This window comes from Chlorocebus sabaeus, chromosome 10 (genome assembly GCF_047675955.1).
Source record: "Chlorocebus sabaeus isolate Y175 chromosome 10, mChlSab1.0.hap1, whole genome shotgun sequence".
Taxonomy (NCBI): domain Eukaryota; kingdom Metazoa; phylum Chordata; class Mammalia; order Primates; family Cercopithecidae; genus Chlorocebus; species Chlorocebus sabaeus.
In genome coordinates, this window is record NC_132913.1 from 76,728,144 (window position 1) to 76,800,232 (window position 72,089).

Below are 72,089 nucleotides of genomic sequence, written 5' to 3' on the forward strand. Positions count from 1 at the left end.
CTTCAAACTTAGACCTAAGTTTGAAGCGGACAAAAAAAAAAAACAGGAGGGAAAGAAGCTGGTGGGGATAGATGATGGTTGGGAAAAAAGGTGGCAGAAGAACTTGAGAAGGCAGCATGAGGAGAGGGAGTTGGGGAAAGATAATGGGGAAAGAAGATGGTAGGGAGGAGAACTTGCAGTGAGGGAGTGGGGAAAGAAAAAGGTGGAGAGGAAGTAGGGAAAAAAGATGGCGGGAGAAAGAAGAGGGTGGGGAGAAAAGAGTGGGTGGGAGAAGACCTTGAGAGGAGGTGGGGAAAGAAGGAAGAAAGAGGAGAAGAACTTTGGAGAGTAAGTGGGGAAAGAAGATGGTGAGGAAAGAGGAAGGTGGGGAGAAGAGCTTGTGGGGAGAGGCTGGTGGGGAAGGAAGGAAGACTGGAATATTTTAATAAGTGACTTGAAGCTTTTTTTTTTTTAAATAATTCCAACATTTGGTTATCTTAGGGTTGTCATCTGTTGATTCCCTTTCTCTTGAGAGTTGTTGAAGTTTTTCTGGTTCTGTTTTTTTGTGTTGAGTAATTTAGGATTGTGTCCTGGGTATTAAGATATCCTGGGTCCTGTTAAAATCCCTAAAGCCTTGACTATGCTAATTGTATTGCGTTTCAAACATGAAAAGCTCAGAGGAAAGCCCAATATTTCATGATTTAAAGGATCCCTTTCTCCAGCTTCTTTCTCTTTGATATTCTACATTTTTCAGTTTCAGTGGTTCCCTTCTTGGGTCTCTTGTTAGAAAGCCTGAGCAACAGCGTAAGATCCTGTCTCAAAAAGAAAGAAAGAAAGAAAGAGAGAGAGAGAGAGAGAGAGAAAGAAAGAGTAAGGAAGTTAAGCTAGAGACTCTGGGTTTCTGTCAAAACAGAACCAGAACCCTCCACCTTTTCCTTTCCACTAATTATGGCTGAAAACCCTAAACAAAACATAAGAGAAACAGAAGTCTCTAAACAGTGGATACAGTGGGTGGACTGGGTAGGAAGATGAAGACTCCAAGAAAGACCTGGTAGCAAGTACCAAAAATGAAGCAGCTCTACCTCCACCTGGTGGTAGTGACCCTGTGAAATGAGCTCTTTGGAATCTCATGGTTCCACTCCAAGTGAGATCCAATAGTGAAGCTGTGCTCACTCAACAGCAAAAGCAATGTGGGGCAGGGAAAACAGTGGTGGCCACATATGTTCTCCGCCCATACTACTTTGCCTCAACTTAGGTTCAGCTATGGAAAAGTAGGTAACAATGTCAAGGAGAAAAAGCCCGGGCTTTCTAACAAGAGACCCAAGAAAGGAACCACTGAAACTGAAAAATGTAGAATATCAAAGAGAAAGAAGCTGGAGAAAGGGATCCTTTAAATCATGAAATATTGGGCTTTCCTCTGAGCTTTTCATGTTTGAAACGCAATACAATTAGCATAGTCAAGGCTTTAGGGATTTTAACAGGACCCAGGATATCTTAATACCCAGGACACAACCCTAAATTACTCAACACAAAAAAACAGAACCAGAAAAACTTCAACAACTCTCAAGAGAAAGGGAATCAACAGATGACAACCCTAAGATAACCAAATGTTGGAATTATTTAAAAAAAAAAAAGCTTCAAGTCACTTATTAAAATATTCCAGTCTTCCTTCCTTCCCCACCAGCCTCTCCCCACAAGCTCTTCTCCCCACCTTCCTCTTTCCTCACCATCTTCTTTCCCCACTTACTCTCCAAAGTTCTTCTCCTCTTTCTTCCTTCTTTCCCCACCTCCTCTCAAGGTCTTCTCCCACCCACTCTTTTCTCCCCACCCTCTTCTTTCTCCCGCCATCTTTTTTCCCTACTTCCTCTCCACCTTTTTCTTTCCCCACTCCCTCACTGCAAGTTCTCCTCCCTACCATCTTCTTTCCCCATTATCTTTCCCCAACTCCCTCTCCTCATGCTGCCTTCTCAAGTTCTTCTGCCACCTTTTTTCCCAACCATCATCTATCCCCACCAGCTTCTTTCCCTCCTGTTTTTTTTTTTTTTTGTCCGCTTCAAACTTAGGTCTAAGTTTGAAGTTTTTTTTTGTCCGCCATCTTTTTTTCCACCCCATTATCTTTTCTTTCCCCATTCCCTTGCCCCAAGTTCTTTTTCCCCACTCTTTCTTTCCAGTCTTCCTCCCTTCTCCACCGTCCTCTCCCCAAGCTTTTCTTCCCACCTTCCTTTTTCCCACCATCTTTCCCCACTCCCTCCCCACAAGTTCTTCTCCCCACTGTCTTCTTTCCCCATGATGGTCTTCTTTCCACATAGCAGTCTTCTTTCCCCACCTCCTCTCCTCAAGTTCTCAGCACTGTTTTTGCTCCCTACCCTCTTCTTCCTCTCTGCCGTCTTTTTTCCCCCAAGTCCTTCTCCCCACTGTCTTCTTTCTCCACTCCCTCTCTCTCCAAGTCCTTCTCCCCTTCTCTTCCCACATCCCGCTGTCTCCTCCCACAATCTGTCCTTCTCACCCCCAAGGTCTTCTTCCCGACTCCATCTCCTTAAGTTAGGTTCCCTACTATCTTTTTTTCTTCCACCATCTTCTTTCCCCAAGCTCTTCTCCCCAAGTTCTTCTTTCCCCAAGAAGGGGTGGAGGAGAGAGAATGAGAAGCCCATCGGAAGAAGAGACGGGAGCCAGGAGAGAAGTCCGTGGGAAGAAGAGAAGGGAGCAAGACGTGGGGAGCTGGGATGGGGGAGGGTGGAGACTGGAGCGAGGGCGGGAAGAAGATGGGGGTGGGGAGGAGACAAGGAAGCGCTAGCGGGAGTGAGGAAGAGTAGTAGAAGGCGGGAGCGGGGCAGGGAAGGGAGGTGCAGGGGAGAGCTGGATCAGGTGGGGCAGGTTGAGGGAAAGAAGAAAACAGTGGGGGTGGGGTGGGGGAAATGGTGGGGAGAGCAGGGTGATGAGATAACAGTGGCGAAAAGATGGTGGCAAGATGAATGGGAGTGGGAGGGGGACGGTGGGGAAAGAAAAAGGGAGGCAGGGAAAAGAAGGTAGAGAAAGTAGGAAAAACAGTTTGGCAGTTTCTTAAATAGTTAAACATATACTTATGATTTGACCCAGCAATCCCATTTGATGGTATTCATCACAGGGAAAGGGGACAAAAGAAAAGGAAGGGTGGGGAAAGGGGAAAGAAGAAGAGAGATTGTGGAAAAGAAGAAGAGGGATGGTGGGAAAGAAGAGGGAGGGTGGGAAAGAAGAAGAGAGATGTTGGGAAAGAAGAAGAGGGATGGTGGGAAAGAAGAAGGAGGGTGGGAAAGAAGAAGAGGGATGGTGGGGAAAGGAGAGGGATGGTGGGAAAGCAGAAGAGGGATGGTGGGGAAAGAAGGAGAGGGATAGTGGGAAAGAAGGAGAGGGATGGTGGGAAAGAAGAGGGAGGGTGGGAAAGAAGAAGAGGGAGGGTGGGAAAGAAGAGGGATGGTGGGAAAGAAGAGGGAGGGTAGGAAAGAAGAAGAGGGATGGTGGGGAAAGAAGTGGGATGGTGGGAAAGAAGAGGGAGGGTGGGAAAGAAGAAGAGGGATGGTAGGGAAAGAAGGAGAGGGATGGTGGGAAAGCAGAAGAGGGATGGTGGGGAAAGAAGGAGAGGGATAGTGGGAAAGAAGGAGAGGGATGGTGGGAAAGAAGAGGGAGGGTGGGAAAGAAGAAGAGGGAGGGTGGGAAAGAAGAGGGATGGTGGGAAAGAAGAGGGAGGGTAGGAAAGAAGAAGAGGGATGGTGGGGAAAGAAGTGGGATGGTGGGAAAGAAGAGGGAGGGTGGGAAAAAAGAAGAGGGATGGTAGGGAAAGAAGGAGAGGGATGGTGGGAAAAAAGAAGAGGGATGGTGGGAAAGAAGAGGGAGGGTGGGAAAGAACAAGAGGGATGGTGGGGAAAGAAGAAGAGGGATAGTAGGAAAGAAGAAGAGAGATGGTGGGAAAGAAGGGATGGTGGGAACGAAGAAGAGAGATGGTAAAGAAGAGGGATGGTGGGAAAGAAGAAGAGGGATGGTAGGGAAAGAAGAGGGATGGTAGGAAAGAAGAAGAGAGATGGTGGGAAAGAAGAGAGATGGTGGGAAAGAAGAGAGATGGTGGGAAAGAAGAGAGATGATAGGAAAGAAGAGGGATGGTGGGAAAGAAGAAGAGGGATGGTGGGGAAAGAAGAAGGATGGTGGGAAAGAAGAGGGTTGGCGGGGAAGAGGGATGGTGGGAAAGAAGAGGGATGGTAGGAAAGAAGAAGAGGGATGGTGGGGAAAGAAGAGGGATGGTAGGAAATAAGAAGAGAGATGGTGGGAAAGAAGAGGGATGGCGGGAAAGAAGAGGGATAGTGGGAAAGAAATGAGATGGCGGGAAAGAAGAGGGATGGTGGGAAAGAAGAAGAGGGATGGTGGGGAAATGTAGGAAATGGGGAAAGAAGAAGAGGAACAGTGGGGAAAACTGGTTGTAAAAATAATACTCCAAGCCAGGCGTGCCGCGGCCGTAATCCCAGCACTTTGGAAGGCTGAGGCAGGCAGATCATGACGTCAGGATATCGAGACCATCCTGGCTAACACCGTGAAACCCGGTCTCTACTAAAAATACAAAAAATTAGCCGGGCATGGTGACGGGCGCCTGTAGTCCCAGCTACTCGGCAGGCTGAGGCAGGAGAATGGCCTGAACCCAGGAGGCGGAGCTTGCAGTGAGCCTAGATTGCACCACTGCACTCCAGCCTGGGCGACAGAGTGAGACACTGTCTCAATAATAATAATAATAATACTCCAAAAAGAGTAAGTATTTTTAAAATGAATGGATCGTAGACCTAAATATTAATATGTAAAAAAATAATAATAATACTGTAAGACTCTTCAAATAAAACATAGGAGAAAATATTCAAAAACTTAAAATAGGTAGAGTTCTTAGATACAACAAAAGCACAATTCATAAGATTTAAAAACCTGATTAACCGTACTTAATGAAAATTTTAAATTTTGGTTTCATCAAAGACGCTACTAACAAAATGAAATGAAAAGTCAGTCTGGGAGAAAATATTTACAATTCACGTGTTCAACAAAGGAAGTGTATCCAAATATATAAAGAATTATTGGCTTTTCCCACGGATCTTTGCAACCCGTGGATCAGGAGACCCCCTCATGAGCTCACACCACCAACGCCTTGGGTCCAAAGTACACAGCTGAGCAGACTCTCTGTGGCCACTCAGGCTTGCACAGAGACACAGGTGATTTTTGTATACTGCTACCCCGGGAATTCCAGTGAGACAGGAGATCCTCCGTGTATTCCCCTAGGAAGGGGGCTGAATCCAGGGAGCCAAGTGGTGTCCTTCCTTGGACCCCACTCCCACGGCACCTCACAAGTTAAGAACCACTGGCTTGGAATTCCAGCCGGCCAGCAGCAGCAGGCTGGAGACTGCCTGAGACAACCGAGTTTGCGTGGGGATGGGTGGCTGCCATCTCTAGAGCTCAAGTTGGCTGTTTTTGCCTGCCATCGAGCCTGGGCAGCCAGACCAGGAGGAATATCCCATAGTGCAGCACAGCTGCTATGGCAGATCGTGGCCAGACTGCTTCTTTAAGTGGGACCCCCATCTATCCCTTCTCACTAGTTAGCACCTCCCTGCAGGAATTTCAGTAACTCCAGCATGGATTTTGTGGACAGAACTCTGATCTTTCCCAGGGATGAAGCCCCAGTGGGGGTTGGGGAGACCTTATCTGCAGACCTTCCTGAACAAGGAAGAAATTGAATCCCTGAATAGACCAATAACAGGTTCTGAAATTGAGGCATAATAAATAGCCTACCAACAACAACAACAACAAAAAGCCCAGGACCAGACAGATTTACAGCAGCTGAATTCTACTAGAGGTACAAAGAGGAGCTGGTACCATTTCTGCTGAAACTATTCCAAACAGTTGAAAAGGAGGGCTCCTCCCTAACTCATTTTATGAGGCCGGCACCAACCTGATACTAAAACAGGGCAGAGATACAACATTAAAAAGAAAACTTCAGGCCGGTATCCCTGATGAACATTGACGTAAAAATCTTCAATAAAATACTGGCAAACCAAATCCAGCAGCACATCAGAAAGCTTATCCACCACAATCAAGTTGGTTTCATCCCTGGGATGCAAGGTTGGTTCAACATATGCAAATCAATAAATATAGCCCATCACATAAACAACTAAAGACAAAAACTACATGATTATCTCAATAGAAACAAAGAAGGCCTTTGATATCCCTTCATGTTAAAAACATAAACTTTGTATTGAGGGAACATACATCAAAATAATAAGAGCCACATATAACAAACCCACAACCAATATATTGAATGGGCAAAAGCTGAAAGCATTCCCCTTGAAAACTGGCACAAGACAAGGATGCCCTCTCTCACCACTCCTATTCAACATAGCATTGGAAATTCTAGCCAGAGCAATTGAGCAAGAGAAAGAAATAAAGGGTATTCAAATAGGAAGAGAGGAAGTCAAACTATCTCTGTTTGCAGATGACATGATCCTATATTTAGAAAACCCCATGTCTCAGCCAAAATGTTGCTTAAGCTGTTAAGCAACTTCAGCAAAGTCTCAGGATACAAAATCAATGTGCAAAAATCACTAGCATTCCTACACACCAACAACAGACATGCAGAGAAGCAAATCATTAATAAACTCCCATTGACAATTGCTACAAATAAAATACCTAAGAATACAGTTAAGAAGGGAAGTGAAGGACCTCTTCAAAAAGAACTACAAATGACTGCTCAATAAAATAAGAGAGGACACAAATGGTAAAACATTCCCTGCCCATGGATAGGAAGAATCATTACCATGGAAATGGCCATAATGCCCAAAGTAATTTATAGATTCAATGTTAGTCTCATTAAACTTCCATTAACATTCTTCACAGAATCAGAAAAAAACATGTTAAAACTCATATGGCACCAAGAGAGAGCTGGTATAGCCAAGACGAATCTCAGCAAAAAGAACAAAGCTGGAGGCATCATGCTACCCGACTTCAAACTCTACTACAAGGCTACAGTAACCAAAACAGCACAGTCCTGGTACAAACAAAAACAGACATATAGACCAATGGACCAGAATAGAGACCTCAGAAATAAGACCACACACCTACAACCATCTGATCTTTGACAAACCTGACAAAATCAAGCAAAGAGGAAAGGATACCCTATTTAATAACTGGTGCTAGAAGAACTGACTAGCCATATGCAGAAAATTGAAACTGGACCCCTTCCTTATACCACATACAAAAATGAACTCAAGTTGGATTACATACTTAAATGTAAAACCCAAAACAATAAAAACCCTAGAAGAAAATCTAGGCAATACCATTCAGGACATAGGCATGGGCAAAAATTTTATGATGAAAACACCAAAAGCAACTGCAACAACAGTAGAAATTGACAAATGGGATATAATTAAACTAAAGAGCTTCTGCACAGCAAAAGAAACTATCAGAATGAACAGACAATCTATAGAATGGGAGAAATTTTTTGCCATCTAGTCATCTGCAAAGGTCTAATATCCAGAGTCTACAAGGAACTTAAACACATTTACAATTAAAAAAAAAAAAAAAAAAACCATTAAAAAGTGGGCAGAGGACATGAACAGACACTTCTCAAAAAAAGACATACATGCAACCAACAAACATATGAAGAAAAGCTCAACATCACTGATCATTAGAGAAACACAAACCAAAACGACAATGAGATACCATCTCACGCCAGTCAGAATGGTGATTATTAAAAAGTCAAGAAACAACAGATGCTGGTGGGGTTATAAGGAAAAAGAAACACTTTTACGCTATTGGTGGGAATGTGAATTTGCTCAATCGTTTTGCAAGATTGTGTGATAATTCCTCAAAGATCTGGAATATCATTTGACACAGCAATCCCATTTCTGGGTATATACCCAAAGGAAAATAAATCATTCTGTTATAAAGATACATGCATGTGTATGTTCACTGTAGCACTATTTACAATAATGAAGATGTGGAATCAACCTAAATGCCCATCAGTGATGGACTGGTTGAAGAAAATATGGTACATATACACTATGGAATACTATGCAGCCACGAAAAGGAACAAGATCATGTCCTTTGCAGGGACATGTATGGAGCTGGAAGCCGTTATCCTCAGCAAACTAACATGGAAACAAACAGACAAAACAAACAAACAAACAAAAACACCACATGTTCTCACCTATAAGTGGGAGCTGGTGATGAGAATACATGAACACATAGAGGGGAACAACACACACTGGGGCCTGTCGCAGGGGTGGCTAGGTGGAAGGAGAGCATCAGGAAGAATAGCTAATTTAATGCTGGGCTTAGTACCTAGGTCATAGGTTGATCTGTTCAGCAAATCACCATGGCACAGATTTACCTATGTAACAAACCTGCACATCCTGCACTGGTACCCTGTAACTTAAAATAAAAGTTGATTTAAAAAAAAAAAAAAAAGAAAGAAAGAAACTCTGAAAGAGGTAGTCTTTGAAGCAGACAGTGCTGTGTTCCAAGATCAGTGCTACTGATTATAAGTAGAATGATCCGGGGTAAGTTAGCATAGTATGTTTTTTTCCTGTAAAACAGAAATATCACCTCCAGGGCTCTTGAGATAATTAGAAATATATGAAGCATTCTCTACCGGCAGGATTTGATGGCGTGATGTCTCACAGAAAGTTCTCTGCTCCCAGACATGGGTCCCTCGGCTTCCTGCCTCGGAAGCGCAGCAGCAGGCATTGTGGGAAGGTTAAGAGCTTCCCTAAGGATGACCTGTCTAAGCCGGTCCACCTCACAGCCTTCCTGGGATACAAGGCTGGCATGACCCACATCGTGCGGGAAGTCGACAGGCCAGGATCTAAGGTGAACAAGAAGGAGGTGGTGGAGGCTGTAACCATTGTGGAGATGCCACCCATGGTGGTTGTGGGCATTGCAGGCTACGTGGAAACCCCTCGAGGCCTCCAAACCTTCAAGACTGTCCTCGCTGAGCACATCGGTGATGAATGCAAGAGGCGTTTCTATAAGAACTGGCATAAATCTAAGAAGAAGGCCTTTACCAAGTACTGCAAGAAATGGCAGGATGAGGATGGCAAGAAGCAGCTGGAGAAGGACTTCAGCAGCATGAAGAAGTACTGCCAAGTCATCTGTGTCATTGCCCACACCCAGATGCGCCTGCTTCCTCTGCGCCAGAAGAAGGCCTACCTGATGGAGATCCAGGTGAACGGAGGCACCGTGGCTGAGAAGCTGGACTGGGCCCGCGAGAGGCTCGAGCAGCAGGTACCTGTGAACCAAGTGTTTGGGCAAGATGAGATGATCGACGTCATCGGGGTGACCAAGGGCAAAGGCTACAAAGGGGTCACCAGTCGTTGGCACACCAAGAAGCTGCCCCGCAAAACCCACCGAGGCCTGCGCAAGGTGGCCTGTATTGGGGCATGGCATCCTGCTCGTGTGGCCTTCTCTGTGGCACGTGCTAGGCAGAAAGGCTACCATCACCTCACTGAGATCAACAAGAAGATCTATAAGATTGGCCAGGGCTGCCTTATCAAGGACGGCAAGCTGATCAAGAAAAATGCCTCCACTGACTATGACCTGTCTGACAAGAGCATCAACCCTCTGGGTGGTTTTGTCCACTATGGTGAAGTGACCAATGACTTTGTCATGCTGAAAGGCTGTGTGGTGGGAACCAAGAAGCGGGTGTTCACTCTCCGCAAGTCCTTGCTAGTGCAGACGAAGCGGAGGGCTCTGGAGAAGATTGACCTTAAGTTCATTGACACCACCTCCAAGTTTGGCCATGGCCGCTTCCAGACCATGGAAGAGAAGAAAGCATTCATGGGACCACTCAAGAAAGACCGAATTGTAAAGGAAGAAGGAGCTTAATGCCAGGAGCTGATTTTGCAGCTGGTGGGGTCTCAATAAAAGTTATTTTCCACTGGGGAAAAAAAAAAGAAATATATGAAGCATCAAGCATGTGGCTGGCCCATGGGAGGCACCAACTGAGAGCCATTTGTATATAGATCTGCCATTAGATTATGTTTTAAAGTAATACTTCTGAAATTTAAATATGCATAGGAATCACCTGCAGATCTTGTTAGAACGCAGATTCTGATCCCACATATCTGGGTAGGACATGAGTGTCTGCATTTCTAACAGGCTCCCAGGTGACACCGCTGTTGCTGGTCCATGGACCACATTTTGTACAACAATATATCAAAACATTCTAAAATTTCGTTTTAGCCACTGGGTACAAGAGATCATACAATATTTTCCCTGGAAAATACTAGGTTTAATCTATGAGTTTAAGCATAGCCCAAACAGAAAAGGTGTAATTATAACCATGAGAACTGTTAGCCTTAAATGGAACATAACCCACTTGTGTTAATCATCACTAATACACTTAACTGCCTGGGGGTCCCAGGGCACAGGTATACAAGAAAGAAAGTGCAGAATGAAAAATATATAGGACAGATAAAGATTTCAGCATCACAGAAAATCTAAGAAAAGATAAAAATTGCACCATTATTAGGGAATGAGGAAACAGCAGAGCCCAAGGGACTATCACTAAGTAATTCATGACATGAATACAAAATTAATGTAATCTGCTTGAAGATATCTCCTAAGTACATTATGCAGGGCAGCGGTGTGAAAGACTGTACATGATGTTTATTATCTGTTGAAGGGAACAGAAACATATATGAAGATACTAAGCAGTAAAAATGTGGCTAAATCCTTCTCACAAATGGGAAAGTTTTTTTTTAATTTTATTAAATAAAAAATAAATAAAAATAAAAAAAATTTTAAAAGAGAATGCTCAAAACTCAGCAAGAAGAAGATAACCAATAAAGCAATGGGTGAAGGACTTGATGACACTTCACCAAAGAGGATATAAAATGATGCTCAGCATTAGTCATTAGGGAAGTGAAAATTAAAACCACAATGAAATACCACTACAAACTTATTATGATGGCTAAAATAAAATTTACAAAACTTATTAATACCAAGCCCTGACAAGGGTGTAAAGTAACTACAACTTTCATACATTACTTATGGAAATGCAAAAATAGTACAGTAACTCTGGGGAAAAAAACAGTTTGGCAATTTCTTAAATACACATACACTTATGACTTGAGCAATCCCATTTGCTGGTATTTATCCTAGAGCAACAAAAGCTTATGTTCACACATAAACCTACATATGAATGTTTAGAGATGTATTATTCATAATTTCTAAAATCTGGGGGTAAAATACACACATTCAACAAATAAACTGTGAAATAGCCATACAATGGAATACCACTCAGCAATATAAAGCACTGATGCACATAACATAAATGCAATATGCTAAGTGAAAGAAGCTAGACTGAAAATGTTATATACTATATGACCCCATTTATATACGGCTTTCTGGAAAAGGCAAAAGTCGATGGATGGAGAACATATTAGTGGTTGCCAGGGGATAGGTATTGGGGAGCGAAGGAGAAGCACTAGGGAATCCTTTGGGTGTTGGAATTCTTCTGTATCCTATTTGTGATGGTGGATACAATAATCTGTGCATTATAGATATCAAACAAAGCAGATTTTATTGTATGTACATTTTTCAAATTAGTCTAATCATTTCACTTTTTAACACAAAGGCCACACTGTCTTCATAAAACCCAAAGCTGTTACAATGATCTAGGAGACCCTATGAACTGGCCTCTTATTACCTCTCTGACCCCATCTTTTACTATACCCCTTTGATGATTATCCTCCAGCCACACTGACCTCTTGACTTATCTCGAACATGGAAAGGAATACTCTTGCCTCTGCCTGACTCTTTCACCAAATAGCTCCAGGCTTATTCAAGCTCTCAACCTTTTCAGGTCATTTCAAATGCTATCTTCTCAGTAAGGCTTTCCCTGAAAACCCATTCTAAATGCAATCAAACCCTTATACTCACTTTCTCTTCTACTTTGAGTTTCCCCTTGGCACATAAAGACATCAAAAGTATAGTAAGTTTTTGTTTCTTCCCATGGTAAGGTAAGGTCCGGTAAGACACGGATTTTGTTTACTATTTTTCTCACTCCAGTATTCCCAGAGCCTGAAAGAATGTCTGGCATATCTAGGCACTTAGTAAATATTTCCTGGATGGAAGATGCAAAATAAATGTTTGTGGAAAATCCTTTTTCTTCTGTATATAGGCTATGCTCTTTCTTGCTATTCCCTTATTTCCTCTAACTGAAAGGAACATGAACTGTGAGCATAAGGACAAAACCAATATAGTTAAGGACAGTAAATGGAAAGAACAAAGTAGAGAAAGCATAGGTCCCTGGTGGCATGAATGAACCACTACAGTAGCCCTATTCTGCATACCTCAGCCTTCTTGTTATATGATAAAGACAAGGCACTATTAATTAAACGGCATTGGTTCCTTAAAAATTATGTAAAAAGAAATCAAAATACAAATGACTTATCTTTCTGGGCACTTGGGTAAATTAAAACCCTGTGTAAAATAATCCTCCTATAGGTTTATCAATCCAGCTAGTTTTTGTCCATATCAGGATTTCTGATTCTTTTCTGAAAAATCTAAAGTTACCATACAGTAACATACAACTAAAGTCACACTAATTTGAGTGAAAATATTTATTTTGTTTCTTGGCTCAGGCCCTAAGGAAAAGCCTGTATCAGGTTACAAAGTACCCAACAGAGTCTTTAAAAGATTTACTGTGCAGACATCAAGAGACTGAACAAAAAGAGATTAAGGCTGCAGAATCAAAAGTGATATTTTACGCTTCATCTACTGTGACAAAGGGTATCACAGTCATGAAAGAGAAAACTCGTTACAGCTTGAGATAAACCAAAATTATTAAATATCTCTCTTTCTAGTTCTGGCTCCCCAAATAATAAAGTTTTGAGCCCTTTAATAAGCTAGACTTCTCAGTTAAAAAGTAAATTTATCCCTGATTTTTACAGTGGTGCTGTCCCAGGATGTCTTGACCTTCGTGGACACTGTATTTCTCCACAATAAATAAACTTATGGGTATAATCATGTGTGGCTTAATGATGGGGATATGCTCTAAGAAATGCATGTTAGGTGATTTCATCATTGCGTGAATATCATAGAGTGTACCTACACAAACCTAGATGGTACAGCCTACTACACACCTAGGCTATACGTTATAGCTGATTGCTTCTAGGCTACAAATCTGAACAACATGTTACTGTACTCAATATTACAGGCAATTGTATTATTAACACAATTGTATTACTTAAATACACCAATACTTTTCTTTCTTTTTTTGAGACGGAGTCTCACTCTGTTGCCCAGGCTAGAGTGCAGTGGCATGATCTCTGCTCATTGCAAGCTCCGCCTCCCGGGTTAGCGCCATTCTCCTGCCTCAGCCTCCAGAGTAGTTGGGACTACAGGCGCCCGCCACTGCGCCCGGCCAATTTTTTGTATTTTTAGTAGAGACGGGGTTTCACTGTGGTCTCGATCTTCTGACCTCGTGATCCCCCTGTCTCGACCTCCCAAAGTGCTGGGATTACAGGCGTGAGCCACCACGCCCGGCCATAATACACCAATACTATTCTGTTAATAGTATTGATGTATTAAAACACATAAAAGGTACAGTAAAAACACAGTATTACAATCTTAAGGAATCACTATGTTATATGCACTGACTGAAAGATCCTTACGTGGCATGTGACTATACTTGTGACTTTGGTAATTTTGTGGTAAATCAACAAATCAAGAAGCGAAATCAAAATAGGCAACATGATATACAGGATCCAAGAACATGATACGTGTAACTTTACAAAGGAAAACTGGAGACAAACTGGCAAAAATAAACATCTTCGGATTTTAGGGGTTCCTAACCCACAGGCTCTATCCACTAATGGGAAAAGGTAAAACCCAGGAAACCAGAGAGCAGCGCCCTGAAACCTGGCGGGACTGGCCCAATGTCAGATTAGCCCGAGCAGCTACACTGAACGCTGGGGAAGATGCACCAGAATACCGCAGTAGGAGCCAGATTTCCAAAGGAAGAAAGCTAGGCCCTAGGACTGTGGAGATTCTGTAGGAACCTAAGCGATGCTCACAAGAACAGAAGAATGGTTAATGAGAGGAACAAAAAGCTGTACAAGGAGGAGAAAGCTACCTTTCCACCCAATAACGCAACGCTGCGACCAAGAAAACCAGGGACGCGAGAGTCTCGCGTCATCCTGCAGCGCTGAGATCACAGACACCAGAAAGTGACGCCTCCGATGAGACTGCTGGAGGTCACGTGGTACATTGTGCACCACCTTTCCCTTCTGGCAGAAAAAGCCATAGAGTCAGGTTGACAAGGCTTGAGAGAAATATGTCTGTATTAAATAATTGTGTATAGGTATATAATAAAAAACTGATTGTCTCTAAGTCTCTGTTTTGCTTTCATCTTTTCTTACAAGTGTCTTTGTTTGGCATTGCCCACACAAAAGATGGCTGCACGGAAGCCGAGTCCTACCACGGAGTCTCAGGCCTAGAAGGGCCCGTGGGTGGGTTCTGTGGGCTGGGAACAGCCGTGTTACCCGGCTCAATATAGGAAGTTCAGGGCGGGACCAGCGATTGGTCATTCTGCGACTGCGCAAAGATGGTGGAAGAGGAGAACATCCGCGTGGTTCGTTGTGGCGGCAGCGAGTTGAACTTTAGGAGAGCTGTGTTCTCTGCAGATTCTAAGTATGAGGGGCACCGCGCTTTGTCGGCTGAGGGGCGGGGCGTGAGTTTCTCGAGGGTCGGGGAGAAGGAACTGTCAGTCGGGTTCGGACTCGCCAGCCTGGCGGATATGGGCTTTGGGTAGAGCACGCGCGTGTGGGGGATCCCCAGGGTACCCGGGAGGTCCGGTTAGCACTGCAGGTTGGGGTGCGCCCCCCGATTCCTGGACAGTTTACCTGCAGGTAGATTGAAAGGCCCTGGAGCCGGTCTCCGTGTCGAGGATCTGGAAGGTGCTCGGGCGGCTGGAAAATGGTCCATGCGTGGATGTGTATGCCACTACTTTTGCAGTACCTACTCTTTCGTACAGAATCATGTTTTGGAGTGACTAAAACCTAAAAATGTTAGGCTTTTTTTATCCACTCCTCACCCCTGAAGCATAGAGCATAGTGCAGTCTTTTTGGAACTTTGCGTGAAAACAGATGTTAGATCTTTATGAGGTAAAAAAATACGCTAAGACTTGGTCTCTTTTCTCAGTGTAGCTGGAAACCAAACCATTCCCTGGCTTCAAAATCCACTTATTACATTATGAAATCTTTGTAAGTTGTTTAATCTTTGCCTCAGTTGCCATCGTCTGTAAAAGGGGGATAATATTTAGTTCATCTCACACGGTTATTGGGAGGATCAAATGCCTCAATATGTTAAAACTACAGACAACAATGCCCAGCATATATCGGCTCAATGTATGTAGCTGTAATCATTATTTGTATTGTCAGGTTTTCAGATAACTTTAGGTAGAGTGACACTTAATAAAATCAAAAAACCCTTTCTGTCTTAGAAGAGTAGAGAGAGTATTTTATGAAAGTTTGTAGCCTCCACAATATTCTTTTTTTTTTTTTTTTTTTTGGATAGAGTCTCACTCTGTCACCCAAGCTGGAGTGCAGTGGCTCAATCTAGGCTCATTACAACCTCCGTCTCCCTGGTTCAAGCAATTCTAGTGCCTCAGCCTCCCGAGTAGCAAGTATTATAAGCGCGGGCCACGACGCCTGCTAAGTTTTGTATTTTTAGTAGAGAGAGGGTTTCGCCATGTTGGCCAGGCTGCCCTGGAACTCCTGGCCTCAAGTGATCTGTCCACCTGAACCTCCCGAAGTGCGGCGATTACAGTGAGCAACCGTGCCTGGCCCACCCCCACAATATTCTGCATATGAGTGTATGACAGGTAGTTGTTGAAGGCAATGCATGCATGACTGAAAGAGCTTTCATAAATTGCCTTCGAAGCCAAAAAAAAAAAAAAATGAGTCCTTAGGCTTTGTTTACATTGATCTTATGAATCAAAGGAAGAAACAGACTTTTAGAGGCTCACACTCTGACACTTCAGACTCATATCCATGTAACCAGTTTCTTCAGTGTACTGTTTCTATACCTTATTCATTATAATGAGTTCCATTATGTGTTTCATTTGCTAAGCCCAACAATTCATTTTTTAAGTATTTGTCAACTATATATTATGTATAACATGCTGCAATGACAAAAACTAAGATAATTTTAATATTGATCCTGCCTTCGAGGAGTTTACAGTCTATTTGAGGAAAAGGAATACTCAGTAACAGATTTTTCTTACTTTGGTCCTGTAGGAAGGAGCTCATAAGAAGAGATTACTTCCCAAACTAAGAAGGATGGAGAAGGTTGCTGAGCAAGTGACATTTGTGCTAGGCCTAGATGATATTTTAAGTGGGGAATATGGACAGAAGACATTTCAGGTGGGGAGGACAGTGTAAGCAAGAAAGACAGAAATGATATCTGTTGAACAGGCTGGTATAGTTAGCTAGTGAGAATGATCTATAAGGGAGATAGTGGGAAATGAGGTTGGAAAGGACACGTGCAGCCAGTTGTTGGTTGTTGTTTGGACCAAAGAGAATGGTTTTTTAATTCTTTAAGGGGACAGCAGTAATCAGTTGTAATTTGATTGTGTTTCTTCAATAATGTTAACCTGAAAACTATAAAACTATGATACATGTTGGTGAGTGGAGAAATGAGAGCTGGGTAGGCTGGTGTACCCAAAGTACAGTGATGGCATAGAAGAGGGAGTTACATAGTCAGTTTTCCCTTCAGTAGTGGATCTTGCAGCAATGGCAAGAGTTTGCCTCGCCAGTGATACTGGGGGGTGGAATGCCAGGCAAACAAGCTTGAAATCTGGGGGCCTTGAAAACTGGAGGGATTGAGCCTTCTGTGTAAAGTCAGTGTAATTGCAGCATAGGGTATAAGAGATGGCAAGAACAGACTCTGAAAGAATAGAGACCAGGGGTTAGCCAGTGCTGGCATCCAAGCAAGAAATCACTCTTGCCCAAACTAAGGTAATATTGAACATGGAAAAAAGAGACAGAGTTTTAGAGTGATTTCACAGTCAGTGTTAATGGGAAGATAGAGTTCAGTTCAGGGTTATTAACTCTAAGGTACCTGTAAAACAACCGGATGGATATAGCTAGTAGTAGGTAGAAATTCAGGACTGAAGTTTGGGGAACTTGGTCAAGATTTAGAGGTTGTTTTTTTTTTCTTTTTTTTTCTTTTTTTTTGGTCATTTATATATAAGCTGATAATTAAAACCATTTCTCGAACAAATGAACAGGATTATAATGAACTCAGCAAAAATTTGAATATTATCTACAAGGTACCACAATGGGTTGACTGCCTTATACAAAGAGGAATAATTTTGCATTTTACCTCAAGGTGCTTATCAAGAAAGCCAAAATCATAAAACGAGAGACTTGTGGAATTTTGGCAGCTTTCTCTTGAAACTGAAACAAAAACTCTGTTCTGGGTACTTGAGTGGGTTGTTCTGAGGGGCATGTGGGTATACATGTAAGTTCCTGGTGTTCTGTATTAGATATTACTGACTCACAGTCCACTTCTGTTTGCATCCCATTCTACGGCATCCCCCAATTATATGGTGCTGTGAATTATTGCACTGGGGTTGTTAGGGTAGAGAAAACTGAAACAATGAGTCATCCTTGCCTTTCACTTTCCCAAACTACCCACAAGCTAATGTCCCAGACTCACTATTTTTCCCTTACAGATCATTCTGAGTATTGCTGCTGTAACAATTTTCCTAAGTTGTTACTGTTTATAACATTTTTACTCTAACTCTTATTCCTAGTCTTGCTCAGAACTTTGTAACAGTTTTTTGTTGCCTCCTTAACTATAGCTCCTCTATGTGGCTTTCATTCCCTTCTCTAATATAGCTCAACTCTTCTTACCCAACTGTTTCCTGATAGTACCCATTATAGACACTTTGCTTGTCAGATAAATACATTATCTGTGTCTTGTATATAATACTATTTCCTTGCTTTTGCTTATGTTGCTATTTTTTCTTCCCACCCCTTAAATCATACATTCTTCAGAGTCCAGTTTAAATCCTGGTTCTGACTTGAAATATCCCTAATTTCTTACTTCTTCACTTTCTCAACAAAATGAATCCTGTGTGACAGGTGTTGTGGTGGGTGCATTACACACCTTCCAGTCTACAAGGTTAAGGTATTATCCCTATTTAGTGAGTGCTTGCTGTGTATGCTAAGCTTGCATTTGCATGCATTGTTTCACTTAAACTCTATGAGAAAGTGTTATTTACATTTTACAGTGGATAACTGTAAGTGGAGATGTGAAGTTTAAAGAGGTTAAGTAAATTCTCCAACATCATTCAGCTAATACATAATAAAGCTGGCATTCGAATCCATTTGTGTTTGACTTATTATTGTTTCTAATAAGTGAAAACACAGTGTCTCACCTCAAAGAACTCACAGTCTGGTAGAGGAGAAATATAGTACACAGTCTTAATGCCTTGTGGTAAGTTCAGTCATGGAGCTAAGCCCAACGTTGTGTAGAAGCACATTAGGACTGGTGCTGATCTAGAATGGGAAGATGAGGAAGGGCTTCCAGGAGAAAATTCTGAGGTGAATCTTAAAGCAGTAGTCAAGAGTTCTGAGAAATGGGAAAGACTGAAAAACTGTCACTGATTGGAAGGTTCTGAGAAGATATGACAACTAATGTGGTATGCTGGATTGGATTCTAGGAACATAAAAAAGACATTAATGGAAAAAGTGAAGAACTCATAAATTATGTAGTTAATAGTCAGGTACCAATGTTAATATCTTAGTTTTGACTAATGTACTGTGCTTCTGTAAAGTGCTAACATTTGTGGAAGCTAGGTGAAGTGTATACAGGAACTCTGTAATTCTTCTGTAAATCTAAAATGATTTCAAAATTAAAAGTTGAAAACTAAAAAGCTTACTCTTAGGAAATAAAAAAAATAGTTAGAAAACGTGTTCTATATAGATATCAGAGAGTGCAAAATCATGGAGAGAAAGTTGACTTTGAAGGGTTGCACTTAAGTAATTGAAACCATTGTTCTTTGCTGAGAAACCAGAAGAGAAGACATTCCTTTTTTCTGAGGAAGCTTATCAGAAGCAATTAGGGAAAGTTTTCTTGGCCAGCAGTAGCCCCTACCCACCACTGTCTCAAGGAAGCCATATCTAAAGGACTTATTTCATATTGATAGGGTGTGTCTGGGGGATGGGGGAAATTGTTGGAGTTATGAACGATTTTAGTAGAGCACAGTGTTAAGTGAAAAAGTAGTTCAGGTTAGACTGGGATCAGACTACCAAAGCCTTAAGAAATTGGATCATTTCCTAAAGGCAGAGGGAAAACATTAAAGGATTTTAACTTTATCTGAGGAAGTGATATGGTCAAATTTGCAAAATTAGTCTGGTGTGACTGTCAAAGCTGCATTGAAGGACTGTACCTGGAGACTGTAGGAAGCCCTGAAGAGTGGTCCAGGCTGGAGATGTTAAGCCTCTGAACTGAAGTACTCATGGGAATGGAGAAGAGGCTGCAGCCAAAGGGGAGGTTATGTAAATGCTTTATTGCTCATACATTCTTGATCGTATACCATTTCATACAACCATGCCTCCTGGCTGACAGCACTTACAAGGTTCCGTTGATTATAAGATGTACCCTAATTTCCAAGAGATGAACATGTGAAAATCAAGTATCTTGAACTGATAAAATAGGATAGTAGTGGTCCCAGTTTGCAACAGATTTAGTGTGTTGTAATACAGTGGCCCTCCCTTGTCCACAGAGGATATGTTCCAGGACCCTTAGTGGATGCCTAGAACCACAGGTACTACCGAACGCTATATATACTATATGTTTTCCTATACATATATACTTATGGTAAATTTTAAGTTATAAATTAGGCACAGAGATTAACATCAATAACTAATAAAATAGAACAATTATAACAATATGTCAGCATCATTACTCTTACACTTTGGAGCCATTATTAAGTAAAATAAGGGTTACTTGAACATAAGTGCTACAGTACAGCAATAGTGGATAGGATAACCTAGACAGTTTCTACGTGACTAACGGGCAGGTGTGTCTACAGCAGAGAATACTAGAAAAAGGAATGATTCATATCTCAGGTGAGACAAGGGGAATTCACTGCTGAGAATGGCATAAAATTTTAAGCTTATGAATTGTTTCTGGAATTTTCTATTTAATATTTTCAGATTGATCTTGACTGTAGGTAATTAAAACCAGGGAAAGTGAAACCATAAATAAGAGTACTGCTATAGATATAATAGGCACGGAGCAAATATTTTTTACTTGGAAGATACAAGATTTATATTTCTGAGCCTTGTTCTGTGATGATATCATGAAAGTCAAATAGTGCCCCAACTTAACCACTTTTAGTAATTTAGTAGCTGCTACTACATGGAAGAAATCCACAAATCCAGAAAGACAAAGCAAAGCCAGCATTTCAGCAACAAGAAAAAAAAAATGGAATAAAGTCTTTGTATTTTTCTGTACAAAAGGCCCAGACTTCACCAACTGGAGCAGAACCTTTGACTTAGCATTTGTAAGCTGGTGTTGCCAGTGAACCATGGAGAGGTTGGGGACATGGAAAAACACTGCTGTTGGCAGTACTATTGAAGAGTAATAGTTGATAGTGACTAGCACACTGTCTGCATCCATTGAATGAGCAGGCAACTTGGTTAAGTTGGCTATTTTTGCAGGATAATTCCATTTATAGCCTCTGTCTACAAACAGGCAAGAGATATGACATTGGCGTCATTAATCTTTTCTGAGTTAATAATCTCTTCTGAGTTAATGAACTGATTGGTCATAGATGTCCCCACAGACAAAAGGCACACAAATTTGAGTACACAATTCTTTTTTTTTTTTTTTTTTTTTTAATTAAGACGGAGTCTCGCTCTGTCCCCACACTGGAGTGCAGTGGCCGGATCTCAGCTCACTGCAAGCTCCGCCTCCCGGGTTTACGCCATTCTCCTGCCTCAGCCTCCCGAGTAGCTGGGACTACAGGCGCCCGCCACCTCACCCGGCTAGTTTTTTGTATTTTTTAGTAGAGATGGGGTTTCACCGTATTAGCCAGGATGGTCTCGATCTCCTGACCTCGTGATCTGCCCATCTCGGCCTCCCAAAGTGCTGGGATTACAGGCTTGAGCCACCGCGCTCGGCCACATTTCTTAAACTATACCAAAAGAAACCTCTGTTGCATTTTCATCATGGACAGTAAAAAGATCCTACTACCTATCGAGTATGTGATATGGTTTGGCTGTGTCCCCACCCAAATCTCATTTTGAATTGTACCTCCCATAATCTCCACGTGTTGTGGGAGGGACCCAGTTGGAGATAACTGAATCATGGAGGCAGTTTACCCTATACTGTTCTTGTGGTAGTAAATCAGTCTCACGAGAGCTGATGGATTTATAAAGGGGAGCTCCCCTGCACAAGTTCTGTTTTTGCCTGCCACCGTGTAAGACATGCTTTTTGCTTCCACCATGATTGTGAAGCCTCTCCAGCCACGTGGAACTGCGAGTCCATTAAATCTCTTTCCTTTATAAATTTGAAGAGGGAGATGGTAAGGTTTTGAATGAAATATGAAAAGCACCAGGTACAATGGCTCCCACCTGTAATCTCAGCATTTTGGGAGGCCCAGGCAGGTGCATCACTTGAGGCTGGGAGTTCAAGACCACTGAAACAATGATGAAAAATGTGTTTTTCAGCAGTGTGAAAACAGACTAATACAGTATGTAAAACTTACTTTTCTTTCTTTTTTTTCCAGGTATATCTTCTGTGTCTCTGGAGACTTTGTTAAAGTTTACAGCACAGTTACAGAAGAGTGTGTACACATACTGCATGGACACAGAAATCTGGTGACTGGAATCCAACTTAACCCCAACAACCATCTGCAGGTGTCATACAGTTATAGCTGAATACTTTAAGATTGACTTTGTTCTTTACAGAAAAATTTGAGTCGAATTTGGCTGGGAAACTTTCCAGGTTATAAGCAAAATACTTATTTTCAGTTGTAGGGTATTTTTCACTTACTAAACTACATTACCTATAGTGTATTCTGTGAATCATTTGTTCCACAGAATGCTAATAGGTGTTACTTGAGAAGGATATTCTTGGCTGTATGAGTTTCTGAAATTAAGGGCTTGGCACAGGTAAATTTGTTGATTGTAGGTCTTCTTTGGTTCCCTTACATGCATTGCGAATATCCAAAAGGGGTATATAGTATTTGGTGTTTCTCAAACGTACTTGACTTGTGAACCGTTTGGTTTCTGGAACACATTTTGAAAAATGTTGGCCAGGAGGTATTGATTTGGTAGATCTGTTCCTGTAGAAGTGAGGCTCTGGCTTACTCTAGATATTGCCTAGTCTTAATACCGGTATCTAGATAAGAAAATTTGTTTGGTGAGTGGGTCAATTAGTTAGTTTCAAGACAAATTTGAGAATTTAATTTAGTGCAGATTTTCCCACTTCCCCCACAAAGCAGCCCTTCTTTCTCAGTATTTAAGAATAATGAAATGGTCATTTTAATTCTGTTCTTAAGTTTCAGCAAATCTACCAAAATTTTATCTCAACAATATTTTGTTCTTGTTCTCATTTTTAATCCAATTCCATTTTCCTGGATTAGTCACAGCCAACTTGGAAGTTATTGATCAAGGATGGATTTGCATTGCCATACACTCTTATTCCAAAGGAAATAAAGTAGCACCGATCTTTTCTTTCCAAAATTAAATGAGCTACTCCTAAAAATCAAAGTTAGGTAACTTTTCTGTGGGATCCAAGTACATATTTTATCCTTGCCATCCTCTGAGGGTTTGACAAAAGTTTATCGCTATGTGTGGTATTTGAATGTTTTCAATAGCAAAACTATTATTTTGTTAAAATTGAAATTTGTGAAGTCCATATACTAAGTTTTATAGCAAAAAAAAAATGTACACACATTGCATAAAATCTTTGTTTCAGGTGACTAAAAGTGAATAAAATTAGAGAAGGGCAGTTTTATCAGTAGATTTGGTTGAGGTGCAGGGGCACCAGTTCTGGACTTAGGAGTCAGAGTATTTATTTGTGTATTAACCATTGTTTTGACAGTAATTATATGTTTGACTTGTTACATTCTACTAGTCCATATTTATGATTCTCATATGCAATAATTGTGATATAAATTTCCTAGTTACTATAATTTTTTGACTTGGATAGATAACATAGTTTTACTCCAACATTTTTACATTTCTTTTCTCTGAATCCATGTCTCTATTTGCAGAAATCCTAAAATTGCCACTTTCTTTAAAAATATTAAAATTATTTGTCAACATTATAAGCAAAATATTTTCCTATAACAACAAAAACAAAAAAAATCTAGCAGAAACTTAGTATTATTAAAACTAAGTACACTAGGACAAAAATAAACCTATGTGTTAGTAAGGTCTTCCGGTACTACCAAAGTATGGTCCACAGACCAGTGTCCTAAACCATTAGTTACCATTCTGTATAAGAGTACAGAAAGTGAGTGTCACAAAACACTTTGACATTGCCATAGCATCCAAGTGTATTATAATTTCTATTGCATTTTATGAAAGTATTGGTCCTTGATGGATTGGAAGAAATTTATTTTAAGCAGAATATTCTTCAGTCACTTGAGAAGCACTCCCTTAATATTCATATAAGGTGAAAGGAGTTTGGCTGATAAAACTGAGTAAACTGAGTTCTGGCAGGAAGAGCAACAAGCTCTTGTGTTTGTGTGTTTTTGTTTTTGTTTTTTTTTTTTTTTGGAGAGTCTCAGTCTCCCAGGCTGGAGTACGGCAATGTGATCTCAGCTCACTGCAACCTCAGCCTCCCGAGTAACTAGGATTACAGGATGTGCCACCATGCCTGGCTAATTTTTGTATTTTCACTAGAGATGGGGTTTCACCATGTTAGCCAGGCTGATCTCGAACTCTTGGCCTCAAGTGATGCAACTACCTGAGCCTCCCAAAGTGCTGAGATTACAGATGGGAGCCACTGCACCTAGGTACTTTTCATATCTCATTCAAAACCTTACCATCTCCCTCTTCAAGTAGAAGGTCGACTTTTTTCCTCTCTCTTTTAGTTAAAACTTGAAAAGGATGGATCTGCTTCTTGCAGAAAGCTGTGAAAAGATTGTTTTGCAGAAACAATGTAAATAAATGACTCTACCTCTTTAAGATTAACCGTGAATTAATGAATAGAAAATGCCCCATCAGCGTTTAATTATTCATTTGATATCTTGATGAATTTCTTTTTTTCTTTTTTTTAATCAATTTTGTATTGTTTTACCCTTTTAGCTATATTCTTGTTCCCTTGATGGCACAATTAAACTGTGGGACTATATAGATGGCATCTTAATAAAGGTATGTGGGTTGATCTTTACTTTTCCTTATGTGAAAAAAAAAAAGGCAATGTAATTTAATGGTAGATGTACTGTTTCTTTCTATAAGGCCAAATATTTAAATAGACATCCTAAACAAGTTACAAAATAGCATCAAAAAAATTAATTTGACTATATAAAAATTTTCCACTTGTAAAAGACGAGTTAAAGCTGGGAGAAGATATTTACAAAAGATATTATTCCACATATACAAAAATATTCCCAAAAACCAATAAGGAAAAACTAAAAGCCTGGTAGAAGAAATTGGCATAAAGTAGGAATATGTAAATTCACAGAAAAGAAATACAATTAGCCAATAAATATGAAGAGCTGCTTAAACTCATTAATAAAGAAATCTAAGACAAATGACACAATATTTCCCCTCATAAATTTAGCCAAATTGTAGATTGAAAAAAATCTAGTGATAGGTAAAGTGTAGAGAAACAGGCACTTTTGTACACAATGAGAGTTAAAACTGAAAATCAATAAACACGTTTTGCTACAGCAGTCTCACTTCTAAGAATCTCTTGTTGAAATAATGGCCTGTACACAAAGGCCTTATAGCATTGTTTATGGTAGGAAAAAAGTTAAATATGACCTTGACATCAGTTGAAATTATGATACATTCAATACAATACCATAAAACCATTAAAAAGAATCAGATCTATATGTAGGAAACTTGAAAGGGTATTTAACAAATACGTATCAGTTGTCTTCTATAGGCCAGGTACTCTCCTTATGTTGGGAATACAGCAATGAGCAAAATAGGTAAAAATCCCTGCCTTAATGGATTTTATGTTCTACTGGAGGGAACAGACAGTAAACACTATGGTGCTCTTTATCTTTCAGACTTTCATAGTTGGATGTAAACTTCATGCCGTCTTTACTGTTGCCCAAGCTGAGGATTCTGTCTTTGCTATAGTAAATAAAGAAAAACCAGGTATGGTGTAATTAACTTACTATGTATGGCATTGAGTGGCTCTTTACATTTTACAGTTTCTCAAAATTTAACATTTTGGTTTTAATCTGAAGCTAACAGTTTTTAGAATGGGCATTTAAATTGCTTTTGTCATTATTGTGTTCATTTGGAGAGGCTTTGTATAAGTTCTGAAATATGCAGTGAGGGAAGGATTATTTTGTATGTAGTTGCAATAGCAGACTGCAGACCTCAAATTTTAAATCTGCTTTAAAAGATAGATAGAATTTGTCTTTCTACTGAACTTAAATCTGTTATTCTTAAGCATCACTATCATTTTATCCATCATTGAACACTTCTTACTCTTTTGAGTCAGGGTGGAAATGGCATAGAAAATTGGTTGATATTGGCCAGACAAGGTGGCTCACACCTGTAATCCCAGCAGTTTTGGGAGGCCGAGGTGGGCAGATCACAAGGTCAGGATATCTGGACCATCCTGGCTAACACGGTAAAACCCCATCTCTACTAAACAAAATACAAAAAATTAGCCGGGCATGGTGTTGGGCACCTGCAGTCCCAGCTATTCAGGAGGCTGAGGCAGGAGAATGGCGTGAACTCAGGAGGTGGATCTTGCAGTGAGTCGAGATAGTGCCACTGCACTCCAGCCTAGGTGATGGAGCGAGACTCTGTCTCAAAAAAAAAGAAAAAAATTGGTTGATATTAAGAACCAATAATGTGACTCAGTTATTATTAATTACATTTTCACTGTCTTTGGAACATTAGTCCATTGAAATTGGCATGCATCAGCATTTTAGGAATTCCTAGAATATTGTCAGTGATTACAAATAATTGTCCTTTATCATAGAATTCGATAAGACGAACACTGACATGAGGTCACATCTAAAGAAATTTTCTGATCCCCAGATTCAAGAATGCTACTGTATCCTGTGGTGTCCTCCATAAAATACAGTTGTGTTCAGAATGAAGAATACGAAGCAGCTTTAAGATGATAGTGGGGCTGGGCATGATGGCTGACAACTGTAATCCCAGCACTTTTTTGGGAGGCCAGGGCGGGAGGATTGCTTGAGGTCAGGAGTTTGAGACCAGCCCAGGCAACATGTACCATGACCCTGTCTCAAAAAAGAAAGAAAAGTAAGTTAGATATGGTGGCTATAGTCCTATCTACTCAGGAGGCTGAGGTGGGAGGATCACTAAACCACCTCCAAAGGACATTTTAAAAAATGTTCTGGAGATGGTAACGTTCTTAAAAATAATTCAGTCATCTTGCCAGATGACTACTTCAAACATAGCACTCTTTTTGATATTTAAGTTCGATTTTATATATTGAATACATGGATTCCTGATAACAGTTCACATGTTTACAAAAAATTCAGATTCCTAATCTTCCTGATGAGCAGTTGATCACTAGGTTTGGGATGTACTTCAGGAATCTGCATTCTTAATATCGTCCCAGGTGATTCTACTCATCACTCATATTTGGTAGCAACTTCCTATACTCACTCCATAATTTCTCAGTTGGAAAAGTAGTTGCCAATAGCTGTAGCAAAACTTTTTAACCATGATGCGAAACACTGACTGCACATAAGAATCACATGAAGAACTTAGTAAGTTTCTGTGTGCTGGGGCCTGGTTTACTGAAAAAGTTCTCAGTTGTGTCTAATATGCAAGACAGGGTGGAAAACTACTGATCTAAGGTAAAGATCCTGTGTTGTAATCTAAATTCTTCTCATAATGAGATCTATTATTAGTCTTCAGTACTTGGCATATAATGGGCAGCCAGCATATGAAAATCTGGATAGCTGCTACATAAAAATGTGAGTCAGTCTTCAGAAGATCCCCTGTGCTTATGGCTTACTTACTGTACTATGGGCCTCTCATACTCAAATACAAAAACATATACATATATGTGTTACCCTTTTTGTGTTATCTATGTTCCACAGCCCAAAAGCAGAGTCTCTGATAGAAAATTGAATAAATCATGTTACAGTTACTTATCTGGTTTAAAAACAAATTAGGCTCTTGTTTACATGTTATTTTTGATGGTATTATTTCTTGACTATGTGTCATATAGTCATTCACCACCTAATTGAGCACCCACCGTGTGCTGAATACTGTTATGGTTGCACAAAACAAAACACTTCTAAGTCCCAGTAGTAAACTGACTGTATCAGTTAATATGATACAGTAAGATGAAAGGTGGTCTAGAGAAAAATAAAGCAGGGGGCGGAAATGGGCAACATAGGAGGAATAAATATTAAATAAGAGAAAGAAGGGCTGTACAGCTATATTGGAGAAGGGAGGCAGGCGGGAGTGAGCCAGTGAAGAATAGATTATATTTAGCATCATAGGCTATTGGAAGGACTTTTGCTTTTACTGTGAGTAAAAAGAATACCCTTAAGGAGATACTTTTTAAAGGGATATAAAGAGAAGAATTTGTCGGTATTACAAGAAAGAAGATTTTACCCTGTGAATATTATGGCAGGCCCATGATAGCATTTCTGAAAACTCTCAGATGGTTTGTTGCATTTGGTTACTTAGTTCACCAACATTCATATTCTTTTTCCATTTTAACACTCAGCTTAATACTTTGGAATGTACAATGCACCAGTAAGACACAAGTTGATTTCTATTTCTATATATTTGGGGCATTTATGTACATGAGTTATGGAATTAGACTTCCATTTAAAACTTGTTCATTCAAACAAAGAGTGCAACTTTAAGGTATATTTTGTTCAAGATTAGCCTAGAATTATTATCTTGGCATCACATACATTCTAGAGTACTGATTAGCAGTTTCATAGGGCCAGGCACAATGGTTCACGCTTATAATCACAGCAATTTGGGAGGCAAGAGAGGTGGATCACTTAAGGTCAGGAGTTCGAGACCAGCCTGGCCAACGTGGTGAAACCCCATCTCTACTAAAAATACAAAAATTAGCCAGGCATGGTGGCGCAGGCCTGTAGTCCCAGCTACTCGGGAGACTGAGCCAAGAGAATTGCTTGAACCTGGGAGGCAGAGGTTGCAGTGAGCCAAGATCACGCCACTGCACTCCAGCCTGGGTGACAGAGCAAGACTTCATCTCAAAAAAAAAAAAAATCATATGAATAAATGCACATGTTTGCTCTCTCTAGAGAAGCTTTATATTAATATAGCTTCCTTTGGCTAGATATATTTCAGCTGGTTTCAGTGAAACTGCCAAAATCATCAAGCCAGGAAGTAGAAGCCAAGGAGCTGTCCTTTGTTTTGGATTACATAAACCAGTCACCCAAGTGCATTGCCTTTGGAAACGAGGTAAATTTTGTTTTGTTGGTTTTCTGTTCCGTACCTAAAATTTCTTTCCTGCAATCTCTCTTCTGAGCATTTTGTGTTACAGTGATTTTATATTCCCTTGAATTACTATATTTTTATTAGTCACTAAGAAGCCTCTTCATTGCTTTAGCATGTATTTATGGTATACATTTTTTTAGGACTATCCTTATTTTTGTGTATTCTGTCCTATTGCCTTTGTAAACTCTCTTAGACTATGTGTCTTTAGAAATTATGGCCTCCCTGTTCATAATTAATATGCCCATTATAGAAAATTTGGAAACTACAGAAAAATATAATGAGGAAATAAAACCTACAATCTCACCAGTGATCATTGAAGAATCTCTTTCTAGGCTTTTTTCTTAACATTCTTAAAATAACTTTTCCCAAAAAGAATTAAGATCAGAAGTCTTTTTATCTTTTTTTTCACTTAACTTTGCAGCATGTGTGTATACTAACATGTTTTTCATAAATAATAACTGATGTTTATACTGTGATTTCTTCAGCCATTCCCTGTTAACAGTTACTTTACTATTTTAAAATCAAATGCTATGAAAAGCCTCCGGACATCACTATAGGGGAATGTTTCTTTAGTCTTAAGTTTTGTAGCATTATTCTGGCATTATTCTGAAAAGAGTTAATTTCTCAGAGTAAACTTTTTTAACATCATTAATGTCAGCATTCTTCAGCATTGTTAGTCATCAAATAAATACAAATTAAAAACATAGCAACATACCACTTTAGGTCCACTAGAATAGCTAATATTGACAGGATATAGAGCAAAGTTAAATCCATTTACCTAGCGATTCCATTCCTACATAGAAAGAAATGAAAACACAACCACAAAATGATGTGTACAAGAGTGATTATTCATAGTAGCTCCAAAATATAAATTAACCCAAATGTTCTTCAGCAAGAGAATAAACAAATGTGATATGTATGCAGTGGAATGCCGCTCAGCAGTAAAAAGGAGCTAATAACACACATGAGAATGTGGGTGAAATTCAAAAAGATGATGGATGATGTTGAGCCACAGAGGACAAGCACAAAAGAGTATATATTTTACCATTCCATGAATGTGAAATTCTACAACAAGCAGAGAAATAAGCTGTGGCGATAAAAACAGATAGGTGGGGTGGGGACATTGAGGAATGACTGTAAAGAGGTGGGGGTGCATTTCTGAGGAAGGAAATGTTCGAGATCCTGATTGTGGCAGTGGTTATGTAGATGTACATGTATGTCAAACATTGCATTTTAGTGTATGTAAATTATTCCTAATGGAAAAAAATTCTAATCATTGTACTTTAAGCTTGAGTCTAGTTTTAGGATTTAGGACCTAAGTTCATCTTTTAATTTTCTATCATTGTTTTAATAATATGATTATTCTTTCTACAGCCAAAGTAGAAGATATCATATTAATATACCCTTATCAGCTGAACAAAGTAACAGTTAACTTTCGTGGGGTAATGTTTCTTTTTAAAGAGTGTTGGGCTGGCGTGGTGACTCATGCCTGTAATCCCAGCACTTTGGGAGGCTGAGGCGAGTGGATCACCTGAGGTCAGGAGTTCGAGATCAGCCTGGCCAACATGGTGAAACCCGGTCTCTACTAAAAATACAAAAATTAGCCAGGCGTGGCAGTAGGCACCTGTAATCCCAGCTACTCGGGAGGCTGAGGCAGGAGAATCACTTGAACTCGGGAGGCGGAGGTTGCAGTGAGCCGAGATCGCGCCATTGCACTCCAGCCTGGCGGATAAGAGTGAGACTTTGTCTCAAAAAAAAAAAAAAAAAAAAAGCGTTGACTATTTTTATGAATGTTTATCTTCTTTTTGAAATACCAGGGAGTATATGTTGCTGCAGTACGGGAATTTTACTTGTCTGTTTATTTTTTCAAAAAGAAAACAACATCAAGGTAAGAATTATTTTTTATTAGCTTTATTTTATTTCCTCAAGAGTTCATTATAATTTCTTCCTTGTACCTATAATCCAGAGCTGTTCCTACTTTTATATTACAAGAGAGTAGAAGACTGAAGTATGGAGGTATCATTTTTAACCATACTGTCACGAAAACTTAGGAAGCTTTTTGGAGCCAAAAGCCCTATACACCTAAATTCTAGTCTGCATTCTTGGAGTCAGAGTTGGATGTAGTTTGACAGAGTTTCACCACATGATTCTCATTGCCATTTTTTGAATGTAGTACTGAATATAGGCTTTGGGATATGTAAATTTTAATTGGATCGGATTTAGTCTATTTGATCCCCAATGCACCTCAATTTAAAACATATTTAAAATGGAGATATCTACCTAACAGAGTTGTAATGATGAATAAGGTGACATATTTAGAGCAGCTAGTGCTAAGTATTGAGTAGTTACTATTTGAAAGTAATAACTACCTCTTCCCTTTTACCTTGCCAAGATTGCTTTCTTTTTTTTAATTTTTTTTTATTTTTTTGAGATGGAGTCTTGCTCTGTCGCCCAGGCTGGTGCAGTGGCATGATCTCGGCTCACTGCAACCTCCGCCTCCTGGGTTCAAGTGATTATCCTGTCACAGCCTCCTGAGTAGCTAGGACTTCAGGCGTCTGCCACCAGGCCAGGCAAACTTTTGTATTTTTAGTAGAGACGGGTTTCACCATATTGGTCAGGCTGGTCTTGAATTCCTGACCTCAGGTGATCCACCCGCCTTAGCCTCCCAACGTGCTGGGATTACAGGTGTGAGCCACCGTGCCTGGCCGATTGCTTTCTTTTTAGTATAATAAGGATCCTGACTTCTTCAGAGCCTGAAGATTGACAAGTATTCAGCCAAAGAATAAGAAATAGGCTAGATATTATAACAAGTAGATTGATCCCTTTTTATTTGTCCTTTCAGATGCATTAGCCATTGTCTCAGATCTAATGTCTCAGGTTTGATTATGCCTCATGCTAAAACGTAGCTTCAGTGAGAAATTTGAACAAGCTTTGCCCAGGCCAAAAAAAAATCACTAAAATCTTTACTTAAATGTCAGTGGCTTCCATAGATAAATTATTATGGTAGAATATTAGTTACATGAATTTATATTGTATATTAATGTACGTTTACAAAACAGCATGCTTGATTCTTGATCAAAATTTTCTTTTTAAAAAAAATCCTGCAGTTATATTTATTGAATTCAGAGCTCTACAATTTCGGTTGCTATTGCTGGGAACTCTGCTTTACTTAACTACATCACCACTCACCAAGAGACTTTAATAATTAAGGGAATTTGTTTTTTTCTCCTAGATTTACTTTATCATCATCAAGAAATAAGAAGCATGCTAAGAACAATTTTACATGTGTAGCATGTCACCCAACAGAAGACTGCATCGCATCTGGTCACATGGATGGCAAAATTCGTCTTTGGTCAGTTTACTCATGAAGAGCATGGCGATCATTTATGTACTATTTTATGTTAGTCCTGTAGAACAGGGCTATCTCTGAGTCCAAGGAAACAGCCTCCCTTTCCTTTTTTGTGTGCTTTTCATTTCATACTTACTGTTTCAGGATTTCTAGCCTTGGGCTTATAAAGCAAGTGAAAAATTTATTGTTGCCTATAATCATTTATTGAAGAAAACTTTTTTGTTTGCCTTTATCCTAAAAGGAAAGACTGACAATAGTGAATATCTAGGAGGGTACCACAGATGGCTTATTATTTATTGAAGTCAGTCACTCTGATTAGAAATAGAAAGTGTGCACATTAAGACCAGAAGGCTTCATATTATGATTTACTATGTTTGGTTATATATCATGTTTATTATATTTGGCATGCCATTATTTTCCTAACTTAAACCTATGGTCAAAATAAGAGTTTTGTTTTTCTCCAATAGGAGGAATTTTTATGATGATAAGAAATATACATACACATGTTTACATTGGCACCATGATATGGTTATGGATTTGGCTTTTTCAGTGACAGGTAAGTGCAGGTTTAATTATTAAAATGAACTTGAAGTATATGAATCAAGTGTTTTAATTCACTGTATGTTTAGTTTGGAAGATTAAAAGTGCATAGGCCAAATGAATTCCAAACACTTGTGTATTACCCCTGTATTTGAGGCTTTGCTCAGCACAATGTACTTTAGGTTTTGAAGCCCTTCAAAGCTCTAAAGTGTACATTTGTGATAGAAATCTCTGTTGTTGACATAAATAACCTATTTAAATTATATGACTTTTTGAAGGTATGTCTGTCTACATAACTGTGTGTCCTCCATAACTGTAGCTTATCAGGTGCAAGTAACTATTCTAACACTTTACATCCATTATCTGATTTAATCATTGACCCTAGGAAATGAGCGGCATTATACTCATTTTACAGATAAAGGAAGTAGGATTTGGATTTGATAATTAGCCTAACATGACATGGCGAGTAGGTGGGATTTAGACCTGGTTCTGATTTTAAAGCTCTTGTTTTTAACTGTTACATGGCCTTATTTGACATTAACTATTTTAAATTAATCTCCATCATTGTTTCATTTAAGTTGCATGACTTCTGTCACAGCTTTGTGTAGTGTAGCTATAGAGAGTAAAAATACCTTTAAAGTAAGGTGGTCTTCAACAGAAATATAGAGAAGTACATCTTGTCTTTGTTTACTTTTAGTGTCCTCACACCCATGTGGTGAAAGTTATGTCAGTTTATTGTGACTGGTCCTGTAAGAAAGTTACTACATACTAGAGAAGATTGTGTGCCTAAAAATGAGAAGCCAGGCTGGTTCAACATACACAAATCAGTAAACGTAATCCATCACATAAACAGAACCAAAGACAAAAACCACACGATTATCTCAATAGATGCAGAAAAGTCCTTCGACCAAATTCAGCAGCCCTTCATGCTAAAAACTCTCAATAAATTAGGTATTGATGGGATGTATCTCAAAATAATAAGAGCTATTTATGACAGACCCACATTCAATATACTGAATGGGCAAAAACTGGAAGCATTCCCTTTGAAAACTGGCACAAGACGGGGATACCCTGTCTCACCACTCCTATTCAACATAGTGTTGGAAGTTCTGGCCAGGGCAATCAGGCAGGAGAAAGAAATAAAGGGTATTCAATTAGGAAAAGAGGAAGTCAAATTGTCCCTGTTTGCAGATAACATGATTGTATATTTAGAAAACCCTGTCATCTCAGCCCAAAATCTCCTTAAGCTGATAAGCAACTTCAGCAAAGTCTCAGGGTACAAAATCTGTGCAAAAATCACAAGCATTCCTATACACCAATAACAGACAAACAGAGAGCCAAATCATGAGTGAACTCCCATTCACAATTGCTTCAAAGAGAGTAAAATACCTAGGAATCCAACTTACAAGGGATGTGAAGGACCTCTTCAAGGAGAACTGCAAACCACTGCTCAACAAAATAAAAGAGGACACAAACAAATGGAAGAACATTCCATGCTCATGGATAGAAAGGATCAATATCGTGAAAACAGCCATACTGCCCAAGGTAATTTATAGATTCAATGCCATCCCCATCAAGCTACCAATGACTTTCTTCACAGAATTGGAAAAAACTACTTTAAAGTTCATATGGAACCAAAAAAGAGCCCACACTGCCAAGACAAGCAAAAAGAACAAAACTGGAAGCATCATGCTACCTGACTTCAAACTATACTACAAGGCTACAATAACCAAAACAGCATGGTACTGGTACCAAAACAGATATAGACCAATGGAACAGAACAGGACCCTCAGAAATAACACCACACATCTACAACCATCTGATCTTTGACAAACCTGACAGAAACAAGAAATGGGGAAAGGATTCCCTATTTAATAAATGGTGCTGGAAAAACTGGCTAGCCATATGTAGAAAGCTGAAACTGGATCCCTTCCTAACATCTTATACAAAAATTAATTCAAGATGGATTAAAGACTTAAATGTTAGACCTAAAACCATAAAAATCCTAGAAGAAAACCTAGGCAATACCATTCAGGACATAGGCATGGGCAAGGACTTCATGTCTAAAATACCAAAAGCAATAGCAACAAATGCCAGAATTGACAAATGGGATCTAATTAAACTAAAGAGCTTCTGCACAGCAAAAGAAACTACCATCAGAGTGAACAGGCAACCTACAGAATGGGAGAAAATTTTTGCAATCTACTCATCTGACAAAGGGCTAATATCCAGGACCTACAAAGAACTCAAACAAATTTACAAGAAAAAAATCAACCCCATCAAAAAGTAGGCGAAGGGTATGAACAGACACTTCTCAAAAGAAGATATGCAGCCAACAGACCCATGAAAAAATGCTCATCATCACTGGCCATCAGAGAAATGCAGATCAAAACCCTAATAAGATACCATCTCACACAAGTTAGAATGGCGATCATTAAAAAGTCAGGAAACAATAGGTGCTGGAGAGGATGTGGAGAAATAGAAACACTTTTACACTGTTGGTGGGACTATAAACTAGTTCAACCATTGTGGAAGACAGTGTGGTGATTCCTCAAGGATCTAGAACTAGAAATACCATGTGACCTAGCCATTCCATTACTGAGTATCTACCCAAAGGAGTATAAATCATGCTACTATAAAGACACATGTACACGTATGTGTATTGCAGCACTGTTCACAATAGCAAAGACTTGGAACCAACCCAAATGCCCATCAATGATAGACTAGATTAAGAAAATGTGGCACATATACACCATGGAATACTATGCAGCCATAAAAAAGGATGAGTTCATGTCCTTTGCATGGACATGGATGAAGCTGGAAACCATCATTCTGAGGAAACTATCGCAAAGACAGAAAACCAAACACCGCATGTTCTTACTCATAGGTGGGAATTGAACAATGAGAACACTTGGTCACAGGATGGAGAACATCACACACCGGGGCCTGTCGTGGTGTGGGAGGAGGAGGAAGGGATAGCATTAGGAGAAATACCTAATGTAAATGACGAGTTAATGGGTGCAGCACACCAACATGGCACATTTGTACATATGTAACAAACCTGCACGTTGTGCACATGTACCCTAGAACTTTAATAATAATTTAAAAAATGAGAAACCAGGAAAAGTGATTTTTCTTTCTGCAGGTCTTCCTGGAGACTGAAAGGACAAGTCTTAGATGGTACCATTTGCTGTGGGATCCTTAGAGGCTTACTTAGGTTTAATGCCTAGAAGCCCCAGGAAATAAGAGGCACCTTCAACCCGATTATGGTTTGGGGAGTAATGGCTAGTGTATGGAGACAATGTAGGCTGCTTATATGTATTCTCTACCCTCCTTCCCACTCCACACCCTGAAAATACTAGTGAGTGCTTGGTATCCTTATGTACACGTCTGTATATGTTCCAGGCAGGGTCTGATTTTTGTTTTTGTTTTTTTTTTCTTTTAAGACAAGGTCTCATTTTGTCACCCAAGCTGGAGTGCAGTGGCACCATCCTGGCTCACTGCAACCTCGACTTCCAGGGCTCAAGCGGTCCTCCCACCTCAGCCCCCTAAGTAGCTGGGACTACAGACACGCACCACTATGCCCAGATAATTATTTGTATTTTTGTAGAGACAGGGTTTCACCGTGTTGCCAGGCTGGTCTCAAACTCCTGACCTCAGATGATCCCCCTGCCTCTGCCTCCTGAAGTGCTGGGATTACAGGCATGAGCTACCGTGCCCAGCCGCGATTTGAATTATTGATGTTATATTTCAAGTAGCATGAATATTTTAAAATGAGAAATAATGGTTACAGTATGTAGTTTTCAGTGAAATGTCCTTACTGACTGTGTAGGTATGAGTTAATAGAAAAAGAAAAAAATAGCTGTGTAAATGTAAAAGAAACACAGATTTTAGTTGTTGTTGAAAACTTTATAACTTAAGGCATATATGAACTGTATGCACAATGTATCATATGTGTATATATCAGATTCAACTTCTTAATTTTGTTTGTGTACATCACAACTACATACCTTTAGTCTTCTGTTTAGCTAGATTTTATCAGCCTGCAGCTTTAGAAAATTTGATAAAAACCCCGTTATCAACCAGTGATCTTTAAAACCAGTCATTTTAGATTCATGAAAGAATGAAAAATGGTTATTTGATGGAATACTTCTGAGAAAACAGTCTGAAACAGTGTCCTATCTATCCATGTAGTCATTAAGACAGTCTCTTGCAGGTTTTTGTTTGTTTTCAAACCATTAGATTTAGGTGGCCACATTTGACTGGTGGCTACCATGTTGACAATACAGCTATTGATCAGTTTGAGGAGAATTGATGTTTTTATAGTATTGAGTATTTTAATTTGTAATCATAATAAATACTTTTCCACTTTTTAGGTCTTTATCTCTGTGAGTTAGGATTTTTTGTCTGTAGGGTTCTCACATATATTTTTCACTAGACATTTGATGGTCTTTTGATAGTATTTTTTACTCTATATTCTAATTGACTTGCTAGTATTGAAAAATAAAATTGATTGTTGTATATTTCTCTTATAATCAGCTAAATTTACTTATTTTGTAAGTTTATCTGTAAACTATTTTGGCTATGCCTTGATGTAGTCATGCTGTCTGTGAACATGGAAGTGATTATTTCCTTCTTTCCAATCCTTAAGCCTTTCCAGTTTCATTTCAGTGCACTAGACATCCAGTTAACATTGAATCAAAATGGTAATAGTATTCTTAATCACAAAGGGAAAGTTTTCGATAGTTTAACTTTTAGTGTGGTGTTTGCTATAGATGTTATCCAGGTATTCTTGATGAGATTCAAAGGGTCCCATCCATTCCTGAGTTTCTGAGAGGTGTTATCATGAATGGGTATAGAATTCTCTCATTTGCTTTTTCTGCATCTATTCAAATAATCATGATTTTTTCCTTTTGTTCTATAAGTGGGGTTACATTAATTTATTTTTCAGCTGTAAGTAATCTCATTCTTGCAGTAAACTCTGTGATGATATGATATCCATTCAATATATCGTTGGTGTAGTATTTTACTTGAGAGTTTTCATCTGTCGTGAAATTGGCTTGTATTTTTTTTATATATATAATATTTTTGGTATAGTATTATTAGGATCTTGTGAAGCAAATTAGGAAGTGTCCTCTTTTGGTTACATGTAAGAGTATAAAATTGGTTTATTTCTTACGTGTTTCAAAAAATTTATCAGTAAAGCTGTCTTGTCCTAAAAGATGTTTGTTTGTCCAGCTTTTCTAGTTGTCGACAGAAGAGTTGGTCAGCAACAAACTAATCAGATATCACTGGAAAAAAAAACTCCTGAACCAGTGATCATTTGTCTTCAGAGTATATTAAAGCATATGAAGACACTTTTTGTAGCTTTAAATGAGTTTATTTCTCTAGTACGGTAGGAAAAATAAAGTGTTAATTATATTTTCCTTTCTCTTTTTTCCCCAAAACACCGTCCTTTTCATTTCTTTGAATGGATATGAAGGCACCAGCCTGCTGAGTGGCGGTCGTGAATCCGTACTTGTAGAGTGGCGCGATGCAACAGAGAAGAATAAGGAGTTTCTCCCACGTTTAGGAGCTACTATTGAACATATCTCAGTCTCGCCTGCAGGAGATTTATTCTGCACTTCTCACTCTGATAATAGTAAGTCTAAACTTTTATTGTGAGGAAATATATAAACACCATAAATTAGCTAGCATCTGTAGGGAACAGAGAATAAAGAGACATAAAACTAAGAGTAGCATATGAGATTTAATAAGCCTTCTTTTCCTTGTATTACTCCTCTCTTATCCACCGCCCTCTACCCCCAGGCACCACCAGAATTCAACGTTTTTGAGAATTATTTTTATCAAGTGGAGGCTAAGTATATTTGGTTATTGATGTGCCACTTACATTTTCAAAGTCTTAGTGTGGGATGACGTGGGGAAGTAAAGGGAAGGTTTGGAAGTGGGCATTGATGCTTTCATAAACGTGGCATTTTCAAAAGAATACTGCAAGATTCTCTTGCTACAGCTGTTACCTCGGGGCATGAGTCCTGTAGATTTGATAGAAATAGAGGTGGTCTTGTATTTCTCCAAAACTTTGTTCAACCAGTGACTGCTCAGCCTAGACTATGGTGTCTGTAAATCCACTTCCTTTTCTTTCAAAAAAGAACATAACTGTGAACAGTCCATTTAGTGGCATGAAAAAGTTGAACTATCTTTGTTAGATATATTCTTTATAGATTTTGCATTAACACTTAAAATGTGTTAATAGGCACAACTGATAAAAAAAACTTAGACTCCAACAGAAAACCCCTATCCCCACCCCTAGATTTTCCACTAAATCACAAAATATATTCCTGATTTTCTAGTAGTACTCTGAGTTCATTGAACTTACTGGGTTGTTTTGTATTCTGGTATATTTCAGAATGATATAAACTCAGATGACTCCTTCACCTTGAAGCTCTAACCCAGGGGTGTCCAATCTTTTGGCTTCTCTGAGCCACATTGGAAGAAGAATTGTCTTGGGCCAGACATAAAATATACTAACACTAATGATAGCTGATGAGCTAAAAATAATAATAATATAATGTTTTCAGAAAGTTTATGAATTTGTGTTGGGCTGCATAAAAAGCCACCCTGAGCCATAGGTTAGACAAGCTTTCTCTAACCTATTGATATTTAAATACCTATTTTTTTCTACCCACAGAGATAATAATTATTCACCGAAACCTTGAGGCATCTGCAGTAATTCAAGGCCTAGTGAAAGGTATTGCAGAACTCAGTGGATTTGGAATCATGAACATTTTAAAGAGTGCATATTTCTCTGATTTCACCTGTTATTTTTCACTACTTCTGCAGATAGGAGTATCTTCACTGGTTTGATGATTGATCCAAGAACTAAAGCTTTGGTTTTGAATGGAAAGCCTGGCCACTTGCAGTTTTATTCTCTCCAGAGTGATAAACAGTTATACAATGTAAGATTTTGATTCATTAGCCTTGAAATTAATGAAAGCTCTTTACAATACCACCGGACTCAAGCAGTTTGTTTAGTAGCCTTTAAAACAAGATCCTGTGCAGATATTTACTTGAACATAGTATTATTTGTGGTTACTAGTTCAGTTGTTCAGAGCATAATTCCGTTGAGGCCACAGTTGCAGATTAAATGTAAGCCAGTTGGCACTCCTGCACTTGCTCTCTCTATCTTTTGTTTCAGAATGCCTTCCTATTAGCTGTCCCATACATCTGTGGCTTTGAGTCACAAGGATAAAGAAACAAAAATAGGTAGATTGACAATACAAATTTGTATCTGCTTCGTAGTGAAACACTGTCATATTCACATATTGAAGATAAAATGTTCAGTGTCGATTAAAGAGGAACACTTCTCACAATCCTGATAAGTCCAATCCAGATGTTCCACTTTTCTTGTGCCCCACAGTACTCTTTATAGATCTCTGTCATAGGAACTGTGACACTAGCTCTCTCACCGTGGTCTTTAGACCCCGAAGAAAAAGGAAGCGTATTAATCTTTTTATGCTTATCTCAAGTATAATACCTGTAAATTGTAGGCATTTAGTACCCTTAATAGTAGGCATTTTATTTACTTAGTATAGGCAAGGAAATGGGATTTTGTAAAACAACCATAAATAAATGCTGCCTACTTACATTGGCTATCTTTTTCATTTCTTAAAGATTGTAGGTTTATTTCTGTTCTGCTTATTTCTAGTGATGGAGAATCTAGCCTTGAGATGATGTAAAGCTGTTTGTTCTTAGAAACAAAAGAAAAGCACTACTATAAATTAACGGTTCTCTTGTATCATATAGTGGGCATTAGTAATCGCTAATATTCAAGGTCATTGAGGAATAATTACCACCAAATTGATACTATATAATGTGTTCCCTTTTTTAATGACAATTTTAGTGTCCACAGTAACAATTAGTTCATTTTTACCTTTATTTAAAAATCTATTACTATAGATTATAGAAGTTGTCTTGGATGTAGTTAATTATCATTCCTTGAATGCTGTAACGTTTGTGTGTTTATGTTAAACATTTCGGTGTTTTTGGTTTTTTTTTTTTTTACTCATCAGTTAGATATTATACAGCAAGAATATATTAATGATTATGGTCTGATCCAAATTGAACTAACAAAGGCTGCGTTTGGCTGCTTTGGTAACTGGCTTGCAACAGTGGAACAGCGGCAAGAAAAGGAAACTGAGCTTGAATTGCAAATGAAACTGTGGATGTATAATAAGAAAACACAAGGGTAATACTATCTGTTTAGCCACTTAATTTCAAAGTATAAAATATTTCACTTCCCATTTTACAGTTTCAATTGTCTTTAAGATGTTTCATCTTGACAAGGTTTAGATTTAGAGATACGGGAGAGGTGTTATTCTAATAAAACCTTTAAGCTTTTTGCTCTGAGAAGGCATTGGTGTCCTCTAAATCATAATGTCATCTCATAATGAGTAAAGACACATGGAAAAGTGGCACCTCCTCAAGGGCATAATACCAAATTCTAGACAAATCCAGGATTAGAATCCAAATGTTCCCTTGCACTTCCATAAACAGCATACTGCCTTTGGAAAAGAGGGAGTATAGATAGAAGTGTAGCGTAGTATAGTGTAGCGTGGATGTTGTGATTAGATAAGGAATCCACTCTCGTACTGTGGCTATAATAACCATTTATCAAATCTTTGCTGTGTGCCAAGAACTTGGCTTAGAGCTTTGTACCCATTGTCTTACTCTTCAAAAGAACACTGTAAGATAAGCCTGTTGTCTATATTTTATAGGTGAAGAAATAGGCCCAGAGAGATTAAGTGGTTGTCCCTAGTCACTGGTTTTATAACTTGTGCTTTTTTAAAATCATAACCCTATGCTGCCTTGATGTTCTTTTAAGAACACAGTCCTAGTTTTTAATTCATAGCATTGCCCTCTAAGCTCGAAACAAGCTTTAAGAGGTCATTTAGGTGACTAAAAATAGTAAATAATGACCAGCCAGTTTGACTAAGTAGTTTCCTGTCTATTTTTCCTTGGCCCAAGTGGGGCGTTTCACAGCCATTCCATTTTTTATTTTCAAAAGTAGGCAGGAATCTGGGTTCTATACAAGTTCCTGCAGAGTTTGATACAGTAGGCTTTTGAGTGTCGTTGATTGGTGACCTGTTTTATCCTCATTTTGTACCAGTGGGTTGACTACTACACATAATGTTCTCTGAAGTTACAAAAGGGCAAAGGTGATATATTAGAACTCTTTGCATCCTGTGGCCATTAAAGGTAGAGCACTCAATTGTTTGTCATTCTAGGTGATTATCAGTTGCCTATTGTTCAAGATGCTATTGTAAAATGTACAGCATGTCAGAAATTCTATATATCACTTTGTCCTCATGCAAGAATAAATTTGTGGTTTCCTTCCCGCTAGGTTTATTCTTAACACTAAGATTAACATGCCACACGAAGACTGCATTACAGCTCTCTGTTTCTGCAATGCAGAAAAATCTGAACAGCCCACCTTGGTTACAGCTAGCAAAGATGGTTACTTCAAAGTGTGGATATTAACAGATGACTCTGATATATACAGTACGTTAATTAAATATGTTATGTTTAAAGTGTGCACAATTTTAGGAATTAATTTCTTTTTCTCATGACTTGTATCCATCCTGGGAGGATATTTTCTACTTTATTGAATTTTACAGGATATTGATTAATTTTAATAGATTTAAGAGATTACATTTTACATGCCTTTTTCCTCAAATCTGTTCTTTTTAAATGGCATTCTTGATTAATCATGTGCTGATTATTCTGTATTTTTAGGGTAAAGTAAAAGGGGCTTTTACCAAGAGTCCTTTCACTCCTCCACTAGAGGGAGATCAAGGTCTCCAGGAGAGGGCATAAAGTTCAAAACAGATTTTGTAGCAATTCTGACTTAAAGAAGTTGTGGGGAACAGGTTTTTTTTGTTTTGTGTCTGTTTCTTTTTTATTTTATTTTTTATTTGTGTGTGTATCTTTGTTTCTTAATCCCTACTGCTTATAATGTTCCTTGTTTAGCAGCCTTCCTTTAACAGTGGGGGATACATTCCAAGAGCCCCCCCGCACTACCGCCCCAGCTGATGCCTGAAACTGCAGATAGTACCGAACCCTATATATACTGTTTTTCCTATACATACATATAGGAATAAATTAGTTTAATTTATAAGTTAGGCACAGTAAGAGGTTAATAACTAATAATAGAATGATTACAATAATATACTATAATAAAAGTTAAGTGAATATGTATGTGCTCTGTCTCTGCCTTTCTCTGTCTTTCAAAATATCTTTTGTACTATACTCAGCTATTTTCAGACCTCAGTTGACCCCCGGGAACTGAAACCACAGAAAGTGGACCCTCAGATAACGGGAGACTAGGGGGAACTACTGTAGCATTCTCTAGTATTTACACAATTTCTGAACATTATGGCTTATATTTCCACAGAAAAAGCTGTTGGCTGGACCTGTGACTTTGTTGGTAGTTATCACAAATATCAAGCAACTAACTGTTGTTTCTCCGAAGATGGTTCTTTACTAGCCGTTAGTTTTGAGGAAATAGTCACAATATGGGATTCCATAACATGGGAACTTAAATGTACATTTTGCCAACGAGCTGGGAAAATAAGGTAGGTAAATCATTTGGGAAGTATGTAGTGCTATTTTTTAACTTGTTTAAGCAAGTCTTAAAACTTCAGTAGTCATTTATGCCCTCTCCAAAAGTAGCCTGAAGGTCAGTGGGGCAAGCTGAAAAGCCAAAAATGCTGGAAAGCCAAAAATTCTGAGTTCACAAAGTGTGCCAACATTTCTGAAATTCAGGTTAACATTTAACTCTTGGCCTACATATTTTTTCTTTGGAATACTTTCATGGATGTGCTGAATGATAACAGAAGCCATACATAAGCCTCAGGGGATCCAAACCTTCTTATTTTCTGTGTATTCCCATAAAAACCATGTTATGTGCCAACCTCATTGTTTCTGAGAGGCGCAGGGGAAAGTAGCAGAAGCATTTTCAGGTACTGCTTCAGGTAGTTGGTCCTGAGGACGGAATCAGATGCCTACTGAGATCGTCTCTAATTGCCAGCAAGTCTGATTCTGAATTTACTTTGTAAAACTTTCTTCAGAATTGAAATTGCAAGTTTTCTTCTTCTCAGTAAATAAAATAGGATTTTTGTCAGATGGCTTTGTACATTTCATGTACATTTTCTCTGTTACAGGTTAATTGGTATACTGCACAGTGTGTTAAAGAATTGGTCATCCGATCTATTTTCCTAAAGAAATAGTTAAACCCTTCCTTTTGTACTCCTTAGACACTTTTTTCTTCAGGATAATTATAAACAAAAACATATGTGTCTATATTAAAATCTGCATTACATAGAACTAATACAGCCGCTGGAAGCCTGCAGTTCTTTGTAACTGAGTTTGATAGAACTGACTGTTGCTAACTTCCTTGTGGTTTTAATCTAGGCACCTTTGCTTTGGGAGATTGACATGTTCAAAGTATCTACTTGGTGCTACTGAAAATGGCATTCTTTGCTGTTGGAATCTGCTGAGTTGTGCATGTAAGATTTTTTTTACTCTAAAGTGATCTAGCAAAGCGCATAGGGAGTTGACATTAAACTTTGGCATTTTAGGACTTAGGGATCATATCATCAGGTCTGTACTTGGAATAGTCAATTTTTTACATGACATATTATACCACCAAAATTTGGAATACTGAGCCTGTAATAGACATTATTTATTAACTGCTTAATTGTTGGTAAGTCGTCTTCCATTATCCTTACCTTTTTCTACTGTTTTCAGTGTGTGTGACTTTCTGATGCCCTCCACATCCCTATCCTCGTAACAATTTGAATAATGTTTTCTGCTCATTTTTAATGCTTACTAATCTGCATTACCCCTGACAGCTTAAATTCAAATGTAATCTATCACAGTCCTAACAAATGTGAACATTTTACCCATTTGAGTGTATGTTTGGAAGGCATAGTAGTTGTTTATTAAATGAATGTGTGTGGTAACTTTTTTCAGTATTCTTTACAGTTAACTCTGGTTAACATACTATCCACATTTAGCAGCATCAGAAAAGCACTAGACATAAATTTCAATGAAATAATAATCTTTTCATAGTTTGTACAAGGAGCGCTAAAGTTCCAGTGTGTTTTTCTTTCGTCCTCTCACTTTAGTGCAGCCTTCCACAGATCATTTCAGTGTGTCTCCATGTGTGTTAGTTGGAAGCATAAGATTCCTCTTCCTAAGAATAATAGAAGTTTTTTAAAGCTTTTGGTAAATCTTTCCTTAGAAGTGAATCACCTTTTTTTTTCCCCCTCAGTGGAGTGGAATGCAAAATTAAATGTTAGAGTTATGGAACCTGATCCTAATTCAGAGAATATTGCAGCAATCTCTCAGTCTTCAGTGGGTTCAGACTGTAAGTACAAACCACACTTTGTAGTAAGAGAATATCTATGACCTAAGTTTTCTTCTTAATATAATTTGAGTCAAACTTGCCTTCAAATCAGATGTTAATTGGAAGCCATTTTGCTTGAGGCACAGCCCTTCCTTGCCCTAACACTTTGTCATTGTGTAAGTCCATACTTAGTTCTAGGAGAGCTCCAATACGTTTCTTATTTTTCCACAAGCCAGTTCCTACTCAGTCTTTAAAATTCAGGAGATTTCACCACTTTGACACATTCCCAATTGCCCCGAGAAGTTTTAATTGGTCATCCTCTGTGTTCTTGAAGCAGTTTCTACATATCTCATTTCTAGTACTTACAGACAAAATACTACTGTGGTTTCTGTCTTCTGCAGTAGGCCCTGGCCTCTGGAGCAGGAATTCTTCTTTCTCTTTTTCATCCTCATAGCCCTCATTCCTAACCTGCCTGGCCCATAGTAGGCACACAGTAGATACCTCTTGAATCAGCCTAAAACAGTCATAACTTGGGCCAGTTACTCAATGGGGTGAGTCCCAGGATTAGTGTGATCTGCCAGTCTAAGGCTAGAACTAACCTTTTCAGGCAAAATGTTATTGTCTCTTTGTTTTTTTCTTCTAGTGTTTGTATTTAAACCTAGTGAGCCAAGGCCATTGTATATTCAAAAGGGTATCTCCAGAGAGGAAGTCCAGTGGGGAGTGTTTGTTCCACGAGATGTCCCTGAATCTTTCACCTCAGAAGCTTACCAGTGGCTAAATAGATCCCAGTTTTACTTCCTAACAAAATCACAGGTAAATGCCCCCCTCAAAAAAGGCAATCACTTTGTACATGGAATTTTACACTAATAGCCCATGACTGTTGGTGTGAGTTTGTTCTAGGTGAAATAACTTCATTAAAGGATTATTTCCCCAAAAATTAGGTCTAATATGCTCAGTACAGCAGTATTATTAATGTAAATGTATTACCATTTTACCCCACACCTTTGAGATTCCTTAGGTATTGCTTGCATTAACTCTGTGACAGCAAAGAAGCAGAAGACAACTAAAATACTTCAAATTGCGTAAATGTTTTTTGTTTTTTTTGTTTTAGTGTTTGATTTGCAGTTTTTAAAATGGTGGCTTGAGTTTGGTCTGTCAGTTATTTTTTTATTCATTTCCATTTCTTAAGTATCTCTCAGACATAATCTTGTAACTCTCATAGTGGTTATTAAATAGGTTTAAATCTTTTATTCCTTTTCTATTGTCAAATATATATATCAAAATGAAAAATTTGACCTTCCCATTTTTTAACACCCTGTAACACCTTGTTTAGATTTGCACTCTACAGTTTGTCTTTTGCATCATTAATTGATCTCTCTTTTCAGAGTTTATTGACATTCAGTACAAAGTCTCCAGAAGAAAAACTCACACCAACAAGCAAACAGGTATGTTTTAGCCATTCATACCAGGATGCATTGCCTCCCTGAAAGGATACAATTACCTTTTAGAAGTCAACTATGAGAAAAATATTTCACTTGACCCTAAAATGGAATTAGAAGTCATATACTTATAAACTGATATGTCTCTCTTGAAAGTTTTAGTGCTCTTTTAAAATTGTTTTAATTTATTTATTTATTTATTTATTTATTTATTTTTTATTTATTTATTTATTATTATTATACTTTAAGTTGTAGGGTACATGTGCATAACGTGCAGGTTTGTTACATATGTATACTTGTGCCATGTTGGTGTGCTGCACCCATCAACTCGTCATTTACATCAGGTATAACTCCCAATGCAATCCCTCCCCCCTCCCCCCTCCCCATGATAGGCCCCGGTGTGTGATGTTATAATATCGGTAACATATGCTTCTGATTTAAAGAGTCAAATATTTTTACAAGGCTCTTCAGAAAAAACTCTATCACCACTACCATTACCCTCAAAGACAATCACTCTCAAATCTTTTAGCTGAAGTTTTTTTTTTTAACTCTGAATCTCTAAGAAATCTCTAAGAAATGTTTATATTTCTAATTATAGATTTTTCAGATTTAGGTATTATCTGTTAACTGTGATCTATTGAAGCTGAATTTTTAGCCCTTTTTTACATCAGCACTGCTTGCATATATACAACACACACTTTCCCTACTTGTCCCCCAATTTTCCCCATATGGGTAAATGTTAAATAGGTTAGTTTAGTAGTCATTGTCATAGCTGTGTTAACACAATTCATAGCCAAGCCATGTAGTAGTAATAGGCAGATTGTTTTTCCTTTTGTGACCAAGTTTTTATTTTCTCTGGAGTTAATGATTGCCTTCTTTTTTCATTTGCTTAGTTTTCTATTCTCATGTAATTCAACCCAAATTCTGCTCAAGTTGTATAAGTCTTCTCTGAGTGTTTTCAGATACCTTAGGTATTTTTTCAAGTCATGAAGGATTATTTCCAAGAGCCTTCTGACTGTCTTCAGTCTGGACTGATTGCTCTGGAAACCTGCTACAGAGTAGTCATCCTAGGATCTATATTCACCATCATTCTGGGGATTTATTTGACCTCTACTCTATTAGTGGCATAGTTTTTCTCTTTCTTTGGTCACTCCCCCGTTTTGGTGAAGCATTCTTTTAGTGCATTGGAGGTCAGTTGAAGACCTTGCATGTTTGGAAATGTTTTTATTCTCTTTCACTTGATTATTATAGAGTTGTAGGTTGAAAATCATTCTTGCAGAACTTTGACATTATTGTCCTATTATTTTCTAATTTCCAGTATTACTAGAAGTTCAATACCATTCTTATTCTTGTTCCTTCATCTGTAACTTGGCTTGTTTATTTTCCTTTGAAACTTATTGGATTAATTCAATAATTTTTTGTTATTTACTGTATGCCAGGGACCATTCTAGACCCTTGGGATACAGTAGTGAGAAAAGTAGTCAAGTCCCTATAAATTTGTGGTATTCACAGTCCACCAGAAGATCGAGACAGTAAACAACATGCATTAAGTAAAATATGGAATAGAGAAGGTGGTAAGAATTACGGTGGGGTGGGGGATAGATGAAAAGACGGCATGCATGGGATGCAGCTTGTAATTTTAAACAGGGAAGTCTAGGTAGGCCTATTTGAAAAGATTCTGACTTTTTATCTGAGTTACATATAGGGCCCCTTGGAGGGTTTTGAGTAGAGAACTAAGGAGGAGCTAATTACTTCTTTCCCTGTATTTTCTCTATTCTTTTCTAGAACTCCTATTATTTAGTGCTGGACCTTCTAAAATGGTTCTCTATTATTCTTATTGTTTTACCTATTTTTTGTTTGTTTTCTGGAAGATTTCCTCATCTTTATCATCAAATCTTTTTTTCTTTTTCATGGTCTGTTTCCATCACATTTTTGTTTGGTTTTGGTTTGTTTTGGTTGCTGCCTTTCATCTAGAGGTTTTCATCAGAGTCTGATGATTCTTGACTGTCTTTGGATTTAAAAGTGGGTTAAAAAGCCACTTGGAAGTTCTCTGCCTGTGCAGAACTTATCCCCTGGCTTCCACTATGTGAGCTAATTTATTTAGACAATCTCAAATGTCATTGTAATTGACCCTTGAGCAACATAGAGATTGAAAACCTATGTATAACTTTTGACTTCCCAAAACTTAATCTGAAGCCTTACCGATAACAGTTATTTGTGTTATATGTGTTATATACTGTATTCTTAAAACAAAGTAAGGTAGAGGGGAAAAAAAATGTTAAGAAAATCATAAGGAGGCCGGGCACAGTGGTTCATGCCTGTAATCCCAGCACTTAGCGAGGCCGGGGCAGGTGGATCACTTGAGGTCAGGAGTTCAAGACCAGCCTGGCCAACATGGCAAAACCCCATCTCTACTAAAAATACAAAAATTAGCCTGGCGTGGTGGTGCACGCCTGTAATCCCACTCACTCGAGGGGCTGAGGCAGGAGAATCACTTGAATCTGGGAGGTAGAGGTTGCAGTGAGCCCAGGTCATACCTCTGTACTCCAGCCTGGGTGACAGAACTAGATTCCGTCTCAAAAAAAATAAAAAATACTATAAGGAAAAGAAAAATATGTTTATTCATTAAGTGGAAATAGATCATCACAAAGGTTATCTTCACATCCTTATCTTCACATCAAGTAGGCTAAGGAAGAAAAGGGGTTGATATTGCCATCTCAGCTCTGGCAGAAATAGAATAAACTTGACATAGCCGTGTTATTCGAACCCTTGTTATTCCAAGGTCAGCTGTATCTTTAGGTTTTACTTAGGCTGGTCAAATTAACCATATAAAATTCTTCTGCGTTCTTGCCTGAAGGACTTAGACCTGCCTGCCAGTGTTCTGAGAACCCCCTAATGAAGTACAGCTGCCTAGATATGAAGATACCACCACCACCACCACCACTGCTACCCATACCCAGCCTAAAGACCTAGAGCCCTCTGCTGTGGCTGAGGAGGAGCTGTAGGAATCTGGGTGCTTTCTAAATAGACTTTTGACCAGCCCATCTGGTTTGTCTAGTCCCATTTTCACCCCACATACAGAGTTACTATTATTACCAACTCCTGAGCATGTGCAGGATTCTGTAGTATGAACTGGGATGCTTGGCTTTCCCTACAGCCAGCTTAGAATTGTGCTTTCTCAGCTCTACTGAGCTCAATACCATCCTTCAGCCTGCTCTCCAGCTTCCAACATGTTACTGTTGAGGCCTTTTCCCTCATTTTCTATCATTGTGAGTATGTGCCCTTCAAAAACCCTTTTGCTGTCATTTTTGTGGGATTTGGTGAAGAACTAGTGGTAAATGCATGTTTTATTCTGTCATCTAAGTGTCCACTGTTAGCTCTTCTCATAAGTGTGATACTAGGCCTCAGCTGCTTTCTCAGTGAAATGAGAGAATCATACTAGCTGGATAATTTGTAAAATCCCTTTCCTCACAGACTTATGATTCTGTAGTACTTACTGTTAAGTCAAAAGCAGTTCTTCCTTTTTTCTGAAATAATTTCCCTTTGTCTTAAATCCTTATAGCTGCTAGCAGAAGAAAGTCTTCCCACAACCCCATTTTATTTCATATTGGGAAAACACAGGCAACTGCAGGATGAAAAATTAAATGAAACTTTAGAGAATGAGCTGGTACAACTACCCTTAACAGAAAACATACCCGCAGTTAGTGAGGTAAGTAATTATGAAAGCAAACCATGTGAAACAGATTAAATGCACTTAAAGCACCCGAAGCTGGAGTTTTGACACAGTCAATCTGTAATTTGTATGCTGTACAACTTTAATACCCAAATAAATAACTAACAACAAACTGAATAAGTTAACCTTGTGATCTGGGATTGTTTTGGCCTGGACCTGGGGTAGGGGTAGAGGTGGTTGTTGGCATAAATGTAGGAAGGTAGAAATGCATTTTTCTTTGGTTTGGCTTTTGTATGGGGAAAGCTTTTTCACATTTCACTCTTGGCATTTACAATAAAAGGGGCTCCGTGAGGACACTATAGGAACAGACTGCGGTGGAGGATAACCATTTTAACTGCAACTCTGTTTTCTGTTTGACTCCAGCTTCTTCACACTCCAGCCCATGTCCTGCCATCTGCTGCTTTCCTGTGCTCCATGTTTGTAAATTCATTGCTGCTGTCTAAAGAGACTAAGAGGTAAAGCAGTTCTTAAGACAGGTTTAGATGCACTGTTTTGGGAAACAGGATGGTTTGTGTTTATCCTTTTTTAGAATATTCTTCCACTGTATTTCTTTTTATTTCATAAATTAAAACCGATTTAAAGGCTATAGGATTATTAAGTCAAGTAAAATATATTGAAAATAAGTTTCAAAAAAGATCTTTGTGTGTTCTAAGGGTTTGGTACATAATTTAAAATTACACTTTTGTAAATTCACCTGCTCTTTTATAAATAACCCATAATTTTTAAAGTGTACTTAGTAAGAAAAGTCTTCATTTACTTTGTATGGTACTTCTACATAGGTGTCAAATTAGAAAGTTACTGTTTAGAAACTTTTTTTAATAGTGTTTTTTTATTCTGTTATTGTTAAAGTGCTAAAGAAATTCCTGAAGATGTAGATATGGAAGAAGAAAAAGAAAGTGAAGATTCAGACGAAGAAAATGATTTTATCGAAAAGGTCCAGGATACAAATAACACAGGTTTAGGAGAGGACATTATACATCAGTTGTCAAAATCTGAAGAAAAAGAACTGAGAAAATTTAGGAAAATAGACTACAGCTGGATAGCTGCCCTTTAGGCCTTGGAAATGGGGAGGATTCTTGGACTTTGTGTTTCTGATTGTATGTTGATATTCCAAAAACATCTATTTTAATGTTATTTCTGTTCTAAAAACAAGATAATAAATATTAAGCTTTGCTTTTTAAAAAAAACATGATATGAACATGTATTTGCATCATGCTTTAGAGTTACTGGATCATTGATATAGCACATCATCTCATTTTTTTATTTTGAGTCACACGTCAGCCTTATAAAACAAGTAGGTATTTTCTTCACAGGTGATACAGCAGAACTGAGACTTGAACTGTACAGCATATATCCCCTTAGCTGCAGTTTGGAGATACGAAAAGTTTTGAAAATTAAAAGTCTTTGTTGATATAATCGTCTTAAGTTTAACACTGAAATTCATTTGGTGGCCAAATATGACCTGAGCTGGAGTGAGGTTTCTTTAGTCCTGATTTATTCCTCTTAGTGTATTTATTTCTTTTAGAGAAATTTAGAGACGAGTTGATTATGTGGTGTTCCACAAACCTCACTGAGGATATTATGTAGTAACATGGGCTGCCTAAAATTCTGAATTCAGATCATCTGGCCCAAAGTCCCGTTGCTAGTAGAAAACGATCCAAATCCCCTGTTTCATGTTAAAGCAGTGACGCTACTACATCTTAACCACCTAGCATTTTGAGTTTTCCACTTCCCTAATGTACTTCTGTAAAATTTATATTTAAAAGTTAGCACAAAAAACAAAGTGTTTGTAAGAGCACATCTCGATGAATGTTCACAAAAATTGCTGCAAATGGCTTTTTAGTTTGTGCTGTAGACCAAATGTTTGTGCGCCCCATAAAATTCCAATGTTGGAATCTAATCCTCAATGTGGTATTTGGAGATGAGGCCTTTGGGAGATGATTAGGTCATGAGACGGGAGCCTTTGTGAATAGGATAAATGCCATTATAAAAGAGATTCTGGAGAGCTCCTTTAGGCCCGTTCTAATATGTGGGGACACAGCAAAAAGAAAACCATTGGAACGATGAGGTAGAGCCTCGCCAAACAGCAAATCTGGTGCCTTTTTGTTAGACTTTCCAGCTTCCAGAACTGAGAGCTAAGTTTCTGTTTATAAGCCACCTAGTCTGTAGCATCCTAAACAGACTTAAAATGTTTTTGAATCACTATTTATATAAAATCTTAACTTTTTTTTTTCAAGCCCCCAACTCCCACCTGAGACTCTAAAGTAGCTGGAACTACAGGCACCACCACGCCTGGCTAATTTTTTAATTTTTTGTAGAGATGTCTTGCTATGTTGTCTGTCCAGGCTAGTCTCGAACACTTTGACCTCTGGCGATCCTCCCACCTTGGCTACATTTTTTAAAAATAAGCTGCATTGAGATTTGAGATGTAACTCACAAACCATACAAGTCATGCATTTAAAGAGGACAATTTAGTGGTTTTTAATACATTCAGGGTTGCACACCATCACCACAATCAATTTTAGAACATTTTCATCACCCCAAAACTAGCCATTTCCCTTAACCTCCCTCACCTCACCAACAATGCAACTATTCATCACATCTCTGTAAATTTGCCTATTCTGGACATTTCATGTAAATGGACTCATAAAATATGTGATCTTTTGTAACCGGCTGCTTTCACTTAGCATCCATGTTGTAGATATATCAGTACTTCATTCCTTTTTATTTTCACTTTTGTGAGTATACCTACAAGTGGAATTACTGGGTTATTTGGTAACTATGTTTAACCTTTTGAAGAACCACCAGACTTTACATATCAACTGCAGCATTTTACATTACTTACGTTATGGCACATAAATTGCTCCACAGTCATCCACTGTATTGAGTCCCCTTTTACTGGTGGTGGGATGGAAGGTGGAAATTAAAAAAAAAAAATTTGACACCCTTTTTCAGGGCTGCTTTTGTTGTTTTAAATATTTTTTTTAATGTAGTTTTAGGTCAAGAAAATTCAAAGTACAGAGATTTCCCATATACCCTCTCCCCCAACACGTGCAATGCAATAGCATATATCTAAAATATTTCAACCTATAACCAAGTTTTAAATGATTTATTGGGATATTTTACATTTTTTTCTATACTGCCTTCAAAACTCAGTGTATATTTTATACTTAAGCACATTTCCATTTGAACTAGCCACATTTCCAGTACTCAGTTAGCTACCTGCGCCCAGTGGCTATGGTTTTGGACAGCACGAATCTGGAAGTTTGATCAGATTTACTTGGAAATTTTAAGTAAAACAAGAAATGTGTCAACATTCATTTTGATGTTTTCAGCTTCTCCCTCCCTCTTTAGGAGATTGGGGCATATTGACATAATTACAAATAAATTTTATTATTATTTTGCCCTATGCAGACACTGACGTGGTACTTCCAAGTATAAGAAATACTTATTTTTGCAGTTGTACATGAAAGATTTTATACTTTCAAATCAAATTACTTAACTTCGAGACGTGTCTTTTTAAAATAGTGATTACTATATAACCTGAAAAATCACTGTGTAAGTGTGGACTTAATTACTTTTTCGAATAAGTTGATCACTCTTACACTAAAACCTTGCCAGGGAAGATTATTTTAATTCCTGCTTCAATATTAGCAATTCTTTTCTCAAAGAATACTATACAAGTAATAGGGAAATAGCTGCTTGATTCCTTAAAACCTGGACTTTCATCTAGCTGTTCTATAATGCTGTCCCTCAGTTCCTTTCCTACTAGAAGCTGGTCCGGTCATAGAAGGTGAATCCATAAAGACTACTCACCTTCTATCCTTCCTCATTGTTCATTTCATTTATCTATCAAGACATGAGCCTGTTACACTTGGTGCTTTCACTGGTATGCCTTTCATAATGAAAGGCATAGCTTATAACAGGAAATATACAATTTCAGCTTCACTGGGGAACGGACCACATGTTAATCACCAACTGTGTGCTATGCATTTCACACACATCATACTTTGTCTATAATATCATGTGTCAGGTGTTACCCCAATTTAACACAGGAGGAAACCGGTTTCAGAGAGATTAAGTAAATCCTATTTAGGTCACTGAGCTATCAGAGGTGGGGCTAAAACAGGAGGACCTCTGCCTATCAAATCCCAAATCTTGTGCACTTCTAGAATAACATATTGTCTACCAGACACTTAAAGCAGCTAATTAGCATTACAGAGGCATCTATAATTGGGGAGGAATTATGATAAGAATCAAACAAAATAGCCCAGATTTAGAGCTAATCTCAGCTGTAAATGAGTTAGCTAGCTCTGTGACCTGGCTATAATCCTTTCAACTGTCTGGGCTTAAATCCCCTCATCAGTAAAATGTGCTCTTGCCCCATGCAAATGGTTTTGTTTACCTGACTAATATGATTATATTGCACACATAGAAAATGCGTGTAAAATTTGAATATTGTACAAGATTATACACTTGAGTAGATTCAAAATTTTAATGAAAAGTCTACTAATTGAATACATATTGATTAAAATAGCTTCGTTGTTAATGTGCTGAAACAACAGTCCTCTTTGGTTTTTTCCTCCCATCATAGACTAGCACCCAATATAGAAATTATAGAATATGTTGAAATGTTGAGGATAATGTGTTTTAAATAACTTCAGTTATTTGTACTGTGACTATAATGGAGTCTTTAACAGAAACCTATTAACATAACTATCTGGTTAAAATTAACTAAATCTTGTAAATAGCACCAATTTTTCTTCGAGGCTGCTCTATCTGACCTACTTCTTGAAATTGTGCTTCCTCTGTTAGTTGTGTTTCTTGATAGCAACAAAAATGACAAAATCACCTTAAGACACCAAAGTCATAATTCTGTCACCAAACAATCTTCATAGAAATGAGAAAAGACCTGGGAAGTATTTTGGATCCCAGGTAACTTATTTATTCCTGATGAATACCTTTGAGGTTAAAACAAAATAGAAATGAAAGTAACTGGGATTCGACAGTAGTATACTATGAGAACAGGAGGTGAGTAGACTAGAATGAAAATGAACCACTCAACCACAGAGATGCAATCAACAATTACGTTGCTCAAATTGCTTTGTTTTTCGAAAACCATGAGCAAACCACTTAATTGCTGAGTCTCAGTTCCTTCATCTAAATTGCAGAATTAGAAAAACTGACCCTTCCAGCTCTGATATTCTGTGACATCAAAACTTAGATACCAGGATATTATAGCATAGGCCCCACATCCCATCCCATGCCTCAAAATGCCAAGAAACTGGTCTTGCAAGTACTAAATTTTTGGTAGATGTATATAAATAGGTGGAGAGATGGCTATCTTAGTTTTCCATCTTCAGGCATGACATACCCCTGGCTTAGAAACTCCCTGGGAAATCAGAGCACTTGGTTCACAAAATGAAATAATCAGACATGAAAGTGCACCAGTTCCTTTCATTGTTTTGTTGAGTTTTGATAATCCTTGTTACTCAGTGGTTGTCTACTTTAACGGAAGAATGAATATAAGTGCTCTGAAAACAAGCACTTTAAATGCAAATATTGATATTATGCTCTAGCTCACATAGGAATGTAAGTTAAAATTCTTATTCCTTCAGAAATGCCTGTCTGTAGTTGTGAAATTGAGTCCACTAGCCCAGCTCAATTTGGTATCTCTGCCAGAAAGAGCACTGGTCTAGGAGCCAGAAGACTACTAGCTCCAGTTCTGCTTCTGCCTAGGTTTGTACTTCTCTTAAGTTATTTGACGTCTCATGGTTTTAGTCTCTACAAAGCCTGGGTCTCATTAGATGGTCTTCTGAACCCCTTTGTTGACTCTTAAATTGTGATTCTCCAAAATGCCCAGAACTCTGTTAGCCCTATCCAAAAATATACGTGTGGCCTTGCTACTTAATTGCAGCCTCCTTGGTGCTGGACAGAAGAGAAAATAAGCAGCTTCAAAGACTACATTTCTGAATAAGAGAGAAGATCCTGCACTAACTAAAGAAGGCTTGAGGTATCCTTTGTCTGAATCTCTTTAGGCTTTACCCCAGAGAGCAGGATTGGAGTCAGAACTCCCATTAGCAACATCTCCAGAGAAACTATGAGCTAAGTATTTAATATGGCTCCCAGGGGCAGGCTGCCCCCACAGGGCTTAATAAAACACGGAATAAGGGAGCAGGCTGTAGGACACACAAGGAGCTCTCCTATTTGTTGAATGAAGGTGGCCATAGAATGAACAAGATAAGAGTTGGTAGGGTTATGGCTTTACTTAACAGTCAAGGTGAAAATGAAGGGCCAAAGCTTGCTCTTTATAAGCAAATCTTTTTCCCAGGCTCCAAGTACCCCCTTAAGCCACTGAAGAGTGATATATTCTGTAATATGAGCAAGGATTTCATGAATTTTAGGCAGTGAAGGGATTTTTGGAACTCCTGCCAACTAAATATGTCTGACTTCATTCCACTCCATCCCTCTGCCATGTCCAACCTGTGTAACACTCTTCTCTCATCCCCCTAATTCATGACCTTGGCAGAAATTATCCTCTTGACTATATAAAACAAGCTAAAGGAAACACTGAACACCACGAGATATAACCCATACGTCCAGGTCTCTTAGATAAAGGCACAGAGAGAAGCATCACTGGCTACTGAAAACCGAACAACTCAGAGAACACATCTTTATTAGTATGTGCTAGAATTGGGAATATCTTGGGACAAGGACAAGAACTTCCTGTGTTATATTTGCCTTTGCCTTCTTCCTTACCCATCTAACTTCCTCTTTTAGTGGGAAATTGGACTACTCTGAAAATGTCTGCTTGTTTTTGGAGAATATAGCAGAAGAAATTTGCACACGAGTCCCTCCGGTCCACATTTACTCTTCAGGATGTTATGGAATTTACCCCCAGGGTGCTTTTGGAGTACAAAGAAAATGTAGCTCAACCCCAGCTCAGCCACAGTGGCTCTGCTGACTTATGAGAAAAACACTCCAACTTCCATGGGCATCCCTTTCCTCAACAGTGAAGCAAGAAGAGACTGAGGCACCTCAGGGGGCTTCCAACTCTGATAGTCTTTGATTACAAGTGTACTACGTAATACTTTTTGTAATTAAGATGGTAATTAATGCATTGATATGATAATTCATTGTAGAATATGGTAATAGAGAATCTTACTATGTTGCACAAAATTTTTTATGCAACTGAAAAGGGAGGCATGGACATCTCACGGCATAGAACTGCAGTGACATCCACGTAGGTCCGGCTCTAGCAGTGCTCAAGCCTGGGTATATGTATGTTGTTGGGGGTGAGGTCGGGGGGTGGGTTAGACATGAATAACTTATGGCAGAGATTACTGCAAGTTTCTTAAGGGCCTCAGAGGTATAATAATAACATAATAATTATGAGAATATCCAACATCTTTCTAAAGCTCATCATGTGCCATTTAATCCACACCTTAAGATGCAGTTGAATTTGAAAATGCAGTTTTGTAATCTCTAGTTTGCAGAGTAAGACACTGAGGCCCAGGAAGGTTTAGTGAATTGCCCAGGGTCACACCACTAGTAAATGGATAAGCCAATGCTCCAGCTCCATTTGGCTCTAGGACTCGTTCCTTAGCCACTGTGGTCCCCAAAATCAGCAAGAGGGCTTCCTCACCACCACCCTCAGGCCTCCTACAAGTGCAGCAACCCGGGTCTGGAACATTCCCATTCTGATGAAGCTGGGTGGGGTGGGGTCTCTGCCCCACCTGGCCTCCGGCCATCCTTAAGTGATGTCTGCCTGTGCCACTGTCCCCACCGACTGGAGGCCCTTTGGTCTCCTTTGTACCTCCTCTCAATCTTACCATAGCCTCAGCTGCTCTGCAGATTCCAGGCATCATCCTGAAGCTGTTCAGGTGGGTGAATGAAAGCCTGGACTCTTCTCCTGTGGAAGGTGAATGCCTACCTGGGCAACAGCACTGCTGCCATCTCAGCTGGTATGAGATGGGCTGTAGATGTGTGCCTGGTACAGAGCACACACTCAGATGCAGTGCAGGCCTTGCTGCCGGTGCTGCCCAAGAAGCTGCAGACTGTCTATACCCTGTATCACCACCCTCCTTGTGGCACTGCTGGACCAGCTGGGTTGCCTCTGCACAGCCTGGCGTAATACCTGTGTGGAGGACAAGGAGTCCATGGACCCACCTGGTGCTCACCTCCAGATTACCTTCCTCATCCTGGAACTGACTCTGATCCCTTCCTGCTGGATGGTCCTCATCGTCATCTGGAGCTTGAAGTCCCAGATTACTTGCTCCTTATGTAAACAAAATATTTCCAGGGGCTAGATAGCCTCATGCTGCTCAGCTTTTATGGCCTAGAGATACCTCCCAGGCCTGTGTTTCATCCTGAGACAGATAGCACTATCATCTTCCTGGCCCCTCAGGGCTTAATTTAACTGTATTTGTCAGTGTTCTCTAAAAGCAGACTAATTCAGGGACCTTGTCTGTATTATAATCATTTGGCTCTCTCAAGGATATAAAAGAAATTGCACAATCAGTTCAGATAGGAGCAATTTTGTTTGTTTTTGTTTTTGTTTTTTTTAGATGGAGTCTTGCTCTGTCACCAGACTGGAGTGCAATGCGCAGTTTAGGCTCACTGCAACCTCCGCCTCCCGAGTTCAAGCCTCAGCCTCCCGAATAGCTGGGACTCTAGGTGTGTGCCACCACGCCCAGCTTATTTTTGTATTTTTAGTAGAGATGGGGTTTCACCATGTTGGCCAGGCTGGTCTCAAACCCCTGACCTCGTGATCCGCCCTCCTCAACCTCCCAAAGTGCTGATATTACAGGTGTGAACCACTGTGCCCAGCCCAGATTGGAGCAATTAATTAGACAAGTGGACATAGATCTAATTCTCATGATATGTGAAGAGTGTCAGGAGGCTGGGGTTTGTTACAGGAGCATTAAGAAATCCAGGGAAGCTTTACTTCCTCTCAAATAACCACAATGTCCTAATCATACCAAAGAGTACCTAGAAATTTCTAGGATACAAATGTTCAATTTTTTTCAACAAGTTTTTGAGTTTATACTTTGCATAAAAGTGAACAAGATCCAGCTTCTATCCTTAAGTTGCAACAGTCTATATGATCAATTTGTTGTAAGCCCCTGATACCTGAAACTATGCCTTCCCCAGTTTCACAGTAGGCCCACTATCATCACAGATAGGCAGGCTTAATGTTAAATAGCAAGAGGAGATTCTAACCAGATGTCCTGCCTTCAAATAACCCCATGAAAATTGCTGCCTCACTGTCACTGCACACAGCTGTTCTGGGGGCATGTACTATTAGAAGAAACTTGTCTATCCAGACTCCTCTGCAGTTTACAAAATGCAATGCACATTGAATATCTCATCAATTTCAGTAACTATAGACAGAAGAGTTATATAGCACAGAAGCTGTTACTTCCCCAAAGTCAAATGATGAATAAGTGATAGAATTCAAATCCTAATTCAGACCTTTTGACTACAAAACTGGAATTCTTTCCACTTCCTTTGTTCTATGTAGACCCTCAGTAATGTTAATAATAGAAGGTTAATTATTGAAATAGTTGTTATTCTCATTCTACTTCTTAGGAAATCAAGATGTCAAAACTTTTTAAAACAGACCAGCTTAAAAAATCATATAAGAATTGGCTGGCATGGAATTTTTTGGCCATAAAAAATATATATATAATTGAAGACCCACTTTTTGCCATATGTCACAACTCTAATACTAGGAACTGATGTTAGGAAGTGGCTAATTGTGTGATAATCTAAGATGATATCACTTTGTTTTAACAAGGGTATTTTATAAACACTTTCTTATATGAATGCTTGAGTGCAAAATGTTTAACCCTTAAAATCAGCAAAATTTCATTTAAATTAAAACTCCATTTAACTAAAAATGGTTAACTCTGAGAATTGTATGGTAGTTGACTTCTGCTATACAATGTCGAGCCTATGCAATACAATCAGAACTGCATCATGGCTGTTTATGTTCTCCATTGCTCTTCTGAACCTGTTCCAAAGGAGTGGGAGAGGGCTACTAAACAAACACGAAACAAAACGCGACTCATTAATTGCCCAGAGTGACTCCTAATAGTTGCAAATACATTTTGACTCAGTTGTCCAACCAAATAGCTGGGGGTTAACTGCAGGTATTGTTCCAGAACTGCAAAGAGGTTTTGTTTTTAGAGCTTAGTAAAAGTTCTGCACTAGATGAGAAGCTGCAATTTAAAGCTCCATATTCTGCAGTTACTATGCATACACACTTATTATCTGTAAACACCATAAATATATATTAAACAGAGTACTCTCGCCAGTCAATACGGTTTAAAAATAGAATAAAAGATGAGGTAACATGATCCTCAAAGTCCACCAGAATCTTGCCTGAAGAGTTTGAGCGGCTGCCAATATTTCACTTCCATTTGTGTGTGGGTAGAGGCATCTCTGAGACCCTGGAGTTTAACAAAACCAGATCCACTGGTTTTTAGTATAGCAGCAACATCTTTCAATGCATGGTAGATAATGTGCTTCACCTGTGATACATCTTCGTGATTGGTATGAATCTGTGACAGAAAACGGAATTACTGAGTAAACCAGGAGCACTGTTTAACATGCTCTAAAGAAACAAAATCTTCAGTCATTTTGATACCAGTATATATGGGCCTGATGTGGAGTCCCTGCTGGGATAAACATTGCTTCTCTGAGAAATTGTTTAATAGCTCAGCCTTGACCTCCATCTCTTTGTGAAGATGCTTTCTTAGCGATCTGTCTAAATACCAGCTCTGATCACAAATAGGATCATGGTCCGCTGGATTTTCTTTATTTTCTTTCTTATCTTCCTTCTTTTCTTTTGTTTTCTTTTCTTTTCTTTTTCTTTTCTTTTCTTAGAAGGCGTCTCACTCTGTTGCTCAGGCTGGAGTGTAGTGGCACAAACACAGCCTGCTGCAGCCTTGACCTCCTTGGCTCAAGCCATCCTCCTGCTTCAGCCTCTCGAGCAGCTGGGACCACAGATGCACACCACCACACCCAGTTAATTTCTTTATTTTTTGTAGAGATGGAGTTTTGCCATGTGGCCAAGACTGGTCTTGAATTCCTGGGCTCAGCGATCCACCAGCCTTGGCCTCCCAAAGTTCTGGGATTACAGGTGTGAGCCACCACGCCTGCTGGGTTTTCTTGAGTTTGTTGTGAGTTCGTCAGCATTCCATCTTGGATAGTTTTAAGGAGTTCTTCACGGTCACACTATCCTTTGGAAATTTCTACATAGACCATAACATTGGCTACATCAGATATATCTAAATAAAGACTTGAGGCTCCATATTTCCAATCTCTAATTAGCCTGTAAGTATTATGTATCTTCAGAACCAGATCTGGCCAGACAAAGTAATTTGGCAGTCTAGAGAACAAATTTAGTTTGCCATCTCATTTTGTGTACTCAAGTGCGCTCAGGCAATGGAATGTTGGCAATCAGATTATCAAACCTGGAAGGCATCATATCTCTAAAATCTTCTCCTTGTGGCTAGTCCTTAAGTTTCCACATCATTATTTTTCATTTTAAAGCTATTTGGAATAACTTCAAATCCACTTAAAAGTCTACTGTGGCTTCTGTGATCATTTCATTAGGTCCTGCCATTAACTATGTTGACTTCCATATCCCCACACTCTTTGGTGAAGGATTCAGGCTTCCAAGGTTCACCATTTATTTTATGATGCATCCCACAAACCCTCACTGGCTGTCTTATTTCCATCACTCCCTGCACACATTCCAGTTGCTCCTGTTGGGATCTTGCAAACATAGCAGGCAATTATCTCATAGCCAGGTATGAGGAGTGTCAGCACGCTGGCTTGTCATCCGTCCCTGAGGCTGCTTAGCTAAATCAGAGGACATTTTGTTTTCCACTAAAGAAGCACAGATGTCATCAAGGATTTTTGGTGTATTCTTGAATCCATTTTCTGTCTTTGTTTGTCTTGTCGATGTTCCCAACAGTTAGGTCAGTCAGCCAGTTTAAAACAGATGTGCTGGCTGGACAGGCAGACTTCGTGCCTCTGGCTGGCCTGGAAGCTACATCTCCGCCCATGGCTGCTGTGCCAACACTGAGGAATTCTGCTGGAGCACTGTACCAAGAGTAGGTTTTTCTCCAACTATCGAAGTCTGTTTTATGTCTTCCTTTGAGATTGGCTTTGTTGAGAGCTTGAGTTGCCTATTTGAACAGAAACAATCTGCCTTTATTCCACATTTTGCTCTTACAAATGAACAATCTCCAATAGTATGGAGAGTTTTTCCAGATCATCATATAAACTTTTATATGACTGTGCTGCCAGTCATATAAAAGTATAGCAATACAATTATTATATATAGCCATTATATTTGATAATGATAATAAATGACATTACTGACTTATATATTTACTATACTGTACTTTTTATTTTAGAGTATACTTTTTCTACTTACTTAAAAAAATTATCTATAAAAAAGCCTCAGGAAAGTCCTTCAGGAAGTATTCCAAAAGAAAGCATTGTTATCAGAGGAGATGACAGCTCCATGTATGTTATTGCCTATGAAGACCTTCCAGGGGGACAAGATACAGAGATGGAAGACAGTAATATTGATGATCTCATCATCAATCATCAATCTGTGGGCCTAGGTTAATGTGTATGTATGTTTATATATCTTAGTTTTTAACTAAAAAAGTAAAAAGTAAAAAAAGTTTTTAAAAGTTTAAAAGTAGAAAACAGCTTATACAATAGAATATAAAGAGGGGAAATATTTTTGTAGCATGTGTTTATATTTTGAGCTGTGCCATTACAAAAAAATCAAAATGCTAAAAAATTAAAAAGTTTACAAAGTGAAAAAGTTACAGTAAGCTAAGGTTAATTTATTATTGAAGAAAGATAAAATTTTTAACTAAATTTAGTGTAGCCTAAGTGTACAGTGTTTGTAAAGTCTACAGTAGTATACGGTAATGTCCTAGGCCTTCACATTCAATCACCACTCACTCACTGATGCACCCAGAGCAACTTCCAACAGGCGAGCTCCACTCATGATAAGTGCCTCATCCACAGGTGTAGTATTTTTTATCTGTCTGTCTATCTATCTATCTATCTATCTATCTATCTATCTATCTATCTATTTATTTATTTTGAGACAGGGTCTCACTCTGTCAAGCTGGAGTACAGTGGTGTGATCATGGTTCACTGCAGCCTCCACCTCCCAGGCTCAAGCAATCCTCCTACTTCAGCCTCCCAAGTAGCTAGGACTACAGGCACACCACCAGGCATGCACCACCATATCTAGCTAATTTCATAAAAAATTGTAGAGACAGGGTCTCACTAAAGTTGCCCAGGCTGATCTCAAACTCCCGGGCTCAAGTGATCCTGCCACCTTGGTCTCACAAAGTGTACTTTTAGCCAGATTCGGTGGCTCACACCTGTAATCCCAGTACTTTGGGAGGCTAAGGCAGGTGGATCACCTGAGGTCAGGAGTTCAAGACCAGCCTGAGCAACATGGAGAAACCCCGTTTCTACTAAAAATACAAAATTAGCCAGGCATGGTGGTGCATGCCTGTAATCCCAGCTACTCAGGAGGCTGAGGCAGGAGAAACACTTCAACCCGGGAGGTGGAGGTTCAGTGAGCCAAGATCAAACCATTGCACTCCTGCCTGGGCAACAAGAGCAAAACTCTTGTCTCAAAAAAAAAAAAAAAAGTATGCTTTTAATTTTATACCAGATTTTAACTGTACCTCTTCTATGTTTAGATCACAGATCCTTGCCATAGGGTCACAATTGTTTACAGTATTAAGTACAGCAACATACTGTACAGGTTTGTATCCTAGGAGCAATAGGTTATACCTATTTAGTTCCAGACGACTGTAATAAAACCAATTATTGCAATAAAGTGCATCACACATATTTTTTGGTTTCTCAGTACATATAAAAGTCACGTTTAAACTCTACTGTCACCTATTAAATGTACAATAAGATTACACCTAATAAAAATGTACATACCCGTACAGACAGGGGAATGTCTGGTCGGTGGATTAGTCAGAATACATTTACTGATTAAGTTCACCTTTTTCTATAAGCGTGGTTCATGGCACCCAAAACAATTACAACAGTAACATCAAAGATCATTGATTGCAGATCATCATAATACATATAATAATGAAAAATTTGAAATACTGTGGGAATTGCCAAAATGTGACATAGAGACATGAAGTGGTCACATTCTGTTGGAAAACAGTGCTGACAGATTTTTATCAGGGAAGCAAAAGCATTTCCAGAAGTCTACAGCAGAATTTTTATATATTTATTGGCTGAGATTGAGTCATTTGGCCAAGATAATCTAGAAATCAAGTGTCTGGAAAAGAACAACAGGATTAGTTTCGACTGGTTATAGTGCATACTCTGGAGCTGGGCAGATTGCTGCCTGTAATACTATGCTTCAAAATAAGCAATTCCCCAAATCTTAGTGGTTTATAAGAACAAGCATCTGTTCCTCGCTTATGGACATGTAGGTCATTTATGACTCTGCTAGGTTTGGTCAGGAATGACTGGGCTTGGATCCAGGATATGTACGGGACATGTATGTTTTTATGTCTGCCCTGCATATAACTTTTGTTTGTTTGTTTGTTTTTGAGACATGGTCTTGGTCTGTCATCCAGGCTGGAGAGCAGTGGCATGATCACAGCTCATTGCAGCCTCAACCTCCTGTGCTCAAGCAATCCTCTCATCTCAGCCTCCAAAGTAGCTGAGACGTGACTTTAGGTGCAAGCCATCATGTCTGGCTAATTTTTGTACTTTTTATAGAGACAGGGTTTCACTCTATTCCCCAGGTTGGTCTCAAACTCCTGGACTCAAGAGATCCTCCCATCTTGGCTTCCCAAAGTGCTGGGATTAGAGGCATGAGCCACCATGCCCAGCCAACTCCACATATATGTTCATTATGACACTACTGGCCACCCATAGCATGTTCTTCTCATGGAAAAGTGCAAGAAGATGTGCAAGAAGTCAGATAAAAGCACACAAATACGTTTACAGTCTCTGTTCGTGTGATATCCAGTAACATTCCATTTGCCAGACAAATCACCTGGCTAAGTCCAACATAAATGGGGTGAGGAGACATACTCTGTAAACTCCATTGGAAAATGCTACAAAGTCACATGTCGAGAAGTGTATATGTATAATTCAATTGTAGAATGTGAATGGATTGGGAACACAGATCCAATCTATCACCTCATTCCAAACAAAACTGGTACCCTGACAGCAAGCAAGAAAGGAATGATTGTTGGCTAGCCATGCAATTGTATCTTCACATTAGAGGAGTTGAAAAAATCCTTAGGAACTTAATTGGCAGGAGAAAAAGGAATGAGGAAATGGCAGAGTGACAAATTGCTTTCCTGGGCAGAGGTTTTCAGCTATCATATTGATGCTGATTTCAGGAGTGCAGAGCTGGGTGTATCTACCCCAGAGAGTGAGAGTTCTAAGAGCCTTCTACCTTCAACTGCATGTTCTCCACGTTGAATTAAAATATTTTTTCAGCATGAAGAACACGAGCCTCAAACATAACATTTTCTAGGATTTTTTTAAAGTCAGGCTTTCACATGCTTTCTAATTCTCCCATCTCACTTTTTTTGTTGTTGTTGTTGTTTTGTGTTTTTTGTTTTTGTTTTTTTGTAATTAATTTGGTTGGGTGCAGCTGCTCATGCCTGTAATCCTAGCAATTTGGGAGGTCGAGGTGGGTGGATGGCTTGAGGCCAAGAGTTTTAGATAAGCCTGGCCAACATGGTGAAACCCCTTCTCTACTAAAATTACAAAAACTAGCTGGGCGTGGTGGCGTGTGCCTGTAATCCCAGCTACTTAGGAGACTGAGGCAGGAGAATCACCTGAACCTAGGAGGCAGAGGTTACAGTGAGCTGAGATTGGCGCTAATACACTCCAACCTGGTGACAGAGCGAGAGACTGTCTCAAAAAAAAAAAAAAAAAAAGTAATTTGTTTTGAGTCAGCACCCTTGGAATTTATCCACCTAAGAGAGAAACAAAGAAATCAAAAGTTAAAAATGCAAATCCCTCCAGAGTTTGCAGATATTTTAAATGTGCTGAAGCAGTGCTGGTTATAGTGGGAGCCAGCCTCCAACATGGTCCCCAATGATCCTCTCTTCCTAGTATTCAGATCCTTGCGTAGTCTCCTTCCACATTGTGCCAGACTTGGTCTGTGTGAACAGCAGTATACAGTGGAAACGACAGCAGGTCACCTCTGAGATTAGGTTATAAAAGGCACTGCTACTTCTGTTTTGAACACTCTCTTACTCTCTCCTCCCTCGATTTCTCTCTCGGATGACTCGCTTTGGGGGAAACCCATTGCCATGTTGTAAGCAGGTCTGTGGAAGGTCCAACATGGTGAGAAATTGAGTCCTCTCACTAATGGCCACCTGATAAGCATATCCTTCAGCCTCAGTCAAGCCTTCAGATGACTACAGACTTAGTTGATAGCTTGCCTGCAACTCTTTGAGAAACCCTAAGAGAAAACCAGCAGGCTAAGCCACTCTGGATTCCTGACTCACAGAAAATGCCTAAGATATGTTTGTTTGAAGCTGCTAAGCATTTGGTATAATTTATTACACAGCAATAGACAACTAACACCATCACAAAAACATGCAATCACCAAGACCCCATTGGAAATGTTAACTCAAGAACACAAAGACTTACTTGGCACTTACAGATAAGGAAACTACCACTGTCCAATCTGCTGCCCAATATTCATAAAACTAGTGTCTGAACACTGAAGGGCCCATGTAATAAAAAGCCAATACCTAGTCAATGACTACATTGGCAAGCAGCATCAGTTGAAGCAAAAGATTGTGACCTAGGCCTCACTTCATCTTCCAAATCTCACATCTTACACAACTACCTGGCAAAACCTAATTTGCATCTAGATCAATAACTGCAAGAAAACCTTGGAGGTACAAGCTTTAGCTTTCTGGCCTGTATTCTATGGAAATGCATGGTGGAGGAAAATTAAATGGATATTGAGTGATGCTTCATTATATCTACTATACTGGGCTATTGTAAGCTAATTTTTTCAAACAATTTGAAAATCTTAGATTTAAAAAAGACAAAATTTAAAACCAAGATACTTATTACCAAAATTGGCTCAGGAAGAAGTATAAAATTGGAATAAACCATAACTATTACAAAGCAAAAATAATCTACATTCTTCCTCAAAAGTGGATAATATGTTGACAGTTTTATAACCATGCTTTATCAGACTTACAAAAAAAAAGTTAATCACTATCCTAAAACACATTTTTTTAAAAGGAGAGCAAATATGAGCAGATACAAAGCTACTTGACTTATTTCACGAAGCCAAGATAATTTTGACACCAAAACCTGGACAGGGATTGTATAACAAAAGAAAATTATAGGTAATATCATTGATAAAAACAGACGCAAAACCCCTAAATAAACCATTAGCAATTTGCTCTCATTTAATGCACTATTTCATTTGTGGATCTAGGAATTCAAGGATTTTCCAACATCGGAAAACCTATTTATGGAGGTCTTGGGCATATAAGCAATCTTAAAATTCTTGGTAGTAAAAGAGATTCCCAAGGAAATAAACAATGGACTAGAAAAAGTGATTTTTCTAGTTTTCTAGTCTAGAAAACTTAAAGTTATTTTTCTAGTTTTCTCTTTACTTAAACATCTTGCAGAGGAGACCTCAAAGGAGCAGCCAGTGAAATATGGGCAGGGCTGGGAAAGAGGGATGTGTGGTATCAAGATAGCCGAGAGAAAAAAGTAAGTGTCCACATGCTCAGACTTCAAATAAGATGAGGACTGATAATTACTATCGCTTCTGTACCATGGTGGTCACTGGTTCTACGATAAGCATAAACTCAGTGGAGTGATGAGATAGAAGCCTAATAGGAACAGGTTGAGAGAAATATGAAGTGAGACAAAATAGAGCTGAGATGACAGAAAATTCATTTAAGTGAAACCCTAAAGAAGAACAGATACATGGGTTGGTAGCTTGACTCTTAAAAAGAGTGGGATAAAAGAAAGATTGTGTTTGTATTTGTTGTTATTTAAGAAGGACAGGTACTGCAGCATATTTGATACCAAAGGAAATAATCAGTAAGTAAAAGTTAAATGGTGCTGGAGAGAGCAGAGATAATTACGGGACCACTGCTTCTTCCTCAGCCATAAACACCTTGCCAATTTCCAACTCAGGTGAAACTCAACTGTCTGCCACTCTCCTGAACTCAGCTAGGCTGAACATAGAGGAAGAAAAATACACAGCTGATCTCGCTTAAAATCTGTGACCACATATCTCAAATGGGCATTTAACACCAACCAGCAATCCTACCGTATTTCCTTATTACGATGGTTTCTCCTCTCTCTGAAAACTTACTCATGTCCTTCTCCTCCTTCTTTTCAATTGTTCACTATGTCTCACACATCACAGAGAAAATAGAAACTATTAGACATTGTCTCATCTTCCCCCCACCAAATCCACCTGCTTTCTGCATCTGCCTTTTCTCTTGTCTCTTTAAGTGCTCCGGACTCCACTTCTTTATAACAGGAAACCGGCTGAAGGATAACTGCACACATTAACCCAGAACAAACTAGGCTTAGAAGAAATAATAAGCACAAAATAAAACTGAAAATCTCTAAGCCTATATACCATAACATTTTGAATAAAATTAATGAATGAATTCAATCTCCTTGAAAAGATTAGATTTGCAAAACTTGACTTCAGAAAATTAAATTTGGTAGTAATAATGTTACATGGTCTGGCTCTGTGACCCCACCCAAATCTTATCTTGAATTGTAATTCGAATTGTAATCGCCACGTGTCAAGGGAAGGACGTCATGGGAGGTGACTAGATCGTAGGGTTGGTACCCCCATGCTGTTCTCATGAGAGTGAGTGAGTTCTCATGATGTCTGATGTTTTTATAAGGGGCTTTTCCCTGCTTCACTCTGCACTTCTCCTTCCTGCTGCCATGTGAAGAAGGATATATTTGCTTTCCTTTCCACCATAATTGTTAAGTTTCCTGAGGCCCCCTCAGCCCTGTGGAATTGTGAGTCAATTAAACCTCTTTCCTTTATAAATTACCCAGTCTCAGGCAGTTCTTTATAGCAGCATGAGAAGAAACTAATACAGTAAATTGGTACTGGGAGTGGGACACTGCTGTAAAGACACCTGGAAATGTGTAAGCGACTTTGGACATGAGTAACAGGCAGAGGTTGGGACAGTGTGGAGGGCTCAGAAGAAGACAGGAAGATGTGGGAAAGTATGAAACTTTAGAGATTTGTTGAACGGTTTTGATCAAAATGCCGATAGTGATATGGACAATGAAGTCCAAGCTGAGGTGGTCTCACATGGAGATGGGAAACTTTCTGGGAACTGGACTTGGATTTTTGGTTTAATGCTGAAATGAGTTAAGACTTTGGGGAACTGCTGGGAAGGCATAATCGCATTTTGAAATCACATATGAGAAAGATAAGATTTGAGAGGGGCCAAGGGCGGAATGGTATGGTCTGGCTCTGTGTCCCCACCCAAATCTCATCATGAATTTTAATTCGAATTGTAATGCCCACAGGTTGGAGGAGGGACCCCATGGGAGGTGATTAGATTGTGGGGGTGGTCCACCTACGCTGTTCTCGTGATAGTGACTTCTCAAGAGATCTGATGGTTTTATAAGGGGCTTTTCCCCTGCTTCACTCTGCACTTCTCCTTTCCTTCCCCTTCCATCATGGTTGTAACTTTTCTAAGGCCTCTGCAGCCCTGAGGAATTGTGAGTTGATTAAACCTCTTTACTTTATAAATTACCCAGTCTCAAGCAGTTCTTTATAGCAATGTGAGAATGAGCTAATACATAATGCACCCAAATAAAGGTCAAATATGAGGTGCCATCATCAACAAAAATCTTAATTGTAAAATTTACACAGAAAAGTTGTCTCTCAAAGAAAATATTTTCAGTAAAATAAAAACGAATGTGGAAAGTAATATTTTAATTGCAAATATCCATCAAAGCTATAAACAAATATGAAAGTGCCGATACTTAGAAACAAAATCAAAATAATCTTGTATAAAAATATTGTGAAAAAATTGTCCCACAGAAAGGCCAAAATATCCTATACTAATGTGATGCATTTCTTCCCAGACCTTTTCCTACGTATTCAGACAGAACAGTGGAGTCCAGTCCCCATTTCTTCAGTTTAGGATTCTCAAGCATTTATAGTTTGTCAGTCCCATCTTCTTCATGCCACTGCCACACCAATAGGTTCCTTCAGGCGAATACGTGTTCTGAGGACGTCATAAGAAGATGTCTAAGGTGAGAAACCCTGTGGTGGCAGAAAGAAAAGGCTTTGTGGCATCGGGCTGGGCATTGTAATGATAGATGATCAGCTGGTGAGTCTGTGGTTCAGATAGAAGATAGCTCCTCCAAAGCACAGATTGAAGGCACAGTCCCTGGAGGTGGGCCATGTGAATTCTCTGTTGTAGGAAGTGTGGGTAGTTGCCTGACTGGCAAGGTCTCTGGTCCAATGTGGCTCTGAGCACTCACAGCAGTCCTTTCTTAGACCTACTGGCCTTCCACCTTCTGGAGAGGGGCCCTCTTTTGGGTGACATTTTCTATATGGAAATTCCTGGTGTCCAGGCTGCAAATTTTGTCTTCCTTTCGTAGACCCTGACTTCCCTTGTCTGCTCTTTTTTGCCCTATACACATCTCCAGTTTCTCTTGTAATATCCCTTAATGCTCATCAGCAAGAACCTCAGTGTCTCATTAAAAACACAACTCAAATCACTTGCAGAGATCTCTCTTCCTCCAAATGAGTCCTTCCACTGAAAAAAGAAAAAAATTTTCAAAGCAAAAGTAAAAAAATCAAAGTAATCCAAGAATTTATTTTTAAGTATATTTATAAAATAGTATTTAATATATTACAAAAATTGGATATATTGGCCAGGCATGATGGCTCATGCCTGTAAACCCAGCACTTTGGGAAGCTGAGGTGGGTGGATCACCTGAGGTTAGGAGTTTGAGACCAGCCTGACCAACATGGTGAAACCCCATCTCTATCATAATACAAAAATTAGCCAGGTATGTGGCAGGCACCTGTAAATCCCAGCTACTCAGGAGGCTGAGGCATGAGGATCGCTTGAACCCAGGAGGCGGAGGTTGCAGTGAGCCGAGATTGCGCCATTGCACTCCAGCCTGGGCAGCAAGAGCAAAACTTAGTCTCTAAAAAAAAAAATTAGATATATCATAAACGTTCTCTCATAAACGTATTTCCATGCCAATAATTACATCATAATTTTAATGCCTACATAGTATTCTAATAAACGAATGCACCATATTTTATTTATACTATCTCCTATCTATGTTTTAAACTCTTCACTACCCTAAAATAATGGTACAGTAAAAACTCTTACAGAGATTTCTGTACTTGGATGATATATTTCTTTGGGTTACATTTCTAAAAACCATTTGCCAGAAGTTTGGAAATAATAGATTATCAGTATGTTTACTAATAACTCTGCTGAAAAGTGAAGAAAAGAATGTAGAAAAATGTGGAAAGAGAAGAAAGTCAGTCAGTCTAGTGAAATTTATGACCATATATTTTTATTTTGTCTCCTCTTAAGATGCTTTATATTAACTTTTGAATAGGTAATATATGCATATGGTTAAAATGTTCTTGGATTTTGAAGAATATGTGGAAGTAATTGTCTGCCTGTCATATGTCTTCTAGTTCCCCAGTTCACCTCTCCCTAGTTTCTTATTTATCCTTTTAGTTATTAGGGTGAACCATGCAGAAAAGTCATTTTACAGATCAAACACAGTTTAAGAAAATATAATGTGGTTCTATTCAATATTAGATGCATACACTTTTTAAAACATATGATCATAATATACTCAGTGATTCTGCCGTGTATACCAGGGTATTTTGCTATAAATCTCT

The 72,089-nt window shown here is 38.9% G+C and overlaps 1 protein-coding gene and 1 pseudogene across 1 annotated transcript; both read left to right on the forward strand.

Moving 5' to 3' along the window:
* Positions 1 to 8,608: 8,608 nt before the first annotated feature.
* Positions 8,609 to 9,883, forward strand: LOC103217505 (large ribosomal subunit protein uL3 pseudogene; annotated as a pseudogene).
* A 4,667-nt stretch (positions 9,884 to 14,550) lies between these two features.
* On the forward strand, positions 14,551 to 51,562 carry WDR75 (WD repeat domain 75). Its single transcript, XM_007965606.3, has 21 exons — positions 14,551 to 14,673; positions 21,788 to 21,917; positions 24,318 to 24,383; positions 25,250 to 25,340; positions 28,504 to 28,628; positions 30,482 to 30,552; positions 31,897 to 32,016; positions 32,481 to 32,569; positions 38,036 to 38,194; positions 39,242 to 39,301; positions 39,394 to 39,509; positions 40,623 to 40,798; positions 41,954 to 42,111; positions 43,004 to 43,184; positions 44,023 to 44,117; positions 44,885 to 44,980; positions 45,603 to 45,772; positions 46,345 to 46,404; positions 49,961 to 50,107; positions 50,495 to 50,586; positions 50,981 to 51,562. Exons 1-21 carry the CDS (start codon positions 14,588 to 14,590, stop codon positions 51,183 to 51,185), a joined length of 2,493 nt encoding a protein of 830 aa, XP_007963797.3. The 5' UTR covers positions 14,551 to 14,587; the 3' UTR covers positions 51,186 to 51,562.
* Positions 51,563 to 72,089: the final 20,527 nt, after the last annotated feature.

Excerpts from the sequence above, each read along its gene's own strand:
- WDR75 (XM_007965606.3), top strand. The coding sequence starts at position 14,588 with ATGGTGGAAGAGGAGAACATCCGCGTGGTTCGTTGTGGCGGCAGCGAG. Across the intron at positions 25,341-28,503 it reads AGTAAATAAAGAAAAACCAG|ATATATTTCAGCTGGTTTCA; the intron begins GTATGGTGTAAT and ends TCCTTTGGCTAG. Across the intron at positions 39,510-40,622 it reads GTGATAAACAGTTATACAAT|TTAGATATTATACAGCAAGA; the intron begins GTAAGATTTTGA and ends TTTACTCATCAG.